The sequence below is a fragment of the Mya arenaria genome, chromosome 17 (genome assembly GCF_026914265.1).
Source record: "Mya arenaria isolate MELC-2E11 chromosome 17, ASM2691426v1".
NCBI lineage: Eukaryota > Metazoa > Mollusca > Bivalvia > Myida > Myidae > Mya > Mya arenaria.
In genome coordinates, this window is record NC_069138.1 from 46,987,551 (window position 1) to 47,048,498 (window position 60,948).

At 38.8% G+C, this 60,948-nt stretch overlaps 3 protein-coding genes across 12 annotated transcripts; all 3 read left to right on the forward strand.

The window, feature by feature from the left end:
- Positions 1-6,070: 6,070 nt before the first annotated feature.
- Positions 6,071-39,759, forward strand: LOC128223731 (70 kDa neurofilament protein-like). Of its 10 annotated transcripts, none has more exons than XM_052933072.1 (15): positions 6,071-6,132; positions 6,708-7,320; positions 17,206-17,392; positions 19,283-19,378; positions 23,626-23,787; positions 24,824-24,949; positions 25,869-26,089; positions 32,291-32,388; positions 33,078-33,101; positions 33,424-33,459; positions 33,912-34,063; positions 34,649-34,681; positions 35,864-35,968; positions 36,474-36,590; positions 37,222-39,759. In XM_052933072.1, the coding sequence occupies exons 2-15, from the start codon at positions 6,761-6,763 to the stop codon at positions 37,258-37,260; spliced, it is 1,956 nt and encodes a 651-aa protein (XP_052789032.1). In that variant the 5' UTR covers positions 6,071-6,132; positions 6,708-6,760; the 3' UTR covers positions 37,261-39,759. The 10 variants fall into 10 exon arrangements, with proteins under 10 accessions (XP_052789032.1, XP_052789033.1, XP_052789035.1 ...); XM_052933073.1 differs by lacking the exon at positions 6,071-6,132 and adding an exon at positions 6,133-6,267; XM_052933075.1 differs by lacking the exon at positions 6,071-6,132 and adding an exon at positions 6,382-6,399.
- Positions 39,760-51,988: 12,229 nt separating this feature from the next.
- Positions 51,989-58,535, forward strand: LOC128224857 (uncharacterized). Its single transcript, XM_052934938.1, has 6 exons — positions 51,989-52,038; positions 52,923-52,994; positions 55,615-55,745; positions 57,075-57,239; positions 57,937-57,983; positions 58,391-58,535. Exons 2-6 carry the CDS (start codon positions 52,942-52,944, stop codon positions 58,466-58,468), a joined length of 474 nt encoding a protein of 157 aa, XP_052790898.1. The 5' UTR covers positions 51,989-52,038; positions 52,923-52,941; the 3' UTR covers positions 58,469-58,535.
- Positions 58,536-59,779: 1,244 nt separating this feature from the next.
- On the forward strand, positions 59,780-60,719 carry LOC128223554 (uncharacterized). The gene is made up of 2 exons (XM_052932830.1): positions 59,780-59,912; positions 60,076-60,719. The coding sequence occupies exons 1-2, from the start codon at positions 59,780-59,782 to the stop codon at positions 60,717-60,719; spliced, it is 777 nt and encodes a 258-aa protein (XP_052788790.1).
- Positions 60,720-60,948: the final 229 nt, after the last annotated feature.

The following is a 60,948-nucleotide window of genomic DNA, read 5'->3' on the forward strand; positions in this document are numbered from 1 at the left end:
GTGTAAGGGGGTTGGGGGTGTGGGGTGGTGGTAAGGCTTGGGTTTATACTATATTGTATGGGAGGGGGGTATAACGTGTGTAAGGGGGTTGGGGGGGTGGGGTGGTGGTGAGGCTTGAGTTTATACTATATTGTATGGGAGGGGGGTATAACTTGTGTAAGGGGGTTGGGAGTGTGGGGTGGTGGTAAGGCTTTGGTTTATACTATATTGTATGGGAGGGGGGTATAACGTGTGTAAGGGGGTCGGGGGGGTGGGGTGGTGGTTAGGCTTTGGTTTATACTATATTGTATGGGAGGGGGGTATAACGTGTGTAAGGGGGTTGGGGGTGTGGGGTGGTGGTAAGGCTTGGGTTTATACTATATTGTATGGGAGGGGGGTATAACGTGTGTAAGGGGGTCGGGGGGGTGGGGTGGTGGTGAGGCTTGAGTTTATACTATATTGTATGAGAGGGGAGTATAACGTGTGTAAGGGGGTCGGGGGGGTGGGGTGGTGGTGAGGCTTGAGTTTATACTATATTGTATGGGAGGGGGGTATAACGTGTGTAAGGGGGTTGGGGGTGTGGGGTGGTGGTAAGGCTTTGGTTTATACTATATTGTATGGGAGGGGGGTATCACGTGTGTAAGGGGGTTGGGGGTGTGGGGTGGTGGTAAGGCTTGGGTTTATACTATATTGTATGGGAGGGGGGTATAACGTGTGTAAGGGGGTTGGGAGTGTGGGGTGGTGGTAAGGCTTTGGTTTATACTATATTGTATGGGAGGGGGGTATAACGTGTGTAAGGGGGTCGGGGGGGTGGGGTGGTGGTTAGGCTTTGGTTTATACTATATTGTATGGGAGGGGGGTATAACGTGTGTAAGGGGGTTGGGGGTGTGGGGTGGTGGTAAGGCTTGGGTTTATACTATATTGTATGGGAGGGGGGTATAACGTGTGTAAGGGGGTCGGGGGGGTGGGGTGGTGGTTAGGCTTTGGTTTATACTATATTGTATGGGAGGGGGGTATAACGTGTGTAAGGGGGTTGGGAGTGTGGGGTGGTGGTAAGGCTTTGGTTTATACTATATTGTATGGGAGGGGGGTATAACGTGTGTAAGGGGGTTGGGAGTGTGGGGTGGTGGTAAGGCTTTGGTTTATACTATATTGTATGGGAGGGGGGTATAACGTGTGTAAGGGGGTTGGGGGTGTAGGGTGGTGGTAAGGCTTGGGTTTATACTATATTGTATGGGAGGGGGGTATAACGTGTGTAAGGGGGTTGGGGGTGTGGGGTGGTGGTAAGGCTTTGGTTTATACTATATTGTATGGGAGGGGGGTATAACGTGTGTAAGGGGGTTGGGGGGGGGTGGGGTGGTGGTAAGGCTTTGGTTTATACTATATTGTATGGGAGGGGGGTATAACGTGTGTAAGGGGGTTGGGAGTGTGGGGTGGTGGTTAGGCTTTGGTTTATACTATATTGTATGGGAGGGGGGTATAACGTGTGTAAGGGGGTTGGGGGTGTGGGGTGGTGGTAAGGCTTTGGTTTATACTATATTGTATGGGAGGGGAGTATAACGTGTGTAAGGGGGTTGGGAGTGTGGGGTGGTGGTAAGGCTTTGGTTTATACTATATTGTATGGGAGGGGGGTATAACGTGTGTAAGGGGGTTGGGGGTGTGGGGTGGTGGTAAGGCTTTGGTTTATACTATATTGTATGGGAGGGGAGTATAACGTGTGTAAGGGGGTTGGGAGTGTGGGGTGGTGGTAAGGCTTTGGTTTATACTATATTGTATGGGAGGGGGGTATAACGTGTGTAAGGGGGTTGGGGGGGTGGGGTGGTGGTAAGGCTTTGGTTTATACTATATTGTATGGGAGGGGGGTATAACGTGTGTAAGGGGGTTGGGGGGGTGGGGTGGTGGTTAGGCTTTGGTTTATACTATATTGTATGGGAGGGGGGTATAACGTGTGTAAGGGGGTTGGGAGTGTGGGGTGGTGGTAAGGCTTTGGTTTATACTATATTGTATGGGAGGGGGGTATAACGTGTGTAAGGGGGTTGGGAGTGTGGGGTGGTGGTAAGGCTTTGGTTTATACTATATTGTATGGGAGGGGGGTATAACGTGTGTAAGGGGGTTGGGAGTGTGGGGTGGTGGTAAGGCTTTGGTTTATACTATATTGTATGGGAGGGGAGTATAACGTGTGTAAGGGGGTTGGGAGTGTGGGGTGGTGGTAAGGCTTTGGTTTATACTATATTGTATGGGAGGGGGGTATAACGTGTGTAAGGGGGTTGGGGGTGTGGGGTGGTGGTTAGGCTTTGGTTTATACTATATTGTATGGGAGGGGGGTATAACGTGTGTAAGGGGGTTGGGAGTGTGGGGTGGTGGTAAGGCTTTGGTTTATACTATATTGTATGGGAGGGGGGTATAACGTGTGTAAGGGGGTCGGGGGGGTGGGGTGGTGGTTAGGCTTTGGTTTATACTATATTGTATGGGAGGGGGGTATAACGTGTGTAAGGGGGTTGGGGGTGTGGGGTGGTGGTAAGGCTTTGGTTTATACTATATTGTATGGGAGGGGGGTATAACGTGTGTAAGGGGGTTGGGAGTGTGGGGTGGTGGTAAGGCTTTGGTTTATACTATATTGTATGGGAGGGGAGTATAACGTGTGTAAGGGGGTTGGGGGTGTGGGGTGGTGGTAAGGCTTTGGTTTATACTATATTGTATGGGAGGGGAGTATAACGTGTGTAAGGGGGTTGGGGGTGTGGGGTGGTGGTAAGGCTTTGGTTTATACTATATTGTATGGGAGGGGGGTATAACGTGTGTAAGGGGGTTGGGAGTGTGGGGTGGTGGTAAGGCTTTGGTTTATACTATATTGTATGGGAGGGGGGTATAACGTGTGTAAGGGGGTTGGGGGTGTGGGGTGGTGGTAAGGCTTGGGTTTATACTATATTGTATGGGAGGGGAGTATAACGTGTGTAAGGGGGTTGGGGGGGTGGGGTGGTGGTTAGGCTTTGGTTTATACTATATTGTATGGGAGGGGGGTATAACGTGTGTAAGGGGGTTGGGGGTGTGGGGTGGTGGTAAGGCTTTGGTTTATACTATATTGTATGGGAGGGGGGTATAACGTGTGTAAGGGGGTCGGGGGGGTGGGGTGGTGGTTAGGCTTTGGTTTATACTATATTGTATGGGAGGGGGGTATAACGTGTGTAAGGGGGTTGGGGGTGTAGGGTGGTGGTAAGGCTTGGGTTTATACTATATTGTATGGGAGGGGGGTATAACGTGTGTAAGGGGGTCGGGGGGGTGGGGTGGTGGTTAGGCTTTGGTTTATACTACATTGTATGGGAGGGGGGTATAACGTGTGTAAGGGGGTTGGGGGTGTGGGGTGGTGGTAAGGCTTTGGTTTATACTATATTGTATGGGAGGGGGGTATAACGTGTGTAAGGGGGTTGGGGGTGTGGGGTGGTGGTAAGGCTTTGGTTTATACTATATTGTATGGGAGGGGGGTATAACGTGTGTAAGGGGGTTGGGAGTGTGGGGTGGTGGTAAGGCTTTGGTTTATACTATATTGTATGGGAGGGGAGTATAACGTGTGTAAGGGGGTTGGGGGTGTGGGGTGGTGGTAAGGCTTTGGTTTATACTATATTGTATGAGAGGGGGGTATAACGTGTGTAAGGGGGTTGGGAGTGTGGGGTGGTGGTAAGGCTTTGGTTTATACTATATTGTATGGGAGGGGAGTATAACGTGTGTAAGGGGGTTGGGGGTGTGGGGTGGTGGTAAGGCTTTGGTTTATACTATATTGTATGGGAGGGGGGTATAACGTGTGTAAGGGGGTTGGGAGTGTGGGGTGGTGGTTAGGCTTTGGTTTATACTATATTGTATGGGAGGGGGGTATAACGTGTGTAAGGGGGTTGGGAGTGTGGGGTGGTGGTAAGGCTTTGGTTTATACTATATTGTATGGGAGGGGAGTATAACGTGTGTAAGGGGGTTGGGGGTGTGGGGTGGTGGTTAGGCTTTGGTTTATACTATATTGTATGGGAGGGGGGTATAACGTGTGTAAGGGGGTTGGGGGTGTGGGGTGGTGGTAAGGCTTTGGTTTATACTATATTGTATGGGAGGGGGGTATAACGTGTGTAAGGGGGTTGGGAGTGTGGGGTGGTGGTAAGGCTTTGGTTTATACTATATTGTATGGGAGGGGAGTATAACGTGTGTAAGGGGGTTGGGGGTGTGGGGTGGTGGTAAGGCTTTGGTTTATACTATATTGTATGGGAGGGGGGTATAACGTGTGTAAGGGGGTTGGGGGTGTGGGGTGGTGGTAAGGCTTTGGTTTATACTATATTGTATGGGAGGGGGGTATAACGTGTGTAAGGGGGTTGGGGGTGTGGGGTGGTGGTAAGGCTTGGGTTTATACTATATTGTATGGGAGGGGAGTATAACGTGTGTAAGGGGGTTGGGGGTGTGGGGTGGTGGTAAGGCTTGGGTTTATACTATATTGTATGGGAGGGGGGTATAACGTGTGTAAGGGGGTTGGGAGTGTGGGGTGGTGGTAAGGCTTTGGTTTATACTATATTGTATGGGAGGGGAGTATAACGTGTGTAAGGGGGTTGGGGGTGTGGGGTGGTGGTAAGGCTTTGGTTTATACTATATTGTATGGGAGGGGGGTATAACGTGTGTAAGGGGGTTGGGGGTGTGGGGTGGTGGTAAGGCTTGGGTTTATACTATATTGTATGGGAGGGGGGTATAACGTGTGTAAGGGGGTCGGGGGGGTGGGGTGGTGGTAAGGCTTTGGTTTATACTATATTGTATGGGAGGGGGGTATAACGTGTGTAAGGGGGTTGGGGGTGTGGGGTGGTGGTAAGGCTTTGGTTTATACTATATTGTATGGGAGGGGAGTATAACGTGTGTAAGGGGGTTGGGAGTGTGGGGTGGTGGTAAGGCTTTGGTTTATACTATATTGTATGGGAGGGGAGTATAACGTGTGTAAGGGGGTTGGGGGTGTGGGGTGGTGGTAAGGCTTTGGTTTATACTATATTGTATGGGAGGGGAGTATAACGTGTGTAAGGGGGTTGGGAGTGTGGGGTGGTGGTAAGGCTTTGGTTTATACTATATTGTATGGGAGGGGGGTATAACGTGTGTAAGGGGGTTGGGGGTGTGGGGTGGTGGTAAGGCTTGGGTTTATACTATATTGTATGGGACGGGGGTATAACGTGTGTGAGGGTGTTGGGGAGTGGGTGTGGAAGCTAGGGGGATGGGGGTATTATAAGAGGGTCTTAACTACTACTTTTATTACCGGAAAACCTGCCCTCCATGTATCCCCCATTATCTACCAGTCGTTTGCAACTGGTCACGTCCCTGTAATTATAATCGCATTAAATTTTATTATATTGCTAAAAGTAATATTCTTCAATTATCCTATTTTATCAAATTCTTATTCCTCTTGAGGCACATCTACCAGTTCTATCTCAACTGCAAATGAATGTTTGATATCTATATTAAACATGCAATGCATCTTAGAAATGACTTTCATATTGAACAACGATATATCAAATTACTGATTATCTTGATAGCTATGGGTTGCACGTAATTGCAAAAAAATAAAAATAGTTGTATATTTTCTTATTAAAAATATTGCTGATTGTGCAGTGTGTATGTGGTTCATTCAGTAAAGTCTTAAGGCAAATAAAAAATGTCCTACGAATCATTTTTTGTGTCTAACTCTTTTTTAAAAAATAAGCGTAATTTAAAATTCGTGGTTTCGACTTTATTGTCATCCCTTAAGCTAGGGTGGGCGTTGTTTTTGTTAAAAAATTGTTGTTCTAGAACCAACTGCCATAACGCAAACCAAATAGTTTAGCAGACGACACTTATGCATGACTCAATATCTATACAATGCGTTTGTTGAAAATGCCTGTCAAGTGATACTGCGGCTACTAAATGGCCAGTTAACAAATGACAAGTATCCAAGACACAAAAATTTGTCAGAAGTAATTATTTGCTAATTTATGACAGATCTTTCCAGGGGATAAATCTATTCTCCCAACGCCTGTTGAATCATGCTGGCTGTGAGCCATGTGATCCGATACAGCCAATCAGAGCGCGTGTAACAACTTCCATTAAAGGCAGTACTAGATACTATAAAATGAAGCGCAGGTAGTGCAATACTCCATTGAAATACGGAAGGTAAGGTTTAACGAAATGTTTGTTTATTTATAAAGTGTATATGCAGGAAATAAAAGAGTTAAATAAACACATTGTGCGGATAATTTACTTTTGTATACCATATCGGGATATATTTATGTGCAAGTAAACGCTTGGGTAACTTTTAATTCACAACTAGATTTGTACTTTCAATTTTGCTTTAAGAAGTTTACGTTTGAAGTTGTACGCTTGATAAATTACATCGTTACATTTATTTACTACCTGCAGAGGGGGTTTATCTACATGAAAGTAAAATTGATTTAAATATTTTTCATTAAACGTTGTATTCGATATTTAAATATTTGTTCTAATTTAAACGATCAGCCAGTGCAAATGACATTGTTTTAAGCATTTGAAATTACAGCTAATGTGTAAGTATTGAAATTTAAATTCAACAGAACTCATTAGAAAAGATAGGTTATGAAAATCAAGTGTTCAAGTAATTTAAATGTTTTAAATGAATGCTTAACTAGTGTATGTATGCATGTATTGGTATGCATGTTTCACAATGCAAAATGCAGTTCAGTCAAATGTAAAATTGTACTTTTAACTTGCAGCGTATTATATCAATTAGTCAACACCACGAATACAAGGATTATAGAGGGGAGAAATGTCACAGTCAACAGTTACTGAGAAACGGACGGTGATCTCCAGCAGTTCCACTTCTGGCGGAGGCGGCTATGAGTCCCTGGAAGACATCCCGTACAAGGCGAACCTGGGGAGCCGCTCCTCAAACATCATGACCCGCTCCTCGCTGCCGATGCGCTCAAGTTCCGGCGGTGGAACCTCCATCGTTCGTACGGTAGAGTATGGCTACGGAAGTTCAATGGGTGGTATGGGACCGGGCGGTTACACAAACGTGTCAAACACCGGCGTCAGCAATGTCAAGAACACCAGGGAACGCGAAAAGAAGGATCTCCAGGACCTGAATGAGCGATTCGCTAACTACATTGAGAAGGTCCGTTTCCTTGAGGCCCAGAACCGGAAGTTAGGCTCCGAACTTGACGAGCTGCGCTCCAAGTGGGGAAAGGAGACGTCGCATATTAAGCAAATGTACGAAGCGGAACTGGCCGAGGCCCGGCGCCTAATTGACGACCTGTCCAAGGACAAGGCCGCCCTGGAGATCAAGATGAGCAGCGTCCAGGAACAGAACGCCGAAATCAACAGACAGTAAGTAACCCATTTGTTCACTTCTTAACCCCTTCTCTTAATAATCTGTGATACATTCAATATGAAATGTCAACCCCTGTATTAGCATCAACAGTAAGCCCGCAAAATGTTGCGTCTCGGAAATGCCGGCTTTATCTGTTTAATTCCAAATTTAATGTGAGAACAAATAACGCCCTAACTGTACATGTTAAGCATTTTTGGGTTTGATAAATGTACCAGAATGAAAGTAGAATATCTGAATATATTTAAAGGTCTAAACAGGAAACTGTGGTAATGTGACGCCTTTAAACCCAAAGGTTAGTTCAGATCTACTTGAACTACGGTGCATTAATGACCCTGTTATGCGTTTACGGTACCGAACTTTAACATTATTTTAAATGAAGCTATCAAAGACGTAGCTTATTTGTGGGTTGGATTCCCTACTGACCTCCATTTTGGAAATAGCTCCGTACATCTGTCCAGTGGTTGTTGGGCTTTACTCAGAGTTGAATGGTCTTAATTTGTAAGCTGTCCCGTGGTCTTTAAATTAAATCATGTCAATGATCAGTAAACTGTGAGGTTTCAAAACGAACCGCTGCAAAGTAAGCGGATTTTACGCTCAACTTCGCTATCGTCGTTTTTGCATTGTTAGTAGTTCGTATTACGATACCTTGACTATTAAACAGGTCGCATATTTTGTTTCACAAATAATGACTGCGATTGAAAATAGATAAAACAGTCAGGAAGGCAGGGTGACACTAGTGTATTATCATTGTAAACATTGTGTTTGCTGTATTCTGGACACATACCTTTATTGACAATACAATTGAGTTGAGTCGTATTGGCTTTTAAGGTCGCTTACTAATAGGTTCAAGGTTCCGTAAATTATTGTTTATCCGTATTATCAAAATAAGACAAATTGGCCTGAAATTCAATGTAATCAATCTATCTCTCAGTTTCTTATCTAAAAACAACAAAAAATGCTGATTTGCGCAAAAAAACTTTATAAAATGGCTACTATCATTCAGTTTAAAATCAAAGTTATTTGATAATTTCTCAATAATCATGTTCAGTTTACCAATTTTTTCATTCAATTCATTATTACCATTGCGAACGTAATTATTCAATTTATATTATTTTGTATTAGCTACGTTCAAATTATCTTTGATAAGGATGGTCACATTCATTATACGGAATCGATTAAATAAGGTTTTGTATTTTTCTTATTGAAAATTGATCACCCTTTTTCAGAAAAAAACACCATCTATTATTGAGGAAAATGATCATTATTGCTTGACGGCATTGTTATGTCAGACAGCTGATTATACCAGTTTTTAATTCTTTGGTTTATTCTCAAAGGCTGAAACATAGCCCATATCTTGAAGAATGTCTTCAATTATATATAAATATACTTGTTCCGTTGTTAAATAATTTTAAACAAATAGCCGTTAAAAGCCGTTAAAAGCAAGCAAGCTCTGTTTAGACATGCATTATATTTTAAAACAATACTCAGTCCATGGTTGATTACTTCTGGATATCTTATCATCGTTGTCTTGATCTGCGGTTAGCTAAGCATGGTAGATAGCTTTCTGGAGAAGCTTTATTTCACACAAAAACACAACTCCAGTTACGATTTTCAGCAATTTGCACTCACACAAACAATTTGTCTCAGCTAGCCTAGCCTTGAAGGGTACAATCACATTAGCTGACGTACTGTCTAAATAATGAACATTTAGTTTTCATTTTTTTTTTAATATTTAGACCTCATGTTTAGGGCATTGTAAATCATTGGAAAAATTCTACTAAACCAGTATTTTGGTGGATCAATGTCAAATTGTCTGTCGGGAAACACTACGTTTTTTCGAAATTTACTTTATCAAGCATATTGTTTTACGATTGAATATTAATTGCTTTTTGTTGCGAAAGTAACCAGACTTTAACATAATATAATTACTATGGTATTTCTTGCTCTTGAAATATGTATATTTGGAAAAATCATTTACGAGAACTTCAAGCACATGTATGTAAAATAGGATGCCAAAAATAGAATATCACCAATGGATAGTTCATAATATGGAAGCCAAGTTTTCGCTGTTTTGTATGTCTCCGGAGATGGCCATATAGCCATGGGAAATGTAAATTGTCATGGATATACTTTCCCTATCGATCGTGCTTTTATTTAGATGATGCAGAACATTAGGTTCATGTCCCGAATATGACCGAAATCAGCATTAAATGGAAATATAACGGAACAACCAGGTCACAAGAAAAATGTTATATCAGAAATATCTCTCATGAATATTCGCATGCATTTTCTCCTGATTTCTGGTGGTGTGCATCAAGTGATATCATTAGATCCGTCTTTTGGAGCAAACTTTCAAAATCAATACTGTTACAATTTCTGGTCCTTATTCCTAATAAAAAAGTATGCATGAATATTCTTAAAGACGATTTTGCGGAGTCTTAGACATAGTGTTCTCTTTTAAAAAACTTTTTGTGACATTGTCACAAATGTATTCAGTTTAATATGTCTGGGTAATAAACCATACGGTAACAGTCGGCCTACCGAGTAATTAATCAAGCTGACTTTAGAATGGACGGGAGCAACATCAGAAGATCAACTTATCTGATTTTTCTCCTAGAATTCACGAGTATTCACTGACGCAACAAGCGCTTTCTGCTGGTAAATTCTAAATTATATATGCTCAGACAATCTTCAATCAATCGAGCTTTAATCGATTTACTGGCTACACTTCTCGTCTGCAGAATCAAGCCCAGCAACAAATTGTCTAGGATATGTTGTCTGCTTCTTCAATGTCTGGAAATACTGTTCTGACTCAATGATACAATTGCTGAAGGTGCCAGCGTCCGTTGACAGTATTGCACTTACATATGTTGCCAATGATCTGTCTCAGATAAACCGAGACTTCTGTTGTTCTCCTTCTTTGGATGTGTTCGATGCTTCCTGGAGATACCTTCTCCACAGTTTATGCTTAACTTATTACATAACCATTCATCTACAATGGTACATTATTATAATTGTTATCTTAGTTACCTGCAAGTCATGATCCAAGATGCATAGTTCAATACAAAAGTTCAAACATTTTACAATGTATATATGTCTTATGCCATTCACCAAAACTGTTAATTCCGAAAACGACAATGGAAAGTGTTGACCGATTGACATCTTTAAAAAGAAAATGATAACCAATTAATGATGTTGATAATATTGATGGCAAAGCTTTATTACATTTTGAAATGTGGCTTTCCATATATGCAATTGACAGCATAATACAGAAGCATTAACCATGTTATGACTTCAGAGCGTTAAAGAGAATATTTCTTCAGGTTGAACAGGTTATAGTTAAACTAATCAGAGTGATTTAGATGCTTTAATGAGTAAATACATTTTCATAATGGCTGTTACAATAACATGGTTTGATTTATTGTTCAATTGGTACACGCCTAATTTGATATGGTTTATTTGATGATTATGAAAGTTTAAGGCCGTCTGAAATTAGCTTAAAACAAATTAAAACATTCATTTCCAATTGATTTGCAGATTGAATTAGAAAAACATGTTCGATCAACACACAAGACATAGATAATATATGATATCCAATGAACCGCGCAACTTTATTTGCTATACAAGTAGTATGCATTTAAAAAGGCATTGACATATCACATCTTAAAGGCTGTTGTTTCGCCCCAGGCTTGATTTAAACACCGTTTTATCCATCACTTGTTTCATTTAGTCAATTTACCGTAAAAGATGTCTTTATTTTGACTGTGTTAATTTGAAGAATATAAGAACAATCAGATGCATGGTTTTGTATTCTGTGGCTCTCGATATTTTGACCAGTTAGTGAATGAATACAAAGTTCCATTCATTGTTTAGTTAAAGTTCTCATTGAACTTGGACTATTTATTATGGACTATTATTAATTTAAACAAACATCTGAATTTAGACACGCAATATTGCAAAATTTAATGATCTGAATACATCTTAAAAGTACTACACTGCAGATTCAAAAAGACTAAAAGATACTAAATCAATTCGATATTGATCATACAATTGGCGCTGACCCAGAGCCTATCCTTGACATACACCTCGATGACCGCGATACGGCAAATTGAATCAAAAGCCGTGACCGTATCAATAAACCTGTCAATGAAGCCGTTCAGTGTTTCCATCTATGTGTCTCCATTGACTCGCTTTATCATTACAAATTTGCCTGATGTAATTGTTATTTTGTTTGGTTGTCTTTTTTATTGACAAGTGCTCCTGGTTTGATTTACTGATTGTAAAAATCAACAACCTATGCGAATAGCTGAAACGAGATTTACATCTAAATCACAATCACTTTGTCAATTACATGTTGAAGTTGTGCAAAAATGAGCAGTCTGTCCTGTCAAAATAAATGTTTCAAGTTCTTCAGAAGCAAATGTGTTTCAACCATCTTTCGCAAAAACTGCACATTGTAAAGATTGTCAGCAAATTTAACATGACATCTTAACAAATGATCAGTTTACCATACGAAACCAGTTCACTAAAAACGTCGTGTAGAATTGCTTTAAGCAGTAGCCGCGCCATTAATCACATTACTCATACGAGGTGAACCTTCGCTAAGTCACCCGTCTAGGAGCTCATTAATTTGCCTGCCTTTGTTTTTCTTGATGTCCACCGAGGGCCGAAAGGCATCTCAGGTGCAGCGTTTCTAGCGCGTGTGTCTGTCCCACCGCGGTCATTTATAACGTTGGGCGTAACGTCTGGTGTACGTGAACTTCGACGTTACCTTGACGGGTTTTTGAACGTAAACATAGTTTTTTTGTCCTTACATTCTATTCATGTTATGTTAAAAAGAATATTAGATGCTGAGATAATTTAGGATTGAACTGACACAAAAGATAAAATGCATGTGTAATTTAGTATACAAACTGACAACTGTTAATAGTCATATCGTCGACTGCAAGGAATATCTCATTGCATTGTACGTGCTTATTCATTCGTCTTTTACAGAAATATGATGAGATTCATAACAATATGCATTTAGACATAAAAACAAAATATTCACACAGGGTGATGCAAATTCGGGTTAAACCTTGTACATTAAAACCACAAACTGTGATATCGAATCGCTCCTCCTACTCACAAAACCGCACCTCATAAACATTTATTTGTACTTTTGAATACCTTAACATGATTGTACATAATCGAGGCAATCTCATTTATCTATAATGAAAACCGTCTTAATATACTCAACTGGCCATTCTTCCTAGGAAACCTAGGTCGCTCGATCAGCAATTTTGATAGGAGAGGTTTATCATCTCGGTGCTGTAAAGCTCACAGTGTTCAGACATTTAGGACAGTTTCTACAGTCCCTGTGATTGCAGTAGCACCAGCTTTGGTCATAAATGTGATTTACCGACTAATCCTAAATTGAACGAAGAGGCTGTCGTTAGTGCTCGCTCAACAAGCGGCGAAGTTCTCTTCATAGCTTGGAAGAAGTGAAACGTTGTCTTAGCCACTAAGTAATTGGAAAGTCTGAATTAACCGTCCATACCACATTGTTATGAAGTGCGGGGGACCAGACAGCACTCGTTTTGCTCTATAAGGACTTCTACCGTGCTCTCTTGATGAAGTCCACATTTAATGCTGTGTTCGTTCAACTGTTATCAACGCAATTCGAATATCAAACAAAATCTCGTCGGAATAAACAAATGAGACTGAATGTTCAGAAATTAACAATCAGTATAAGAGTTTTTTATGCGATAAGGGACAAGCTGGCTATGCAAACAAATCGATGAAAAAACAAAATTACATCAAACATTAGCAAAACATTCAATTTTTTGCGCATGTCACATCGTCCCTTCTCTCCCTGGACGAGCATTATCCACAGAGCAATCATATCTGCTAGGTACAATTTGCCTATTAATGTAAATTATGAATGATACATGCGCTGCCTTGATTCTCATGGTAATTGGCAGTTCACGTGCTGAATGGAAAATGCATCTCGTCTTTATTTCCCATGACAAACAAAAAATGATAATGCTTGTCATACCATTGTCAATTTTAATTTAACACTTAAGCTTTAAAATGTTAAGCGGTAACGACGTCCATTCTTGCAAATTATGTTACAATAAATCAGCTGTTAATAAAATAAACAATAAAGTTAAAAACACTAAAAGATTTGGAAATGAAATCAAACATAACAATGGATAGTTAAGAGAGAAGTTACTATTTTATTTCATTAGCTACTTCCTGATATCACCTGTACGAAGCGACTATAGAATTACAAATACAATACAAATGAATCCCAAACAAACCATTTCCGCTGAATGGTGTAGTTTTTGTGTAATACCATGTCTACCATGTATAATTTCTAACGAAGTATTTTCACATTCCCTCTTTTATTTACTTTGTGATTGTAAATTGTAACCACACGTCCCTCATAAAACGGTTGAAATAACAGGGAGCCGCATTGTACACCCCGTTTATGCTCAAACGAACACTCAGTCTATCAAATTAATGTATGGCCATTGAATATTATGATGAAATAATTGCATAATAAGTTCAGTAAATAATCGTATTAAAGTTGTCGGGCTCTGAAATGTGGTCTGTCTTAATAGTTATATGTTTACAGCACACATTAATTAAATGGGTGTTTATATTACGTACAGTGGGAACAGGTAGGAGTATCAGTCCATGATGGTGAAACAATTATATGTAATACATATCCCTTTGTATATAAAACAAAAGTATATTTCACCATCTCCGACTAATGCTCCCATCTATTGTTGAATTTTGCTTTCCATATCACATTCAGTACGGACTTCAGGTTAGTTGTAATTAAAACTTAGTGAGTCAACTTTTATGGTAATTGGGAGCGCAGTGTAACCTTCATCAATGTCAAGCGATAAACAGTATTAATCTCAACATATATCGTATTTTGAATGAAACCTGGCCGATCTCACTTATGTTTTCCTTGATTAGCCCTTTCACAACGCATTTGACAGTAAACAATAACTATTTACCCAGCTATTATTGAACCTTTAGAAAATAAACACAGCAGAGTCCGACGTCTACGCGGTGTACTTTTCTGAATAAAACTACAAATGAACGTTTTTTGGGCACCGATGCCTTTTAATTTTATGAATGGAAAACATTTTTTATTCTGTTTTTAACGTCGTCGCTATAATCTTACGCAGTTAATAAATAAAACTTACAATGATTCTATGATAAGATTAATATTTTCCCCAAGGTTTGATAGCTGAGGCCTAAGCGCAACAACTTTTAATCAGAAATATAAATTAATTGTTTGAACTGTTATTGAAACATATGTGGGCTACGTAGGTTGTCCTTCTGACATTCGCGGTCAGGTCCGTGAAAAGTAATACATGTTCTGTCAAAATATCAAATTGAAGGTTCTCAAAGTGGACAGAAACCCATGATATTGATAGACAGATGCATTTCATTTTCATTAATAATTGACGACGTATAGACAGCTCTGAAAAATTACTGCTTGCGTCTGTATAAGTGATTAATTAATGTCAACAATTAGAACATGTCATCAAGTTTAGAAGATATATCAAATAAGTTCAGCTATGTATCAGATAGGTTCAGTTATTTATCAGAAAAGTTCAGTTCTGTATCAAATAAGTTCAGTTAGTATCAGACAAGTTCAGTTACTAGTTTTCGGCCTGGAGGTTTTTCCTGGTTAAGCATTATTTTAATAACTACTAGTATTGTTTTTCATGTCGTCCACGATGTTTCCTAATTGTCTCTGGTGCTAGAATCTTAATTTGCATTGGCACGTGTGTGCAAACGAACGGGTGGGAAAACACCAAAATAAGGTTTTATATTTAGCGATAAACGCCGAATACATCTAAACAAATCCCGCGGGTCCGATATCTCGCGAGGAATTTAATTGTAGAAGACAAGAGTGGACATGAAATACAAATTACACCGTCTACAGACAGCGGTTTAAAGGTCCCCATAGCATTTGGAAGATAAACTGAAGAAATAATTGGACAGTCGTGTCTGACGTTAAGACAAATTTTCTTTACGTCCATGTGATGCTAAAAGTACCAGAGGTTAAATTCGGTTGTATATCTCATTTAAGACTGTTTATATTGAAGCAGTGCTGAAGAGTCTACTGAGAAAAAAGTTAAAAGGTTATTGTACTGAAACAGGCAGAATAGGATTTTCCTAAATCGTCACTTTTACACAGAATTTGGTCCAAGACGAGACACTTGTATCATACTTTATTTGCGAATGCTTAGTATGATAAAAAAACAGACAATAAAAATATAACACATTCCCCAGTGTTTATGCCCGTCTCCCTAAGTTCCTTGGTTTATCATATGGGATTAAACGTCGTCAAATAACTTATCTTCCAAGAGTAAATAATCCGCTGTCTGGTTGTCTTAGCACGTGACCGTTAATGCACTTTTTGATTGGATAGCGCTTCAGCGGAATTGTTATTTTCGGATTACTTTGGGGGAATATTTCCTTACCTTAGAGAGTTCTTGTACAGATGAAATTTCATTAGACAATTACACGTTGTTTCTGTTCGATTACGTTTTGGCTTCATTGGAGACAAGAAAATCAAACCATTTGCCAACATAGTTATGGCACAGGCAATTGATAACATAATTGTTGTCTAGAGTTGCATGTCGCGTATAGCCTTATAGACAATCATAATAAGTATCCTTTGCAGCATATCTGCTTATAAGGCGGAAAGCCGATATTTATTGTCAAGATTGTTTTAATGCATGTTCTGCCTGGACCGTCTGCGTTGTTTATACGTGATTGCGCCGCTCGTCCAATGTCTTTTGAGCCATAGTGTGGTGCCTCTTAATAGGGTTTTTGCTTTATTTTCCTGAATTCATGAGCTTGTCCTTGTCGTTTTTATTACAATATTATACTATGTTTTCACTTAGTGAAGAGCTCATGTAGCAATTTTAAGAATATAGTTAAAAACGGAATCAAAGAAAAAACTTGTTAAAAATGTAAAAAATGGTTTACTATGATAAGTTTAATATCCACACATATGGTGTCATATAAAGTTTAACTAGCATCCCACCACAGCTAGCCAAGATGTGTGAATATCACAGTATCAAAGCATCCCAATTTAAGTATGCTACGCCATACAAATTGCAACAAATGAATTGCCACATTTCCAGGAATTCTTGGAACCATGTAAAAACTTCTCCAGAAATAAAACCCATCCATCTTCGCCCCCTGCCTAGAGACAACATACTGCGTCGTGAAATTAGAAACCTTGATAATGGAACCTTTAAGACACTTCAATATTCTCCTGAAGGTTTGACACGCGATTCTGTAATGTTTTAGGCATCACTGCAACACGGCATCTAATCACTATATGAATATATTAGTATTTGAAATGATGCTTCTTCATCACTTCGCGATTACTTATATTGGTGTGTTTTCCGACTTTAGGGGTATGAATTGATATTGAAGTTAGCCGTTATCGTTAAAGTACATTTAAAGTGTTCCAAATTGTTTCGAGATTGAGGTATAAGATGACATCTATTGTCAATCATTCCACTTTTTATTCCAAGAAACAACAAACAAGTAACCAGCAAACAAGCTTTTAGACAAACTATTAGTTGTCTGAAATAATAATCTGCAAGGGTTTGAAACGTTTGCAATGACAGTTTCAATTTCAAATGCATATAACAATCTTCCAATTTGCATTACAATAAGTTGAAATATGAGTATTATCCATTTTAGTTGTATTCTCTTATTATTACATTGCCCTTTGACTATATCAAGCTTAGAAGTACCACCAGCAATACCGAAAGAACATAATCAACCTGAAATAACAACTTCGTCAGGGTTATTTATCCGTTTCAGTGACAGTTTTATTTTTGATATTTCAGACTAGATGAAGCCAAGAAGTACCGCCAGCAGGACCGAGAGATCATGAACAAACAGAACCAGCAGCTTGCGGACCTCGAGAGCGAGCTCAACATGCTCCGTCGCACCATTGAATCCCTTGAGACGGAACGCGGCCGTGACAAGGCCACCATCAACCGTCTCCAGCAAGAGGTCGACAAACTCAGAATTGTAAGTATACCGTCTCAGTATATTTCGTAATAATGGGATAAGAATTGGCACAGATATGCATTGATGATTACTATATGGTCTGTCTTACGGTTGTGAGTTATGGGGATGCAAAAGGTTAAGCTTGCAAAGAGAATATAAATAAGAAAATAGAATAGACATTTAATGATAACGTTGACGTATTTGTACCATTTGCTAGAGTTCTTGCCGCCTTGTCCAAACGCATATTTTCCATCTGTCAGAATAAATTGTAAAGTTTTAGAAATCTGAAAGTACTACTTTCGAGTATATCCACACGTGCTGTATATATTATACTGTATTATTATGCATATTTATATTTTTATTGAATGTACATTCACTATTATGAGGAGTTCGGTATGGCAATTACATTCATTTCAGGTATCAAATTTCAGTCACATTGTTTTCGATCTAAGATGCAAATTGTTGACCTAAAGGCACATTTTATTAATAAGCTGTGTCGAGAACATCCAGACAGTTCCGGCTTAATTATCTATGGTCTGGGGAGTAAATTAATTTATAACAATACTTGTGTTTTCTTCTGGAAAACCAAATTTCCACTGCCTACGCAGAATCACAATCATACATTGAACATTTTGGTTCGTTACATTGGGAATAAATCTGAGCGGTTGTCTTGATACAAACCAGCAATTTGAACGTGAAATGATTCGAAAACCAACCTTATTTGAATATTCGTCTGGAAAAAATATGACAAGTGTTTAGTTCCATGACATTTAGCTTTGCCGAAGACGGGGATAAGGGTTTATTATCCATCAGACGGATGGATTCTAAGACTTATGAAATTATCGTTTTTGCGAGGAAAATTAGGTGTTTTCGATTCCGACTTGAAACACTGATTAATCCAGCCGACGAGCAGTGCGGCTTGGCCTCCCATATTTACATAAACAATAGACATGCAGCTTTCTTGATTTTGATTTTGATGAGAAAGACTGTTATCAATGTTTGATTTATTAGCTGTTGTATGCGATATGTAAATTGTTCTCTTATATATGTGATATAAAATGAAATTGAAAGTCTGGGCATCATTTGTAGCGCGGTTGCCAAAGCTTTATTCAACTGTAGAAGACCTTGAATTGTTCTACAAGCAATATACCTTTTTTGACTAATGTGAAAACTTAGCGCGTCAATCCTCTTAAAATATCTCTTCCACGTTTAAAATCCTATCATCCAACTTATAAGTTAAGTTAAACGGAATGAAATAACAAGAACCAACAAAAACAACCGCAATGTCTTCTTTTTTTAGTAGTTTAATATACATGAATTTCTAGAATAAATTGTTTATTGCTCTGATGCTAGTCTCAAAAGGATTGAAAATCGATGATAAAGCCATAAAAGCCATCCTTATGGTGACATGACCGTTGCGAGTAAGGTTGATAATGGAATCATGCGGTGAAAGTCTTTGAACCAATATGTAATATGCATTAAATTCTGCAGCACTGCTCATTGATCGATAGCGTCTGCATCATTCGTGAAAGATGTTGGCCAGACTTATTGAACAAAACATTCAAGGAGAAAATGTCACTGTCATTACCAAAGCTATTTTAGGTTACTTTGTGATATACGCGTCGATTTTCTTACCATTTATATTGCATCTTCTATCATTGCCACCACGTAGACATTTCTGCTGGAAAATATACTGGGTTCAAGAACGACAACATTTTGCGTAACCTAAAACGAATGTACACATTTCGGGATGAGGTTTGTTCATTATAATGAGAACAAATACTCTTTGACGTAAACTTTAAAAACAATACAAATTCAAGCAGTGACCGAATATTCATTGAAATGAAAATTTTGTAGTACTACTCACAATATCTAACAAGTGTACAGTAATTTTATTTCTTCTTATTTCAGGACCTGAACAACGAGACTCTAGCTCATCTTGACGCCGAGAACAGACGCCAGACACTTGAAGAGGAGATGGAATTCATGAAGAAGGTCCACGAACAGGTATGTGAAAGCTATTTATAGAAACATACGGGTACTGGAACAGGTACTTGCGCGCTATATATAAGAACGTTATGGAGCTATTTATAGTAACAATGGTCAAAGATAAGACACGAACTCTTTATAGTCCACAAACAGGAGTGTATATGATATTTATGGAAACAAATGTGTTCCCTAGCAAGAACAAACAAGCTATCTACATATAGTCACAAAAGAAACCTTAAAACAAACAAGAACCCCTTTTTGCAGTAACTTATGCACAGGCACGTGTCGGTTTTTTTATTGTAACAATGTTCTCCGGTTCTTTTGGGATACTTGTATTAACACACATATAAGGTCCTTGCAAAGAAATGCATGTGACATCATACCATGTTGGTCCTCCATTCCTAATCATTTATGAATAGTGAAGATAAAGAATGTAGGAACAGGCGGGGATTTATTTAGTTACCAATATGTTCGAGTGTCTTTACCGGCGAAGTCAATCTCATATACACTTCCATCTTGCCTTGGTAATCTGCGCGCGTAATAGAAACATATTTTCATTTGTAACACCCCCTTATGGCCAAATGATTCTTAGAATAAAGAAAGATTATACATTAAATAATTTAATATTAATTGAGCATAGAAAAGACACTACATAGGAATGAACGATGCACTTTTAAGAGCGTTTGCTTCATTGATGTGCACTCTTGTTGCACTGCGTGTTGCCAGCAACTGCTCTCTCGGTCTGCTATCGTGCAAGATGCATTCACCGCTGTGATTATATCGTGTCAGGGTTTGAATTGGGGTGACTCATGTACACTGGAGCACTTGTTGTGGCGTAATCAATCGATTACATGATACATGTCAGATCTTCTACGACAGGGGCATTTTGTTTAATTTTGGAATGTCTTAAAGATGAAAATTATCTGAATAGTATCTTTTCATGACAGGCCTGCAGAAATCGGGTAATTGTTAATGGCAATATTGTTGGTGAATACAATTGCGTTGCCATGAACTGCAGTAAATTTGCGCGTTTGTATGATCAGTTTGATGTCATTGAGATTACATGCAAAATGCAGCTGCTAGCGTCACATGGTCTGGACTTTTCAGTAGCGCGTTATGTCCATTTTTCCTTATAGGGAATGGCTAGCAGACAGTTTAATATAACCTTTATCCGACTTAATGTCCTTCATATGTCTGTGTTTGCTAAATACATGGTATTACAACTACCAGGAATAGCCAGAATATACTGTCATATGTTTATGATTATCGACTTCTGACACGAGCAGTCATAATTCATGTTCTGGAACGGTTCAGTGCTGATGTGTCACCCACGATTTCAATTAAGGATCATAATGATGGCCATGTAAATCAGGTATTGATCAGGGATAGGAAGTGTTTTCCACTGTAAGAACTGTTACCAGAGAACGTTCAGGTATCGATTTTTGAAGTGATTACGTCTGCCATTGCAATCGATCGAGACCCTTGATTGTCGAGATACTAAGTTAAACCGGTATCTTGGCAGATTTAATCGATTACTATTGACCTTAGCTGATCTCTTCGCCTGCAGCTACCAGAGAACATTCCAGACTTCCTAACATTTGTTACCCCGGGAAATGACAGACTCCAATTATAGAGCAGACAAAAGTAACTTATGAATTTACCGGTACAGTTATTTCTCTCAAGACGGGTTTTCGCCGCTAATAGAACGTTAGAAGGATGGGGCATTAATAATTGACCATACTTTGGTATGTTATTAAATACCGGAATGTGTTATGCCAAGCGTAAGTTCAACAAATGAATGGTTTTATTTGGCTGATTATTATATCGGGATAATGAGGTTTTCGCACAAATAAATCCATATAATTTCCCAAACACAGCAATTTTCATTCCTTTTTTTGCGATATATCCAAGCCTGTTTTAGGATCGAATGTGGAAACCCTAAAGTTTAGTGCCTAAATAGCTGCCAAATCCAATATCTTTATGGAATCCGTAATGCAATAGTATTCCCGTAAAGCAGAGAAGTGGATGAAAAACACGCACGTCAGTCTGATTAGGTGAAAGCAGAACTTCTCGTTCCATAGTTTGGTAACGATAGCAGAACTTCTCGTTCCATAGTTTGGTAACGATAGCAGAACTTCTCGTTCCATAGTTTGGTAAACGATAACGACATTGTTTTATTTACAGATGTAAAAACTTTTTCTTATTTGGCTTCAGCTAGTTTGATGCTTTTAGTACCAAAATTGATTGTTAAACAAATCTTGCAAGCATTGGCATATCATTTATAAGACTCTTTTTAGAAAACACATTTTTCTATGACAACTCCATTTGTGTGAAACATACTACGAACGTTATAAAACTGGTCATGCATAAGAACAATGGTTTTCGAAACGGCTGTGTTTATTATATAGATGAATTTACGGTAAAGCCGTTGACACATATTCTGCGATATGATACCGCTATTTGAAATAACAAGCAAATTCGGTGAACTATCTAAGGAAGGTTTTAAAGTATAGGTTGTAATTCTAGAAGTACAAATTAAACGATCATTATTTCAGGGAGCGACAGCGACACATCACAGACAAATAATACATTAAAGCTTCAGTAATAACGACTTATACCCTCTTGCTAATAGCTGCCAAAGCGATAAGCGACGTCTTATTGGCAACCAATGACCGAGAGCCGCTTTAAGACGGAGGTCTAGACGCCAGTAATTGTACATCTATTCGCCTCGCAAAAAAGATACTCAGTCCAGTAACGCTTACGTGCTGCCTGGCACGATACAACGATTTCTGCATCTGAGATTAGCTACTTCAGTATCGGCGGCATCGCAGCGCAGATATTAGATGTTCTATTTGCGGCACCAAACCACTTTATGTCTCATTTTCTGCGGAATTATTATTTACACATAAAAAAACAACATTGAAAAGTGCAGAATTGAGGGCTTAGCGGAAATAGACTCAACCAAGTCAACGAATTGTTCATCGAATGTTAACTACAATGTTGGCGACATTACAGACAAAATTTTAATTACACATCTTCCCCGCCGGTTCGTTTTCTATTTCTCTCGCCTATATCCCCCGGAAAAGTGTATTCGTGTCGATGCAGCAAATGATGCACCCGCGTGTCCTTCTGTGAAGGTCAATCATTAGCCTGTACTCGCAATTTCTCCTGCTAAGTGTGAACGAATTATTCACCCTACGTGGTGGCAGTGCCATTTGGGGACCTCTGTGGAAATTGCCAAGAATTTGCGATTTTCATGCAAGTTCTATATAATTCACACTTACTCGACATATTCTGTCCGTGCAGAAACAGAAACTGAACTCTAAGGGGATATACATATTAACCTTCGCGGAGACGTTTCGCTCCGGGGTGTTATTAACTCTAGACCACTATAAATAATGTTATTTTAAGGCTAGTTTCGATGCGCTCCAAGGGCGAACTCACGTAACCATTAATACAGCATAAATACGGTATTTGATGCCGCACAAAAAAGATCAACATAAAACACTCTGTGTTGCCCTTAGGAGTTATATAACGACTTAGTTAATTAATAAATAACCACCAGAGACAGTTATAGGATCTAACTTCGTGTTTAAACAACATTACATTGGATTATTAGAGCATTGCAGGAATAAGGTTCCAAGCCATCGCGGACGGGGGTTTCATATATCGATACAGCCTAGGTCAAATACTTTTGACATTTGCAACATCGATTTTCATCCAAGCTCATGAACTGCTTTTATAAAAAAAAGCAAATCGTATTGAGTTATTTTCTGTTGGTAGAAAATTGTAATTGTGAGGGATTGTAAGGAGCCCGTAATAAAATAAGTGAGATGGTGTTCGAAGATTCATGCAAGACATATTTTATATGACATTTTTACGCCAACAGCTCTATGTGCCTTGGGTACAATACACCATCAATTTTGTATCTTCCTGTAATTTAAGCCCGCCTACTGCCACATAGTTTCAGGAAAATTCTTCATTGTATTGTATCCTCTAATGAATGGCATAAAACAGAAGGTATTTCTTCAACAACACATTTGCAGGTTCTTTTGAGTTGTTTGTAATAATCCGGTGAGCTCCCTTTTACATTATTTGTTTTATTCTGTCAGGTTCCATTGCCCCTTACATGGACTTATTATGTTTTGCATAAACTACAGGCATTACACTTCGACAGTAAGACCGTAAGAATGGAATAACCTTATTGGACCAAAGTTTAAAACCAGAATAACTGTATTTGAATACGAGTTGTCTCTCTATTTCAGGAACTCAAGGAGTTAGCCGCCCTTGCTTACCGCGACACTACAGCAGAAAACCGAGAATACTGGAAGAACGAGCTGGGCCAGGCTATCCGCGATATCCAGTCGGAGTACGACGCCAAGGTGGAACAGCTGCGCGGAGACATGGAGGGATTCTACAACCTCAAGGTAAAATAGTATTATCTAACCTTACGGTAGTAAGATAGGCTATTGTTTAAATATAGTTCTGCACTCATCCAGAAATGCTTTTAACCAAACATTATTTCTATTTCGTTTTGAAGTTTGGTTTTGCGCGCTGATTTCTTAAGTGCCATTGCAATCCTCAGATAAATCATCGTTGTGATGTGTAGTGATATCAGTTAAATTTAAAGCCATTAAGTATTGCAAGAGGTATATGTGTCACTGCATGATACAGTCGGCCATGTATGTTTTGATCCAAGGACCATTGTTCAAAACATTATGACATTATTCATATTGGTCTGTTTGCTTAAATAGACAGTTTTATTTTTAGAGTCTTATTGGAAATGTATCAGGTGTTCAGTCCGTATATGGCTTCGGCACTTATGGCTGTATATCAAAACACGCTCTCAGCTTCGGGGCTGAAGACAATGTCCGTTTTGTACTCTTGTATTATGGGTTTGTCGGGGCCTGGGAAATTTTTGGAATGTGCGTGTTAAAATATTACATCTTACGACTGTCTGAAGCATTAGAAAGCCAGACATCGTGGAAATTGGTTTATCGCTTCCAGCCTTAAACTTATTACAGAAGACGTGTCTTACAATATAATCAGAACATAGCCGCTCCGAGGCAATATATATAATTTCCCGTGTAGATACAAAACATATACATATTAAAAGCTGAATACGTGAAGTCTTAAGTAATATATCATTTGTTAAAAAAACTTTATTGTCTGAAAGATGTGAACGCTTTGTATATCAACTTTCTAGCAGGGGTTGTTTCCATATATAGAGAAACTATTAATGTCTTAAGTTCTTTTCTTATAAGGGATAGAAGAAGATATCTGCATTTATAATGAAATTATGTTATAAGGCTTAAACGTTTGGCTGCAGTGCCAATAGTGAAACTGTCAATTATGCGCAAAAAATATTCAAACCTTTCAGACTGGCCTTTAAAACTATATTTAGTATACTTCTTTCTCAAGAACTATGATCTATTTTTAAATCCAAATTTATTCTTTATTTAGATCCAGGAATTCCGCACAGGTGCAACCAAGCAGAACATGGAAGTTACGCACGTGCGCGAGGAAAACAAGAAGATTGTGAAACAGATGTCCGATCTGCGCGGCAAATACGCCGACCTCGAGGCTAGGGTAAATAGGAGGGTATTCAAAGGGGGTGGCGGGGACAAGTTGGTTTGGGGAAAGGGTGGTCCTGTATCATATGCATATACTTGTTGTTGTTAGGGCTTGCAGTTCGATATCCTCGTGGCCTCTTAACTGGTTTCTATAAAATTATGATCTCGATTAAAATCAGTTTAATCTTTAAATCGAGATGGAATAACTTTACCAACCCAATTTTACTTTACCTGTCATTTTAACGTAAACGTAAATTTCAGAACATGGCGGTGTCCTCAACATCATTCTTCCATCAATTGTTCGGTGTTTGTCGTACGATTGATCCATAATTGGAGAAATATTATGCATTTGAAGGAATGAACATTATTAACAGAGTGTTATACCTAAATGTTTACTTTTAATTTGTTTCCAGTTGCATTAATGAATTAAATTCTTGATTTAGATAAATAATTGATCTATTGGATACCGAATAAAAAGTAGGTTGAATAGATAAGATAATTGATCTATAGGATGGCGAATAAATAGTAACATTATTTGAAGTTATAATCAACCGAATGTTTAATTAACATCATTAATAGATCGACTGCATTATTTAAACTTCTTTTTTTATGAACTGGGCCAATTCAAAAACATTCCCGGACGCCTTTATCAGTGATATAGATCTCATGCAGAATAGTTTATAACCAAAATAACGGAATAGCAAATAAGTGTTATTCTTCGATCATTTCTTCTTCGGTTTTGATTTAAAAAATAGGCAAACACCGGTATAGTTCATTTAAGCACTGCAGGGTATCATAATTAAATTACTTTGGCGAAGTATTCATATTCATGATGTTGCACTGTTTATGACTTGCCGAATAATAATTTAAGGGAACTTACATAACCGTATGTGACATGATCTAACATTGTCTTATCTGATTTCTTTTTCGCACAGAACGCGCAGCTCGAGAAGCAGTACCGAGATGTGATGCGCGAGCTTGATTCCAAGGACGAGGCACATATGATGGAGGTGACGCAATTCAAGGAAGAAATCTCCAAGCTCCGCGTTGAGATGGAGGGAATACTCCAGGAGCTCCAGACGCTCATGGATGCTAAGCTCTCCCTGGAGCTCGAGATCTGCGCGTACCGGAAGTTGCTGGAGGGAGAGGAAAACAGGTCGGTGCCCCCGCATGTTAGGAAGGCGACAGTCGCTAGTTCTGGTGGTGGTGGCGGGAGCGCTTCCGATGAAAGTGGCGCTGGCGGCAGGGCCGCCTCCGCTGATAGCGATAAGGCGCCGGAAAAGAAGGAGAACCCCGAGGGGTCTGACTCCAAGCCGGCTGATCAATAATTAAAATATATCTAGTCGTCTTAGATAATGTAATGATTGAGTTTATCCAATTATAAATGTTCGTGTTTACATGTTTTGTGCAATATGTAGGTAGGCATTTAACAAATTGTTACCTTAACTCACCTTATAAGTGCAATATTATTATAAATGGCGTTATTGCTGCTTTGTAATGCATTGTTCCCAGTTTTGCTCGACGCACAATCCTTTTTCTTCGGTATAGTGTATCCAACCATCACGGGAACAATGTGTGAATTTTTCATATGCTCCTTATGTGGCAGCGTTTCACTGTTGATATTTTACTCCTAGATACAATAGCCTTTAGAAATTCTAATAGACGGGTTAAGCCAAAAAAAAAACCGGCATTTTTTATTGCGAATCTGTGGTAATGCATCAATTTAACAGTTCTTGTATGAGAAATCTCATTACGGCGTCGTTAAGCTTTAAATTCAATAACTAATGCGGAAAACTTTAATATACGTACACAAAGACTTGTGACTTGGTGTTGTCTAAATCAGCTCTGACGCGCTGCCCCTGCCAATGTGATATTAATATTGTCATCGTAACTTCGTTACATGTGGCCCATTCGTTACACAATCTCGCCTTCACCTCTACATCATCTTACACTACTTATGCATAACCGGGGATCCGTCTCATTGAAATATCTTATCCGTTACTTTCACGCTCTTTAGGGACTTCACAAATGGAAACATGTAGATTCCTTCATTTCGTTGATTCTGGCAATAATTTCAATTTGCACAGATGTATAAATGAACTGACTTTACGACTAAGATATTTATTTCGACGGATCCCTGGTCACAATTCTCAGTCTCTAAGTAAGTCAGGTGGCACATACAATGAGTTCATTTCTTGTAAGAAAATAATAGCATATCATTGGATTCATTTTAAGCATATACACCCCAAGAAAAAAAGAAGGCGTGGCTACACCCATGTAGGGCATAGATACACTTTTGTATTATTTATTTTGGGTTGCCATAATCATGATCACTGATCTTATAGCTATATAAAACAAATTTATATCTAACAGTTGTTTTATTACAGATTTCATTTATACATAGTAAACTGTATTCGATCAATTTGTTTAAATGTTCAAGAACATTTTCACCTATTGTCAGTTTCCCTAATTATATGGCAGTGCCATTTTCATTAATGACAAAAAAGTCTAAAATACCCACAAAACTTGAACATTTACACAAACATGTCTTTACTATTTAGTAGTCATTGTCGTTTGCAATTTTCATTTTGCATTTTATTTCATGTAATTCTTATCTCATTTTCATATAAACTATCTACAAACAAAGACATTTGTTGATTCGGGTAACAAAAAGATAAATTGTTTCATTTTAATTGAAACTACACTTGAGTTCTACGTTGAGCTTAGCACTGACATTTGATAATCTCACACACGGTTCGCTAAGACATATTTTTGTTTTACAGAATAAGGTTCATTGATTCAGATCATTTTGTCCCATCCACACATTTAGGACATCGTTAGTTACGTGTATATCTAAAGCGTGACGTAGAGTTTCTGTTAACAGGGTTGATTGGCGATCTCGTGCAAGCCTAATCATGTACAGAGACAATTTCAAACCAAGCTCTTCGAATGAAAGAAATGAGCCAGAAAAACCTGTAGAAAAGCCTATTGTAAAGGTTGTTGAGAAAATAGTCGAGGCGAAACAAGAACCAGTTTTGAAATTTGAACCACGTGACGCAAGTCCGGACACCGACGCTGCTTGCTCAGTTACAATCTCTGACAAAGATCCGACGTCACCCGATAGTGAAATTCCTCCCAGAGCTATGGACATAGACCCTGATATGAGCAAAACAGATGATAGTAAAGAGACTGGTGATGAAGATGATAAAAATGTAGTTGATGAAGCCCCTCCTTCTCCAGTTGAACACCCGGTAATAGTGAAAAAGGTAGTTGAGGAAATTGAAAGCCGCGCCAAAGATTACACTGATGGGTCATCTACACCGTCCCCGGTAAAAACGCAAACCTTTCCACTTGAAACAAATGACGATGAAGTCACAGTGGACGAAGAAACGATAGAGGATGACAAGGTTGAAATCAACGAGCCAGCAGTGGAAATAAAGGACAATGCCCCTTTAGAGAGTAGTATTAAGACAGAACGAAATGTTGAAACCGCATCTGCTGCTACTATTGTAGATATCCAAGATCAGACGGAGCAAGATGTAGCAGAAACTCCTGATGAAGTAAAATCTGAAGATAAATCAACTGCAGATATAGTAGTCGACCATAAAGACTTAGGAAAGGGTTCTGTTGAGGACCGCACCGACGAGACACATACAGAAACTGTTTCTAAGGATGTAAAACCTAACATGAATCAGTCGTCGACTATTTTATCTTCACCGGGTGTAACTTCACCAGTTGATGTTTTAGGCACTGATTTATCTGATACTGTGATTGATAAAAGCGTAGAGTCTGAGTCAGAAAGTCATGTCAAAGCAAATGTATTAGAGGAAAAACGGACCGAAGAGAATGAAATCACTGATGATAAATCCGAAAATGTTGATCAACCTAAAATCGAGCCACAACTTACGGACCTTGCATCTGAAAGCATACCAAAGCCAAATGAAATTGATGCTGGCTCAAGTAATGAAGTAGATGAAAAAACCGAAGATAAAGTGTTAGAAACTGTTGTTTTATCTGAACAAGTAGAGAAAGACATCATTGAAGAACCGACTGTATTGGAGACATCTCCCACTAAAGAATCCCCAGTTGAACCAATTTCCGGTACCAATGTGGACGCAAAACCAGACAGCTTGGAAATAAAATCAAGTATTGAACCAGATGTAATTGATGAAGTTGTTGATAAAACTGAAGATAAAGTTGAAGAAACTGTTGTTTTATCTGAACAGGAAGAGAAACAAATCATTCAAGAACCGGCCGTAGTGGAGACCTCTCCTGCTAAAGAATCGCCAGTTAAACCAATTTCCGGTACCAATGTGGACGCAAAACCAGACAGCTTGGAAATAAAATCTTGTATTGAACCAAGTGTAACTGATGAAGTTGTTGATAAAACTGAAGATAAAGTTGAAGAAACTGTTGTTTCATCTGAACAAGAAAAGACAGAAATCATTCAAGAATCGGCTGGAGAGGAGACAACTCCCACTAAAGAATCACCAGAGAAACCAATTCCCGGTACCAATGTGGACGCAAAACCAGACAGCTTGGAAATAAAATCTAGTATTGAACCAGATACAATTGATGAAGTTGTTGATAAAACTGAAGATAAATTGGAAGAAACTGTTGTTTCATCTGAACAAGAAAAGACAGAAATCATTCAAGAATCGGCTGGAGAGGAGACAACTCCCACTAAAGAATCACCAGAGAAACCAATTCCCGGTACCAATGTTGACGCAAAACCAGACAGCTTGGAAATAAAATCTAGTATTGAACCAGAGTTAATTGATGAAGTTATTGATAAAACTGAAGATAAATTGGAAGAAACTGTTGTTCTATCTGAACAAGAAGAAAAACAAATCTTTCAAGAACCAGCTGTTGTGGAAACTTCTCCTACTAAAGAATCGCCAGTTGAACCAGTTCCCGGTACCAATGTGGACGCAGAATCAGACACCATGGCAATACCATCTAATATTGAACCAGAATTAAAACATGAGGTTATTGAGAATGGCTCTTTAAAGGATTCTGCAAATGAACAACCAAACACCGAAACACAAGAAGAAGCACCATCAGAATTACAACCAAATGATGCGAAACCTGTCGAGCTTCCCGTGGAAAGTAACGAAAATTCAGAGAAAGATGTGCTTATTAAAGAAACAAATGTTATGCAGACATCAGTATACCAAGAAAGTGATAACCAGACAATTGAAAAACAAGGAATTAATGTCGCACTAGGAACTGAACAACATACTGAACTTGCATCTGAAAGCACATCAAAGCTAGATGGAACTGATACTGGCGCTGGTCATGAAGTAGTTGACAAAACCGAAGATAAAGAGGTAGAAACTGTTGTTTTATCTGAACAAGTAGAGAAACAAATCCTTCAAGAACCGGCTGTAGTGGAGACATCTCCTGCTAAAGAATCGCAAGATGAACCAATTCCCAGTACCAATATTGGCGCAGAACCAGACAGCTTGGAAATAGAATCAAGTACTGAACCAGAAATAAATGATCAAGTTGTTGATAATGCCACTGTAGAGGATTCTGCAAATGGACAACAAAATACCGTAACGCAAAAAGAGACATCATCAGAGATTCAAACAAAAGATACACAGTCTGTCGCGCTTCCCGTTCAAAGTACTGAAAATGTAGAGAAAGATGTGCTTATTAAAGAAACAAATGTTATGCAGACATCAGTATACGCAGAAAGTGATAACCAGACAATTGAAAAACAAGAAATTAGTGTTGCGTTAGAAACTGCAACAGCATTGATAGATGATATCTGCGAGCCTGGTAACATAGAAAATGAACCACCTAAAACTGAAGAATCAGTTGATGTAAAAGACACTGACAAAACGGCCGATAACAACCCTGAAACAATGCAAGAGGCAAACGCTCAATCTCCCGCAGTAGTTGACCAAAAAACGGAATCGACAAATGAAACTGTTGAGGAACAAATCAAAACTGAACCAGAAAATTACCAAGACACCAAAGAAGAACCGATTGAAAATAAAGACGTTGAAAGTAATGCATCGGAACAATCGGTAATAGCATTTACAAAAGACAAACATGAATCAAATATAGAAATTGTCGAAAAGGCCGAGGAGGTTTCAGAAAGTAGTAAAGACAGTACTGCTCATGATTTGGTCGCTGAAAAAGAGTCCATTACTGATGAAATAGTTTCTGCTGATATTGCAAGGGATATACCATTAGAAAGTTCAAATTTAGAGCAGGCTCAAACAGATGATATCAAAGAGGAAACAATAATTTCTTCATCTACACCTCCTTCTACTCCTATCACAGAGAGTGCTAAAACTGAAGAGCAAGAATCTGAAACATCCGAAACAAAAGATCTGAAAAATGAATCTTTTGAAGATCAAAGTAAGACACATCATGCTAAAGTTGTAAGCTTTGAATCGGACGTTTTAAAAGAACAACCAGTTCATGAGGCAGAGCTTAAAAGTTCGCCAAAAGAAAGCACAGAAAATGCAGACAATGAAATTAAAGTAGGTCAGACAAATGAGCAGGCAATGTCAGTAGAAGAAACAACTGTGATTGAGACTAAATCAGACACAGTTGAAAACAATGTTAATACTACTGAAACACATGAAGTACACACCAAATCAATGGCAGATATAATGCAACAGAGCATGCACGAAGATTTACAAGAAACTGTTAGCGTAATTAACGGTGATAACACGCATGATGATAATGAATCAAATGCTGAAGAAACAGATGATGCAAACGATAACACAAAAACGGCAGATGAACCTAAAACGAAAGAAGATGTGACTGTTAACGGCGTCAAAGATGACACACCAGAAACTAATGACAATCAAGCCAAACTTGACGAGGAAGAGAGGTTTAAAGCCTTGATAAAGGGAAACGGTACGTTCACACATGTTGTCACTGTGAACATGTTGTGAATATGACTGTTGTGGAAACATTATGTTGTGAACTGCGCACGTATTATCAGCTAGACGCATGTTTTATTGTTTTATTTGCTAGTCTATAATTACGTATTCTGAATCAATCGTGTGCGTGTTGGTGGCGTTCATTTTCATCTCGACGTCTGTCAAAAATCTAATTCATTTTGATATTAATATACATAATCATGTTTTTTTCCCAAGAAACACGTACATAATTGATTCAAATTGATTTTCTTTTCTTGTTCCAGCAACGTGTGTTTTGTTCTTTTAGTAGACATGAAAAGTGTTTGCTAGAATATGATTGGATATTTATCATTTCTTTGATTTTTGTGTTTGTTTTCAGCTTTGTATCTAGTATGTTCTCTGATGTTGCTAAGCATCTCCAGTCTTTATTTCTTTTGTTTTATTCGCAATTGTTTTGTTTCGATTCCTAACAGGGTCGGTTTGAAAAAGGTCGTTGAGCAAGTCGTGAACACACAGAGCTCAGGCGGCGAAATGTTGTCAGAGGTTGTCAGCGGATACGAAAGTAGAGGGGGTGCGTATCACGTGATAGAAACAAAAATATGACACGAAGGCCAATATAAATTCTTTGCTAGATTTTCATCCATTTTTTTATTTTTAAATAAAGAGGGTGACATTTTATTGTTTTTGATGAATATGTGTTCGTGCTCTTTCTGATTGCATAAGGGAACATACACACATATTTTAGACGAACCACGAACATGATCGTAACAATTCTCCTTTTTTGCATGTGAATCTTATACGTCGACACGGTAGGTATGAATAAATGCCGTTACCGAACAATACCGGACCGATACGCAATTAAAGACCCTAGCTTGTAGCCTAACATTTGTATTTACAGTAAATCATATTTAAAGGGCGGTGTGCAAATGAGGGGGTGGGCGGGGTAATAATGAGGGGGTGGGCGGGGTCATAATGAGGGGGTGGGCCGGGTCATAATGAGGGGGTGGGCGGGGTTATAATCTAGCAAATTATTTATGATCGCCTACGAAATATTGTTTACGGGAAATATTCAAATCGATGGAAGAGCTAATGGTTTGGGACTGAATGCAAATATATCGTTTGAAAATATATACATTTTTGTAGTGGTGATGGTTATTGGATAATCATGAAATTTGGAAGTAATTTAATTGGTTAACCTATTTTAAATGATATTAAAACAATCAATATCATTGAAAGCCTATATGAAATGTTTGGTTATAGGAGTGACGATGGAATCAAAGCCTGGTATGCTTGCAAATAGATTTTATATGCTTACTCATTTCTTCATAGTGTGCTTTTATAGACCTGTCTGAAGTTGGAAAATAATAAATAGCTATGTATGAGAACAGTATATATGAGCGATAATCATTTTCTGGGGGGGGGGGGGACTATAAATGATGACCAATGGTGTATTATGTACCTAGGTCTAGAAGAGCACACACTTGCATGGTTATTTGAAATATGATTCCTTTGCGCTGCTGAAATGTCAATATGCTGCTTATCACGTTCTGTGTACATGTGTATTTATCACAAGTATGTACGATTCATGTACCACTGCGTATTTTAGACGACCATCCAGAACATACAAAGTCTGAAGGCGCTGGTAAACAGAGTGTGACAATTAACGTAATAGAATGATACCTACTGCAATCTTTCAGTCACTCACTATTAAGTTTCACTAAACAAAACTAATAAAAACTGATAATAACTAATAGCTTTAATTATTTCTCACAACTACGTTAAAATTAAAATGGTGTGTCAATAACAAAATGAAATAAAACTCGGTTAAAAGCTTTGAAAAATACGACTGTATAACCTGTTTTATGCATATACTTCGAATAGGGTTCTTTAATATATTGGTGATTAATTAAAGCTGATCAGAGTATATCTGTACTGAGATAATTTTAAACTATAATAAAGCATAAAAAATAAAATTTCGTTTTAAATTGTTCAAATTCGTACTTTAGTTCTCCTTCTCACTCTATTTTGCCTCATTTCACCTTTCCCCTGTCTGGTGCCCCATGTTTTACCATTCCCCTCTGGCGCCTCTTGTAGATACACAAATGAGCATGAAGATGATGCGTGGAGAGGTGTCTGCCAAAACCACCTACCAGAGGACATCGACGGGGCCAATCGCCATCAGTGAGGTCTCTCCCGAGGGGAAATTCATCATGCTAGAAAATACGTCATCCGGGCCAAACAGAAAGGTAGGTTTATGGTTGATACAATTGTGCATTTTTATATGTAATCCTTTTGTGGGTTTCAAATATGTACTCAGATTAGTAGTCATTCAGTTATATGCTGGGCGAAGAAGGTATATTTCAGAATATTGTATTGTATAACTATGCCGGTTTGCGTAAAGTTTCATTTTTTTTTCGGTAAAGTATCTTGTTATGTTGTTATGAAATAAGTTATTGGATTATTATTAAGAATAAAATTGATATTTATTTTACAAAAATCTTTTGTTTTAACATTTATGCTATAAAAATATACTAATTTGATTTTGATGAGATATAAAGTAAAAATTCGCCAATCACTTTTGCTTATCAGCAATCAGTCTGAGGTAAACATGAACATAAAGTTTTTATTAATAAATTTGAAATAAATTGACTACAAGATCGCCAATCACTTGTGCTTACCGTTAGATGAGTCTAGGGTAGTCATGTATCAAACAGCTGTACAGAAAATTCATTTGCACTTTCGTTGCTTTGGTCAATGTTTTTCATTCCGAATTTTATTTCTTCTATATTCATACGACAGTGAACTGTATATCATAAATTATGTTTATAAAGAAAGACAGTAAAGGCAGAATGATGTCTGAGACGGTGAGGTTTTGTTTTGCACATCTAACGAGCATATTATCATCTTATGACTATAACGTTTCCATTTTCTTGTCTAAGTAATATCCGTAACGTGCATTACCCGTTACCATATAAAATCACCCACCATATACAGACTAAACTAAGTTTTTAAATAATTTAATACGATGTATCATTTCAGTCCGAGTAGCTCTATCTATGGTCTTTAATATATACTATTCTGTGCATCATTTGCTACACATTGAAAATCGCAGACTAATATCTAATTTCAGTAAAAATTAACAAAGCTTGAACTAGCTTCGCTTCTTGTATTTATTCTTGTTTGCTTCTGCTGCTTCGCAATCTTATCATGGCATCTTTAGTTACGATACATAAACTTAAAAATGTGTATCTTTCTTCAGTGATGGAAGTCTAAAATTTGTCTTCAATATAGAAATTACATTGATTTGAATGGAACAACATTCTGATATCACATGATTTTCCTTTTTCTTGCATAGATATTATATAATATTCTCTTTATATCTATATCATTTCAGTTTTAAATTTTATATGAGGTTTTGATTCCTGAAGCATTTATTCAAAAAGAACAAAAAGTCGTCATTAATTCCATCGATTGTAGTTAGAATTTTATGTTAGTGTTTGTTATTTCTATAGGTGTTATTAACTTTTTCTGAAATATGACATCAACTTAGTGTTGAAAACTTACTCTGCATACTAATTGTAATGTATGTGTGACGTATTGCACTGGGCAGGGTCTTACTGGTGCCTGACCGAAACAGTTCGGACTTTGGATCAATTGAAGATAATTTAAATATAATTGGAATCTATTGGTTGGTTTATTTTGGTATTTAATTTCTGTCTGAAGTTACATTATCAGTTTATGATTTTAAGGTAACATTACCAAATATGTTTTTACGTATGCCATTTCAAAGACGATACCTATATAATAGTTGTTACATATAAGTGATCAGAACGGAATATTTGCAATAGTTTGCATTTATATCTGTATAACCTTGTCCAAGACGAGACGTTTTGTTTCGTACAAATAAACAATAACCATACCGTTAATGACATGAGACATATACTATTAAACGTCAAAAATGATAACAAAAGTGCATATATCTGAACCACACTATTATATAAAATCCACATGGTTAAGATGTTTCTATACTGATTTCCATTGCATAGGACGTGAACCTGGACGGCTGGAAGCTGAGAAGGACAGTTGACGGAAAAAGGGATTACAGCTACAACTTCCGCAACTTTACACTCAAGGCCGGCAAGAAAGTCAAGGTAGACAACTGCTGCATGTATTCCTTGCAATAAACTGTATACCAGTAGTCCATTTATGGCCCCTTACTCAACTGTTCCTGATCCATTATATTAGTATGCCAGTTGCTCAGCTATTTCGTATCCCTTCTAGGACAATACTGCAATAGCTTATCACTAGCGGATCCAGGGGAATCCCAGATCCTATAAAATACGCCCAAAACGTACCATTTAGGACTAGAAATGGTTTAAATATTCAACCCTCCTGCCAACATTTCAAACCAAATATCGTACCAATTCGATTTAGGAAAGTTGAGCAACCAGCCATTATTATATTTGAAGTTAAATGTACTAACCTTAACAAATTTATGCTTGCTATTTAATGAACAGCATTTTTGCAGCTAGCAATGGCTTGTTGTTTATACTTCGCCAGTTTCTTGAAATTGCGAAGAATAATTGCCCGAACCCGTTATTTACATGTATATACTTCACCAAGAGCACATCTCACACCATTCTCCCTGTATTTCAGATCCTAGCCCGGGGTTCAGCTGCCGAGGCGGGTCTGAATGACCTAGTATTCCGTGAGGAGGACAACTGGGGAGTAGGCTCCCAGGTCACCACAGCCCTCATCAACGACAAGAACGAGGTATTTTAGTGTTGTAATCATATTTATATATGTTGAGACAAGTGTGAGGCCATGCGCATATAAACTAGTGTGAAACCCAGAACACTCGTTTTCCAGTAACTTTGAGTTTTATTGTCCGTTTTGAGGCGGCAATCTCATCATTAAAATTCTATTTCGATGCGTGTATGGTCTGTTTGTGTCTCGTTCGATGTCGTTTGGACTCTTACCTTGGTCGCCTGCAAAGTTTTTACCCCTGGGCTTGTCCCGGTGGTTTGCATTAATCGTTTCAATACTTGATTACTTGATTGTAATCGAATACTAATGTCAACGAAGTTTGCTAGGTTAAACTAGACTACAACCTATGATGATATGTTACTTAGTTTGTCATGAAAGAAAGAGATGAGGTTTGCGAACATTTTGCCTATCAAAGGGATGCAATTTGTATATGGACCTGCTTATAGTTGTTAATTTATAAAAAAAAATCATCTCATATGAACACGATTGGGAAAAGTCATCAAACCAACATGGGGTTGTACATGGGGTTTATAGTCGATTTGGGAAACACTATTTAATTGTGTTTTTTATGGCATAAATATTTAAAACGATATTGTCTTACTGTAATTATTTAACACTCTCCTGTTCTTGTTTTCAGGATAAGGCCAGCCACGTCCAGAAGACCCTGTACAACTAGACAGGGTCACGTGACCTGAATTGAGTTGCCATAGAAACTGTTCTCAACGAACAGTCTTCATTGTAGCGGATAGGACTAAACCAAAGATACATTTAACAAATTTAGGAATTTTAATGCTTTAAAGCCGGGATAAAAGAATCTCAACTTTAGACAGGACTACTTAAAAACTTTGGATTATAATCGGAATTCAATCTAAGCTTTTACCGAATATGATGGATACGAAACATCAGGATACGCGGGAAGTTTTTTTACTTAAAAAATTAGCACCTACACAGCAGTTAGCGTTTACATTACATTATTTATTCAACATTTTCTAGAAATTATATAGGGTGTTTTTTTAATAATTATCTACTTTACCAATCAAAATATATCAGTATAATTGCTTTGTATCAAGGTGCACACCATGTACATACAGCACATGTAGCTTGAAAGCCACCAGTGTGAGATTATCATACTTTTGTTAGGAGTAATTGGAATATAATTGAATTAAAAGGCAGAATGAATGGCTGATGATTGGCCCCATCCTATCAGCGGACGCATCCTACGATCGTATTAGTATTTGTGGGTAATAACAAATTTAATTTCAAAATTAATAGTTTAAAGTTTAATTTGGTTTGGGTATTAGAAATATAAAACGGAGAAACAATTGGACTGAAAATAATGATCATACATACGACGTTGTTCTGTACGTTCGGTGATACGGTGCCACTTTAACATACATACAGTGCACATTGGATTCTATGGGGAGTTAAAGAACAACACCATTAATTAAATTTATATTGAAAATCGCGTCACAGAATGTTGATTATAGTTTCAGACGCAAAAAACGTGTATCTTATAGAGTGTATGTCTATACATTTAACACACGGTATTCAACAGCTGAACAAATGTTACAGTTCGAAACGTAAGTCATCGAATTTTCCTGTTATTCAATCAATATCGATGCAACACATTTATTCTTGTTATTTATAATTAATATGGTTGTGAGAAAAGACAAAAGTATATTTTAGAATGTATTAAACTGTTTTATTTATACATGTTTACATTTATACATCATGATTCATACATTTCGTTATTGTATTTTATTTATTGTTTGCTTAAGCTTGAGTTAATACATTTATTGCTTAAACTACTCTGTTTATCAAATCTCGTTGCTTCCATTTTGCTTATACCGACTCTAGATCTGTCTTAATTGTTATATGAATTATAAACTCATGCAGATATTTTTCCTGTTTTCCTCTACAAAAACGCTGGCAGCTTCAAAGAGAACGTTTTAAAGACATGGACATTATTATGAAATATAATGCGTAAGATTTGTGTGGAAGGAGTTGAAAATACTTCTACAATGTGATCGCCATGTTCTCTTGGTTCTTGTCAGGAAACATTTCACTACCCATGTTTCAAAACATTAAATTGAAAGGGACATACACTCACTCAGAAGGTGATATATGTTTGCCAATTCGCCAATGGAGACTGAAGGAAACATATCTGCATGATAGTTGTCTTGCTTTCGTTAATGACGTCATACCTTCTGATCATATTATGATGTTTCATAACCGCGTCGTCTTAAAAAAGATGTGTGTAGCCATTTGCATTCGTTAATGGTCAGAAGCGTAATGACGCATTTTTCGACTGTAAACGGTAGTTAGTAGGATTTAAGTACTCTGAATTTATGTTCTTTTGCTTCATACATGCTAGTGCTTTTTTACCTTTACCATTAAACAACTTGCGTTCTTTCCTGATTGGAAACATCAATACAATGTGATATTAGACATCTTAGACTTTATCAAGACAAAGGTCTTTCAATAAGTTATCTTGTTAACTCAATTTAGATTTTTAAAACAAGAATATGTGTGATTTTTTCAACAGTGATGTTCCTTTTATATGCAAATTAGGTTATGTTTTGCCATTACCCCACCCACTCACTGTGCCACATGTGAACGTTACATGTTACTATTTATAACTTTGTTGTGATTGGTTGATGTTGTGTAGATAGTAAAAACCGCTACAGGCTTTCGATATTAGTTGGTAGTTTACATTTTTGAATTCATTATGAAATAAACAATTTATATGAACGGAATAGATAGATAACCTATTAAAATAATTATAAATATCAATATCTTGACAGGTTATATGGTAGGGAAACATCATCCCGTCTTCCAAGTACTTGAATGGCAATGTAGCGGTCACATTTGATATTTGTTGTATTGAAATTGCTTTTGATATTTCAAAGGACAATTCGCCATTGATTCTATTCAATCATAGAACTTTCAATCCAAGCTTTTGTGGAATTCATATTCAATTTTAAAACACACAACATCAGACGAGCACTAAAGTTTAAATAAATGACATGAAGATCATTGCTGTGTGAGAAAGAAAATGCAACATGTAAAATGTATTCGACTTCCAAAATCTTCAGCTACTGTTTACTTTTACCGGAACCAAGTTCCAAATATTTTTCCTGTACTCTTTTTCATTTTGAATAAAGCTTTAAATGTTTTACGTGTTATGTTTTATATATGCTACACTTTAATACACCCAATAAATATCCTACCTACCTTATAGTGTTATTGACTACAACGTGAATGTTGAGGAACCGTAAACCCAAACGATATTCGTATTAATCGAATGGTCTTTGTTTTGTTTGCCGTATGATAAAAATATGTGGATGGAATAGCCAAAAACAATGCTTCAGTCGATGAAGATATAAAGGATTTATTTCTAAAATAAGTTTATATTTTAAGACAAGACTAAAAGCGACACCTAAATATTCTGATAAAGTCTTTAACATACTAATTCACTGCAGATAAATTCGAGTAAAACAATTCTCATATGAACACTAGGCATCATCAATTCACTTACTGCAGGACAAAAACTCTTAACTAGCTTACAATGCGTTTGTCAAGAAGAGTTGTAAGAGAGAAAGCTATGAAGCATATCACCATAACCATGCAGAGACACATTTAAAGATAAAATGTGAAGAACCTTGCAGTATTCGACACTTCCTGGACTGAATAAACTATAGAAGCCACAGATACATTCAAACACACAGAAACAATGACAGATACCATCATAGATACAATGAAAGACACAGACTCCGATATAAACACTGAAACAGTCATGGACACAGACGCAATCATTGAAACAGACAAAGCCACATATACAATAACAGACATTGACACAGCCACATATACAGACAGTGACACGTGGACACATACACTAATAGACACTGAAACAGATACAGACACAGATATAGACACTGACACAGACGCAGTCACTGACACTGACACAGACACGGGCACATTTACAATAATACACACTGGCACAGACACGGCAACGGATACAAACACTTACACAGATATAGAAACTGACACTTGCGCATTTAAACTTTTTGCTACTGAGCTTGTTTCTGTAGTTTTTCACATCAGCATTGATATAAAATAAGTTACACGATATGCAACGAAAATGAATAATGAGCAAGCTATGATTTCATACGGCAACACCACAGCAGGCTATATTCCTCTCATGTACATGAATGCATACGGCACCACCATAACATATTTTGAGCGACCACCTCCTATTTTGACTAGGGCTGAGCATGTCCCTACCTATATAACACGCGGGTGTTCGTACGTTCGTACGCGTATAATCACTTTTCTGTTCACTGAATGGAATAATGATTAGTCCAAACTATAGTACTAGTTGATATAACTACATGACACGTGTAATGGTGTGTTTATTTAAGTCCCGAAGAACCCATTTTTTTCAGTAGAATAAGGACACAACAGCTGCTGTAAATCAAATGTTAGAATTTAACTCAGATGACTGTGTATCTCTAAACGAGATCTGAACATCTAAAAGCAGTCAAACACGTTGTATTCGCAGCCTAATATTACTGGAAAATGTAATAGGGACCAACATACTCCACATCAAGATTAACTATCTAAATACGTGTTGCGTTTCTTTTAATCCACAAGATATCCCTTGGCCACGAACGAGGGGTGTTCTTATCTAACAGATGTTCATCCTTTGCGAAGTCGTACGGTTCATAATTTCGAGTGTACATAAACAAGACGACTTCTTGACCAACCGCAGCCATCTTCTCCGTTTGAAACCACATCCAGTCCATTAGAAAATACGGCACATCAATTTTGTCAAGAAACACTTTTCCACCTTCTAAAGCCTTGAGCTCATCTCCTTCAATGTCTAGCTTGACCATTGCTCTCGTAATCTTCTTTTTTTCCAGAATTCTAAGAGTATCGTCCAACGTTACTGCAGAAACTGTTTCATTGTCTTCCAAATTTTCACCAGCATCATCTACGCTTCTGACAAATGCGCCGTTTATATTGTTTTCCGGAATCTCCAGCTTTACTTTCCCTTTTTTATCTGATACAGCGTTCCACATAACAATTACTTTTTTATGTAAATGACCCAAGTGTAAAGAGTTACTAAGAAGTTTCAGGCTTTGTTTGTTTGCGTCAATTGCCAGAACCTTTCGACCTGCCGCTGCTAGTCTGACTGTTAGCAGCCCGATGCTACATCCAATGTCAAGGAACACCATGTCAGGATGGGTCTGAAGTAGACGTTTGGTCTTATCGACATAGTCTGTATCGAGGCGCTTCTGGTGTCCGACTGCAGTGAGCCTAGATGACATAAAGAAGTCAACTGCAGGTTTATATATGCAAATAGGACTTTTATCACTACGAGTTCCTCGGACGCATCCATAAAACCGATCATCTTTGTATAATTCTGATACAGCCAGATCCCATTTAAACGTATTAAGAACTACATCTTTGGATTGGTTCAGTTCTCTTCTTATATTATCCACAGTCCGTGTTTCTTGTAGTTCTGATATGTTCAACAGTATCAAACACATAGCTGACGCAGAAAACGCAATACATAGGTAACATCTGCATTTTCTGTATCTATGCATTGTCGCGATATATTCCTGTACGAGTCGTATTGTATAAAACGATACGACATATTGATATAATGAGATTCACATTCAAATGATTATTACTCAATAAACATATATAATGCAAAGCGGAATCAATACTGTTAATGTACATGTGTGATTGTTTAAGCCGATATGTTTGTAATGACATTATGGAAAGGTACAAGGCTGAAAATGACTTGGTAAGTTATGGTTTTGACGTATGAAACCAAACACATAAGAAACAAATAATAACTACCGCATCCTCGTCCTACTCCACATAAATTATAAAAAAACAACAACAACAAATGGGTCTGGTTTCACACAAAGTCGGCTAAGAAACAAAGCAAGGACTTCAGCCAACGGATCTGATAATGTTTATAACTGTCTCACAGGATTACAGGATTTCAGGCGGGAAAACATGTCCTCGTCTGTATTTCTTAGTTGAAACTGGCTCCTGGATTGGATCACCAAAAGAAAAGAGCAGAAATAAGTTCAATCCGATTCACTTACAACCTTTTATAGAAAAAGGTTAAACACTGGTTATTACTATCCCTATACATTTCAATGCAAAACAGGCAACACTTGAGACTGGAAATGATGCTATATCTAGCGTTTCACGTAAATGACAACCATATATTTCCTTAAAGTTCAGTTCAAACCCAATTGATATAAACAATAAAAGGTTATGTCAGATTTTTCCTAAGAAAATTCACTCCCTTTTGGGTTTAGCACCGTTTTAATTTCTCCATAATCCATATTGCATCAGACCGGAAGACGGCAACTGCTCATTTAGCAAAAGAAAATAATCTCTGAGATATTTTTTTTCTGTGTAGGTATTGAACTGAATTTAAAATATAACAACTATAAATTATAATCATTCAGACGTTTACAAAATATCAATCCTAAGTAGCATTCTCAGTCTTAAATATAGGGAGCGCATCCTTGACCACATCCTTACATGCTTCATAATCTCTCCGACAAATGACGAATCACCTTATAACGTGATCGTTGGCGACATATTTGTTTCGTGAATTAATTGTTTAGACAAAAGTCCTAAAAAATGCGCGCCATTTTTCAGTCAGTTATAATTCAGCATCTTTTTTATCGACTAACAACTTATAAAAATACCAAAAGCACACAATACACTAAAATGTTTACATAGAAATAAAGTAATGATGTCTTGATGCTCGCCTTGTTCTTAATAAAGACGATATAAAGAAAAAAAATCAAATATTAATATAAATTTAGCTTCTACAATTTACTTGTCCATCATTTTTAATGATAAATCGACGAACTATTTATATATAACTGATTCCAAGCACTAGAAAATGAACGTCTCACACGCGACCCAATCTTGAAATAACATTTGATAGTGTGCGGACATTTATGAAGCTTTAAAGCATCTTATGATTTTCAGTAATTTCTGAAATACTTTATATTCAAAATAATTATCAAAAATACATCCTTTTATGTTAAAAACATTTACTTTTCCTGTAATTTGACTATAAAAAAATAGGTAAATTACAAAAGTTAAGAAGTATTATGAACACCGCCCCTGGCATGCATGTTTTTCTTTTAAATTTCGTTCCCATCCACCTAAATTTGTGACAGACGTACAAATAAAATTAGTTTGAAAAATCAATGCTAATTTAGTTTCAATGATTTCAATAGGGGGGGAGGGGGGGGGGGCATGACGATGCACTGAAGCAGATTCATTTGGCAACAAATAAAAACTCGACAAGTTAAATGTTCACACAGACAATGAAACAGCTCACCTTAACTCAAAACGCATCAAGGTATCAGACCCTTAAGATATCAGGCCATTAACGTTTCCAACCATTAACGTATCCAACCATTAACGTATCCAACCATTAATGTTTCCGACTTTTAAGGTATCCGCCCCTTAAGGTATCAGAACATTAAGGCATCGGAACATCAGAGACTTCACAATTAAGGTGTCTGACCATTATTGAAAACGACCATTAAGGTACCTGAACATTAAAGTATGCGATTATTAAGTTAAATGGTCATTAAGGTATCAAGTCATTAAGGTATCGAATCATTAAGGTAGCCACTCATTAAGGTATACGATCATTAAGGCATCCGACCATTAATGTATATGACCATTATTGGATACGACCATTAAAGTAACCTGACCATTATGGTATTTGACCATTAAGATAAACTACAATTAAGGACTTGACAATTAAGGTATTTGACCATTATTGAATACACCCATTTAGTTATCTAACCATTGAGGTATCTCACCCTCAAGTTAATCGAGTATAAAGGCATTCGAACATTAAGATATCAGACCATTATGGAGTCCAAACATTAAGGTAAACGACTATTAAGACATCGGACCATTAAAGTATACGACCATTAAGTCATCCGACCATTAAGGTATCAAACCATTAAGGTATCCAGCCATTAAGGTATCCAACAATTAAGGTATCCGGTTATTAAGATATCCGGTCATTAAGGTATCCGACCATCAAGGTATCCGGCCATCAAGGAATACGTTCATTAAGGTAACCAGTCATTAAGATATCCGGTCATTAAGGTATCTTGTCATTATGGTATCTTACCATTAAAGTATACGACCATTAAGGTATCCGACCATTAAGGTATCCGATCATTAAGGTATCCGGTCATTAAGGTATCCAACCATTAAGGTATCTTTTCATTGGGGTATCAAACCATTAAGGTGTCCAGCCATTAAGGTATCAAACCATTAAGGTATTTGGCTATTAATATATCCGGTCATTAAGATATACGACCATCAAGGTATCCGGCCATCAATGTATCCAACCATTAAGGTATCCGACCATCAAGATATCCGGTCACTAAGGTATCCAGCCATTCAGATGTCCGGTCATTAAGGTTTCGTGTCATTAGGTATCTTGTCATTAAGGTATAAAACCATTAAAGTATCCGGTCATTAAGGTATCTTGTCATTAAGGTATCAAACCATTAAAGTATCCGGTCATTAAGGTATCTTGTTATTAAGGGACCCGACCATTAAAGTATACGACCATTAAGTTATCCGACCATTAAAGTATACAACCATTAAGTTATCCGACCATTAAAGTATACGACCATTAAGGTATCCGACCATTAAGGTATCAATCGATCGTCGGTCGTACGGTGCTCAGATGTCTTTGCTGCCTTTAGAGAAGACCATCCTTTAAATCCTTGAATTTCGGCTCATGTAAATACAGTTGATTTTTTTATATAATTATAAAATATGATTTTCCCGTTTTACTATTTTCTTTACCTTTTAAGAGTCCGGTTTAATGCCATGTGGTTCTACTGCCAACAAGCTGAATAACAGAGTGGTCATGTTCGATATTAATACAACATTTGAAGAGGTTTTCATGGCATTATGGTCTTCTTCACAAACTCGAAAAGCCGGGCCTGGGTGTCCGCTGTTGGCCTTTCCCAACTACTTAGAAAACAGAACTCAACGTCCGTTCCCGAAGCTACTTGATCATTATCAGAGATAATAACTGGCGACCCCGTTCTTATTTCTTGTGTACATTAACGATATTATCAACCAGATAGATAAACATATTGACTGATCATTATAAGTATGTTTGTCATAGTGGACTCACCTCCGATCGCAGCTTTAATACTTATGTGTTAAACTACAGAATCAAGCTCAGTAGCCAAAAGTTTAAACATAAACCCCGTTTAATGGCACTAGGTAAACGCCAAAGACAAAGAACACAAAAAAACCCATAAAAACACACAAACAAGAAACATGGAATAACAGCACAAAACTCCACAAACAGTCATTGCATATATACTTTATGAAAAAAATAGGTGTGTTTACCAAGGATGGTTAGGTACCGCCTTGGAACGATCAGTAAAGCTTAAGACTGGTATTAAAACAACACCGTTCTTCACTGATAAATACCGTGTTGTATTAAATCCCACTAAACATGAGTCAGTGGTCATATCTCGTAAAAGAAACGAACCGATTCATGCACCTGTGTGCATTGCAAACCTACACACCTATCCCTTTTGAGGAATTACACAAATATATGGGCGAGTTTTACCGAACAACAGTAAATGGCCAAGTTCAGAAAAAAATGAAAACTAGCATGCGGAATTGAAGTGTTTTGAGGACTTACGAACTTCTTACTCTCTTAACAAAAGTAGTTGAATCGGAGCAAGATAAGATAATTATATAAGAAGGTCAGGCAATATTTGGACAGCGGTTTCACGATCGCAGCCTTTAGTAGATAAAGGGGTTTCATGTAAGTCATGTTTGTAACTTAACTATATGGGAGATGTATTAAAGCAATGACCGCACATCTGAAGGACCAACGCTGCAAAGCTTTGCGAAACATACTGCCTACAATTAAAAACTAAAGAGAGAAAATATATTATAACTATATTGAACTGACATCGATGACGATGTGCAGGATGGCATGCCTATTGGTTAAAATTTTGTAATATGCAACATTTTTTTATCAATGCGCGATATTAGCCCACTAAATAATAGTGAGTCATAAAATGAGAGTGAGGTGGATTGTATATATATATATATATATACATGCCATTCAAAATACTGGGACAAACTTGGAAGCAAAACACTTAACAAAGGCACTGTTAAGGTACAAGACTGAGGCCTTACAGACGAGAAATGTAGTGATATATATTGGAAACGAGAGGGACAAGCCTTTATTCCAAACAATTAGCAAAGACCCTGTAAAGGTACAAGGCTGAGTCCTAAGAGAAGGGAACTGTAATAATACATAACGGTACAAAGAGGTACAAACGCCGAACAATTAACAGCCGAACAATTGAACACAGACCCTATGTAGGTACAAGGCGAAAGCCTAACAGAGGGAAACTGTAGTGATAGATAATGGAAACTACTTGGACAAGCCTAGAAGCCGAACAATTAGCAAAGCCACTGTAAAGGTACAAGGCTGAGTCCTAAGAGAAGAGACTGTAATGATATATAGCGGAAACTAGAGAGACAAAAGCCGATCAATTAAACAAAGACCTAATGCAGGTACAAGGCTAAGACCTTACAGAGGGGAACTGTAGTGATATTTAATAGAAACTACTGGGATAAACATAAAACAATTAGCAAAGACCCTGTAAAGGTACATAGTTCATGTCTAACAGGGGGGGGGGGGGCTGTAATGATATATAACGTACAGGGACATGCCTAAAAGCCAAACATTTACCTTAGACCCTGTAAAGGTACATAGTTCATGGGGGGGGGGGGGGGCGGCTGTAATGATATATAACGTACAGGGACATGCCTAGAAGCCAAACATTTACCTAAGACCCTGTAAAGGTACATAGTTCATGGGGGGGGGGGGCGGCTGTAATGATATATAACGTACAGGGACATGCCTAGAAGCCAAACATTTACCTAAGACCCTGTAAAGGTACATAGTTCATGGGGGGGGGGGCGGCTGTAATGATTTATAACGTACAGGGACATGCCTAGAAGCCAAACATTTACCTAAGACCCTGTAAAGGTACATAGTTCATGGGGGGGGGGCGGCTGTAATGATATATAACGTACAGGGACATGCCTAGAAGCCAAACATTTACCTTAGACCCTGTAAAGGTACATAGTTCATGGGGGGGGGGGGGGGCGGCTGTAATGATATATAACGTACAGGGACATGCCTAGAAGCCAAACATTTACCTAAGACCCTGTAAAGGTACATAGTTCATGGGGGGGGGGGGGGCGGCTGTAATGATATATAACGTACAGGGACATGCCTAGAAGCCAAACATTTACCTAAGACCCTGTAAAGGTACATAGTTCATGGGGGGGGGGGCGGCTGTAATGATATATAACGTACAGGGACATGCCTAGAAGCCAAACATTTACCTAAGACCCTGTAAAGGTACATAGTTCATGGGGGGGGGGGCGGCTGTAATGATATATAACGTACAGGGACATGCCTAGAAGCCAAACATTTACCTTAGACCCTGTAAAGGTACATAGTTCATGGGGGGGGGCGGCTGTAATGATATATAACGTACAGGGACATGCCTAGAAGCCAAACATTTACCTAAGACCCTGTAAAGGTACATAGTTCATGGGGGGGGGGGGGGCGGCTGTAATGATATATAACGTACAGGGACATGCCTAAAAGCCAAACATTTACCTTAGACCCTGTAAAGGTACATAGTTCATGGGGGGGGCGGCTGTAATGATATATAACGTACAGGGACATGCCTAAAAGCCAAACATTTACCTAAGACCCTGTAAAGGTACATAGTTCATGGGGGGGGGGGGCGGCTGTAATGATATATAACGTACAGGGACATGCCTAGAAGCCAAACATTTACCTAAGACCCTGTAAAGGTACATAGTTCATGGGGGGGGGGGCGGCTGTAATGATATATAACGTACAGGGACATGCCTAGAAGCCAAACATTTACCTAAGACCCTGTAAAGGTACATAGTTCATGGGGGGGGGGCGGCTGTAATGATATATAACGTACAGGGACATGCCTAGAAGCCAAACATTTACCTTAGACCCTGTAAAGGTACATAGTTCATGGGGGGGGGGCGGCTGTAATGATATATAACGTACAGGGACATGCCTAGAAGCCAAACATTTACCTAAGACCCTGTAAAGGTACATAGTTCATGGGGGGGGGCGGCTGTAATGATATATAACGTACAGGGACATGCCTAAAAGCCAAACATTTACCTTAGACCCTGTAAAGGTACATAGTTCATGGGGGGGGGGGGCGGCTGTAATGATATATAACGTACAGGGACATGCCTAAAAGCCAAACATTTACCTTAGACCCTGTAAAGGTACATAGTTCATGGGGGGGGGGCTGTAATGATATATAACGTACAGGGACATGCCTAAAAGCCAAACATTTACCTTAGACCCTGTAAAGGTACATAGTTCATGGGGGGGGGCGGCTGTAATGATATATAACGTACAGGGACATGCCTAGAAGCCAAACATTTACCTTAGACCCTGTAAAGGTACATAGTTCATGGGGGGGGGGGGGGCGGCTGTAATGATACACAATGTACAGGGACATGCCTATAAGCCAAACATTTACCTTAGACCCTGTAAAGGTACATATTAATGCCTTACAGGGGGGGGGGGGCTGTAATGATATATAACGTACAGGGACATGCCTAAAAGCCAAACATTTACCTTAGACCCTGTAAAGGTACATAGTTCATTGGGGGGGGGGGGGCTGTAATGATATATAATGTACAGGGACATGCCTATAAGCCAAACATTTACCTTAGACCCTGTAAAGGTACATATTAATGCCTTACAGGGGGGGGGGGCTGTAATGATATATAACGTACAGGGACATGCCTAAAAGCCAAACATTTACCTTAGACCCTGTAAAGGTACATTGTTCATTGGGGGGGGGGGGGGCTGTAATGATATATAACGTACAGGGACATGCCTATAAGCCAAACATTTACCTTAGACCCTGTAAAGGTACATATTAATGCCTTACAGGGGGGGGGGGGGCTGTAATGATATATAACGTACAGGGACATGCCTAAAAGCCAAACATTTACCTTAGACCCTGTAAAGGTACATAGTTCATGGGGGGGGGGCGGCTGTAATGATATATAACGTACAGGGACATGCCTAGAAGCCAAACATTTACCTTAGACCCTGTAAAGGTACATATTAATGCCTTACAGGGGGGGGGGGCTGTAATGATATATAACGTACAGGGACATGCCTAAAAGCCAAACATTTACCTTAGACCCTGTAAAGGTACATATTAATGCCTTACAGGGGGGGGGGGGCTGTAATGATATATAACGTACAGGGACATGCCTATAAGCCAAACATTTACCTTAGACCCTGTAAAGGTACATAGTTCATGGGGGGGGGGGGCGGCTGTAATGATATATAACGTACAGGGACATGCCTATAAGCCAAACATTTACCTTAGACCCTGTAAAGGTACATAGTTCATGGGGGGGGGGCGGCTGTAATGATATATAACGTACAGAGACATGCCTAAAAGCCAAACATTTACCTTAGACCCTGTAAAGGTACATATTAATGCCTTACAGGGGGGGGGGGGGGGCTGTAATGATATATAACGTACAGGGACATGCCTAGAAGCCAAACATTTACCTTAGACCCTGTAAAGGTACATAGTTCATGGGGGGGGGGGCGGCTGTAATGATATATAACGTACAGGGACATGCCTAGAAGCCAAACATTTACCTTAGACCCTGTAAAGGTACATAGTTCATGGGGGGGGGGGGCGGCTGTAATGATATATAACGTACAGGGACATGCCTAGAAGCCAAACATTTACCTTAGACCCTGTAAAGGTACATAGTTCATGGGGGGGGGCGGCTGTAATGATATATAACGTACAGGGACATGCCTAGAAGCCAAACATTTACCTTAGACCCTGTAAAGGTACATAGTTCATGGGGGGGGGGGGCGGCTGTAATGATATATAACGTACAGGGACATGCCTAGAAGCCAAACATTTACCTTAGACCCTGTAAAGGTACATAGTTCATGGGGGGGGGGGCGGCTGTAATGATATATAACGTACAGGGACATGCCTAAAAGCCAAACATTTACCTAAGACCCTGTAAAGGTACATAGTTCATGGGGGGGGGGGGCGGCTGTAATGATATATAACGTACAGGGACATGCCTATAAGCCAAACATTTACCTTAGACCCTGTAAAGGTACATATTAATGCCTTACAGGGGGGGAGGGGCTGTAATGATATATAATGTACAGGGACATGCCTAAAAGCCAAACATTTACCTAAGACCCTGTAAAGGTACATAGTTCATGGGGGGGGGGGCGGCTGTAATGATATATAACGTACAGGGACATGCCTAAAAGCCAAACATTTACCTTAGACCCTGTAAAGGTACATAGTTCATTGGGGGGGGGGGCGGCTGTAATGATACACAATGTACAGGGACATGCCTATAAGCCAAACATTTACCTTAGACCCTGTAAAGGTACATATTAATGCCTTACAGGGGGGGGGGGGGGGGGCTGTAATGATATATAACGTACAGAGACATGCCTAAAAGCCAAACATTTACCTGAGACCCTGTAAAGGTACATATTAATGCCTTACAGGGGGGGGGGGCTGTAATGATATATAACGTACAGGGACATGCCTAAAAGCCAAACATTTACCTTAGACCCTGTAAAGGTACATATTAATGCCTTACAGGGGGGGGGGGGGGGGCTGTAATGATATATAACGTACAGAGACATGCCTAAAAGCCAAACATTTACCTTAGACCCTGTAAAGGTACATATTAATGCCTTACAAGGGGTGGGGGGGGGGGGGGCTGTAATGATATATAACGTACAGGGACATGCCTATAAGCCAAACATTTACCTTAGACCCTGTAAAGGTACATAGTTCATGTCTAACGGGGGGGGGGGGGGCTGTAATGATATATAACGTACAGGGACATGCCTAGAAGCCAAAAATTTACCTAAGACCCTGTAAAGGTACATATTAATGCCTTACAAGGGGGGGGGGGGGGGCTGTAATGATATAATATGAAATTTACAGGAAGACACTGAACGAGATACACACAACTTAAAACTGTACATGTTCGGGTATAACACTTACCAACGGGCGATAGAAGCTGAATGTATAATAGTACCTATTGTAACTATGATGGAAGTGAATTGTAAGTCATATATTCTTCTAAGACGTAGTTCCATGGTTTGATTATATCACTTTAAATGCCATTAAAATCGTGTTTGAAAGTCATGACCGCCAGGGCTGGCGTGACTTCTGATAACGATTGTCAAAACTTACCACCGTTAGGCGGCTTTCAGTTCATATCAAGTGAGGTAAGAGTGTACATATGCTTTTATAATTCATTTTTCTTTAAAATAAAGATAAACTAGTATTGAAAAAGTTTATACACGATGTTTTTCGAATTATTAATATTTGAACTGTTTTACTTTAAGAACACTGTTGATTCTTTCACTTATATTTCTTTTAAAAAATAAATCAAGGCAAAAAGAGCACAGAAATAAAACCAAAGTATAATTAAGAAAACAGATTTAGGCGTGTTATCGACAATCTATACAACATTTCTTTGGACGTCGCCAGTTATTCTTTCTTTGGAAAACATGCATTACAAAAAGTACCCTCAACACGAAACAGGTGATATGCCAAAAAGTGAATAATGCAAAGGAATAATGGTGACGTCAAATAATATTTTCATTATAACGCAGTAACTTCGACAGGTTAGTGAAATATTGTACCTGATGTTCAGAATTTTGTAAAAGTAAACATCATGATAAATGGCATCATTTCTAACTCGAAAACGGGAAAATTAACCATATTGAGTGCCAGTCTCAAATTTTGTTAGAAATTCTATAAACTTATTGTAATATAGATTTAAAGTTATTAACGATGATGTTAACAATGTTGTTACCTTAAACAAACTTCTACACAATCGGCACAATGGACAATTAGTAAATTTTACTACGATTATGAGAAAGTTATATTAACGTTTGCTTAGTGAGCCTCGTGGCGGAGCTAGTTGTCTTTAAATGTGGGTGAAACCGGTACTTGTCCGGCGTGGTGACCACAAACCGAATTCACATACACCGAGGCCGGAAATTAAAACCCGGGATGCCTTGGCGAGAAGCAAGCGTCCTAATCACCGCACTAACCGGACTTGAACTGAACACTTGACTTAAAGATTTCATTCTATCATCTACAGGTGTTTACAATATACCGAAATGGGGATTGGCTACGTAGTTGTTGCGCTTTCATTTGTTGGCATCTGCCATGGGTGAGTACCATATCGGTTGGCATCTGCCATTGGTGAGTACCACATTTGTTGGCATCTGCCATGGGTGAGTACCATATCGGTTAGCATCGGCCATGGGTGAGTACCACATTTGTTGGCATCTGCCATTGGTGAGTACCACATTTGCTGGCATCTGCCATTGGTGAGCATCACATTTGTTGGCTTCTGCCATGGGTGAGTACCGCAATTGTTGGCATCTGCCATTGGTGAGTACCACATTTGTTGGCATCTGCCATTGGTGAGTATCACATTTGTTGGCATCTGCCATGGGTGAGTACCGCAATTGTTCGCATCTGCCATTGGTGAGTATCCCATTTGCTGGCATCTGCCATGGGTGAGTACCACATTTATTGGCATCTGCTATTGGTGAGTACCACATTTGTTGTGATCTGCCATTAGTGAGTACCGCATTTGTTGGCATCTGCCATTGGTGAGTACCACATTTGTTGTTATCTGCCATTAGTGAGTGACGCATTTGTTGGCATCTGCCATTGGTGAGTACCACATTTGTTGGCATCTGCCATTGGTGAGTGACGCATTTGCTGGCATCTGTCATGGGTGAGTACCACATTTATTGGCATCTGCTATTGGTGAGTACCACATTTGTTGTTATCTGCCATTAGTGAGTAACACATTTGTTGTTAACTGCCATTGATGAGTACCGCATTTGTTGGCATCTGTCATTCGTGAGTACCGCATTTGTAAGCATCTTCCATTGGTGAGTACCACATTTGTTGGCATCTGCCATTATTGAGTACCGCATTTGTTGGCATCTGTCATGGGTGAGTACCACATTTATTGGCATCTGCTATTGGTGAGTACCACATTTTATTGTTATCTGCCATTAGTGAGTAACACATTTGTTGTTATCTGCCATTGATGAGTACCGCATTTGTTGGCATCTGTCATTCGTGAGTACTGCATTTGTAAGCATCTGCCATTGGTGAGTACCACATTTGTCGGCATCTGTCATGGGTGAGAACCGTATTTGTTGGCATCTGTTTTAGTGAGAACCGCATTTGTTGGCATCTGCCATTGGTGAGTACCACATTTGTTGTCATCTGCCATTGGTGAGTACCACATATGTTGGCATCTGCCATTGGTGAGTACCACATTAGTCGGCATCTGTCATGGGTGAGAACCGTATTTGTTGGCATCTGCCATTGGTGAGTACCACATTTGTCGGCATCTGTCATGGGTGAGAACCGTATTTGTTGGCATCTGTTTTAGTGAGAACCGCATTTGTTGGCATCTGCCATTGGTGAGTACCACATTTGTTGGCATCTACCATTGATGAGTACCACATTTGTTGTCATCTGTCATTCGTGAGTACTGCATTTGTAAGCATCTGCCATTGGTGAGTACCCCATTTGTCGGCATCTGTCATGGGTGAGAACCGTATTTGTTGGCATCTGTTTTAGTGAGAACCGCATTTGTTGGCATCTACCATTGATGAGTACCGCATTTGTTGTCATCTGTCATTCGTGAGTACTGCATTTGTAAGCATCTGCCATTGGTGAGTACCACATTTGTTGGCATCTGTCATGGGTGAGAACCGTATTTGTTGGCATCTGCTTTAGTGAGAACCGCATTTGTTGGCATCTACCATTGGTGAGTACCGTATTTGTTGGCATCTGTTTTAGTGAGAACCGCATTTGTTGGCATCTGCCATTGGTGAGTACCGTATTTGTTGGCATCTGTTTTTAGTGAGAACCGCATTTGTTGGCATCTGCCATTGGTGAGTTAAACATTTGTTGGCATCTGTTTTTAGTGAGAACTGCATTTGTTGGCATCTGCCATTGGTGAGTTCAACATTTGTTAGCATCTGCTTTTAGTGAGTACCACATTTTTATTGAGAACCACAATTGTTGGCATCTGCTTTTAGTGAGAACCGCATTTGTTGTTGTCTACTACAGTTGTCTACAAACAATGTGGTCATCTTATTAATGTGCTTTGTTTGTAATTCCAAGAAAGTATAATATATGTTCAAAAACTATAGCTCTATATATCAGTGTCGGCAAAGCTTTTGAACAAATTTGCGTCAAATTTTTAAACCTCGGTCGGGTCAATAGCGGGTGAACCTTTTTGCCCCGACTTTTGGTTCGTTTGACCATTTTGGCAAATCAATAGGCATTTTCAAGATTCGTGAGGGGACAAACTTGGCTACCGAACGATTCTTTCGTTTTGGGGTTTTGTAATTTATCTCGAATTAGAAAACGACAACAAACGAAACTATTTTAATGATTAGTCTCCCAGATAAAATCCAGAAGTGATAAAATAGGAGTAATCGAAAAATAAAGAAAATTTAACTCGTTGGTTTAGCGTTTCACTGTGACTACAAAACAATTGCATACCCGTTTCTTCTCACGTTAAGCGTACGTTTTTTCAACATGTTTTAAAACTTCAATAAACATAGATTGTATTGGCAAACCAGATGATGACGTCATGTCTTAGCATTAAAGCGTAGTACTTATTGAAGGCCGATAGGCGATTTCATTGGCTAGTAACGAAGGGTATAACTGAATAAACAGCCTCAGTCAAACTGATTCATGTCGTGATTTCAGTGAATTTATTTATCGTTTATATTTCATTGCACCTATAGGTTGGATATGAGTCTGCTGCAGCCGTACAATCTTACGGCAGAAGCGATGTTTATCGTCGAGGATTTAAATCAGGACGGGATCATGACTGTCGCCGAGATTGACGCCGTCTTCGAGAAATATGACACCAATGGTAACGTTTTAACTATTCATTTATGTATTTTGTTAACTGGTTTTTAAGGGCCGGGAGGAAATTTCGCCCCGTAAATGTTATATTGGCCAAAGGCGTTAGCTGGAATTCCCTAGTCCTAAAGAAATAACCCGACCATACTGAAAACTAGCCGCTGACCCTTGTTTTTGTTTTTAGAAGAAAATATTGAAAAGAGGTCTTCCCACCAGAAGCACATTATTTTTTAACAGAACAATGCCCAATAACAACAGCAATTTATGAGTGCTATTTGCAAGAAAATGATTTTGACATAAAGAATATTTGAAAACAAATCTCTACCTACCCTTGCTAGTAATATTGGGGATGTTACCCTAAACATTTTAGGCCCTATGTTGCTCGACCTTTTTACTTTCTTTCTGGCATGTGCCAGGCCGATACAACAACCGGTGATGCTAAAATGCCTTTGGTGAAGTTTCCCAATATTTTGATTTTTTCCGTATTTCACATATCGTTAAAATGTTCGGAAATGAAACGACTTGGATTGCAGGGTTTCATGCGCATTAATTTGTGATACATGCGGTCGGCCCTTGACCACAGGATGCGTCCCACATGTTACTCATGGTATTCATGTTACCCGGACAATTTTGGCTTTTACCAGTTATTATTTACAGTTACTCGCTTTATGGTTATTTTGTATCTTATGGACATCCTGATATACATTTTGGAAGCTCGTGACGAGAAAAAGATCCGTGTAAAAAATAGGTTGTGAATTTTCTGTGTATTCATGAAATTAGGCCACTGAGCATACTCAGCTATAACTCATTGACCGTCTTCGTGCGCTGTTGCATTCGGAACTCCTTGGTCATTTGTATCAAAAACAACCTCGGTTTATGAACAGAAAAAAACTGGTCCCATCACCTTTACGTGTTTTTTTTCAGGCTCATAGTGGTTGCACTTTTAAAAGAAAATAGTGCTAAGTGTATACTCGCATACATGTAGCCGTAATAGGGCTCTGCCGAGCTTCGCTCAGTTTAGAGCCCGTATAAAAGTACTTTCATGAGTCTGAGTTTGAACTCGGACTTGAGAATGTTCGTAATCACCGCCACTGAAGTCCTTTAATTCAATGATACAACATTCAGGTGGTCTTGCTTAGTGTGTCTTAGCCTTAGAAAGACAATGCTATAACTTTTCTGTCAAAAAATATTAAGAAATTCACGTCATTTACTTATTTGATTACATCGGTTTTGATCCGTGGTGACCCATGTGAGAACCCCGTTGATGTCACGTGATTAATCACCCTGATGACACAATACATGCATGTTATCCGTTACATATTTTGACCCCTGACTTCAGGCGATGGAAAAGAGAGCCGACATGAGTACACGACGTTAATATGCGCCTCCAATCCCGCCCTCTACCAGATAAGCCACTATTTGTATGACGAATACGACGTCGATGGTAACCATCAACTCAGTTTGGTCGACTACGAGGGTTTCCATGCTAAAATGGATACCAACAGTTAGTAAAATTTAATTCTATAAACTTTTCAAAACGCACATGAGCTCAACTACCCACGAAGGCAACATAATTCATACTACATGTATATAGCACTAAGTTAAATCGCTAAAGATTCTGTTTATGTTGGTCAAATTTATATCCAAAGAAAAACATTATGAATATTCAGCTACATAATAAGTGTTATAACAACTAACATCTCATAAAAAATATTCGGCATGAAAGGGGGATATAAACGGTTTCGCTGTGTTTTAAGAGAGCGATATCAGGTTTATGCGTATTGTGTACAAGGTAAACGACTGAGCAAGTCCACTAGCATGTAGTGTTTAGCAGTCCATTACACGTCTACATTATGCACCAGTCAAGTGTTACCACGCCCCGAAGGTCAGGGGGTATATCGGGGATAGCGGGGGAAATGGACCGTGTTTTCGCGCAGAGAAAAGCCGGAAAATGGCCTGACATGGAATGTCCCGGGGTCGGGGCCATTTGGCGGGGATTTTATAATTAGTTTGTCGCCGCAAGGCGGGGTTTTTACCTTGGATTAGCTGAAATTGACTGAACACCGAAAGTCCCCGCTTTTCCACAGCCCGGGGGGGAGGGGGGGAGGGGGGGCGGTTACAATTAACTGGTGCATTATGAGTTATTCCAAACACATTTTGTATACATATGCACATGCTAAAGCTGTAAGTTTAACTTGCAGAAGATGGACTGCTCAACAAGGAAGAATTTGTGATCTTTTGGCATGACGTAAGTGTTTTATTTTTTATCTATGCCCCACTAGCGGGTGGTATAGAGGGGGAACGCTACCGACGCTCAACACCCCCTCCTCCTCCCCGACAATCTTAACTAGTAATTTTTCCTTATGTCAACATCGGGTGGAACTATTTAGTATAATAGACTAGAATGCACACGTTTCCAAACATCATTAATCATTTAATATTTTATGATTAATAACAAAATTGAAAATCTGAGCCTCATTTCCAAGTTGTTAACCCAACTTTAGACCTCTCTCTGTTTAATTATATATATATCTTTCTCTCTTTTTTCCCTCTTTCTGTAATATATATATATATATATATATATATATATATATATATATATATATATATATATATATATATATATATATGTGCCTCATATTTTTGTCTCTTCAGTTGTTCGTTCGTATTGAAACTGTTGGCAACCATCAGCACGGACAGTCGCACGAACACGGGGCTCAAAACTGCCATTAACAACCATGACGTGCTTGTATTATTTGCATTGCTATGGTTGCGAATTGGTGATAAATTCAAGATAGAACCGCCTTTGTAGTTACTTAAAACTTATCTATTGGTGTTTTTTTTATGTGAAAACTTGTTTTAATCACGTTCGAGTCCGTGTTATGGAAAGAAAGCAGTACAGCGTTGCCCCTGTTCTGTTCTCTATGAGTGGAAAGCAGTACAGCACTGCCCCTGTTCTGTTCTCTATGAGTGGAAAGCAGTACAGCACTGCCCCTGTTCTGTTCTCTATGAGAGGTAAGCAGTACAGCACTGCCCCTGTTCTCTATGAGTGGAAAGCAGTACAGCACTGCCCCTGTTCTGTTCTCTATGAGTGGAAAGCAGTACAGCACTGCCCCTGTTCTGTTCTCTATGAGTGGAAAACAGTACAGCACTGCCCCTGTTCTGTTCTCTATGAAAGGTAAGCAGTACAGCACTGCCCCTGTTCTGTTCTCTATGAGTGGAAAGCAGAACAGCACTGCCACTGTTCTGTTCTCTATGAAAGGTAAGCAGTACAGCACTGCCCCTGTTCTGTTCTCTATGAGTGGAAAGCAGGACAGCACTGCCCCTGTTCTGTTCTCTATGAGTGGAAAGCAGTACAGCACTGTCCCTGTTCTGTTCTCTATGAGTGGAAAGCAGTACAGCACTGCCCCTGTTCTGTTCTCTATGAGTGGAAAGCAGTACAGCACTGCCCCTGTTCTGTTCTCTATGAGTGGAAAGCAGTACAGCACTGCCCCTGTTCTGTTCTCTATGAGTGGAAAGCAGGACAGCACTGCCCCTGTTCTGTTCTCTATGAGTGGAAAGCAGTACAGCACTGTCCCTGTTCTGTTCTCTATGAGTGGAAAGCAGTACAGCACTGCCCCTGTTCTGTTCTCTATGAGTGGAAAGCAGTACAGCACTGCCCCTGTTCTGTTCTCTATGAGTGGAAAGCAGTACAGCACTGCCCCTGTTCTGTTCTCTATGAGTGGAAAGCAGGACAGCACTGCCCCTGTTCTGTTCTCTATGAGTGGAAAGCAGTACAGCACTGCCCCTGTTCTGTTCTCTATGAGTGGAAAGCAGTACAGCACTGCCCCTGTTCTGTTCTCTATGAGTGGAAAGCAGTACAGCACTGCCCCTGTTCTGTTCTCTATGAGTAGAAAGCAGAACAGCACTGCCCCTATTCTCTATGAGAGGTAAGCAGTACAGCACTGCCCCTGTTCTGTTCGCTATGAGTGGAAAGCAGAACAGCACTGCCCCTGTTCTCTATGAGAGAATAAACTGTACAGCACTGACCCTGTTCTGTTCTCTATGAATGGAAAGCAGGACAGCACTGCCCCTGTTCTGTTCTCTATGAAAGGTAAGCAGTACAGCACTGCCCCTGTTCTGTTCTCTATGAATGGAAAGCAGGACAGCACTGCCCCTGTTCTGTTCTCTATGAGAGGTAAGCAGTACAGCACTGCCCCTGTTCTGTTCTCTATGAATGGAAAGAAGAACAGCACTGACCCTGTTCTGTTCTATATGAGAGGAAAGCAGTACAACACTGTCCCTGTTCTCTATGAGAGTAAAGCAGAACAGCACTGCCCCTGTTCTATTCTATATGAGAGGAAAGCAGTACAACACTGTCCCTGTTCTGTTCTATATGAGAGCAAAGCAGTACAACACTGACCCTGTTCTATTCTATATGAGAGGAAAGCAGCACAACACTGTCCCTGTTCTATTCTTTATGAGAGGAAAGCAGTACAACACTGACCCTGTTCTGTTCTATATGAGAGGAAAGCAGTACAACACTGTCCCTGTTCTGTTCTATATGAGAGGAAAGCAGTACAACACTGACCCTGTTCTATTCTATATGAGAGGAAAGCAGTACAACACTGTCCCTGTTCTGTTCTATATGAGAGCAAAGCAGTACAACACTGACCCTGTTCTATTCTATATGAGAGGAAAGCAGCACAACACTGTCCCTGTTCTATTCTTTATGAGAGGAAAGCAGTACAACACTGACCCTGTTCTGTTCTATATGAGAGGAAAGCAGTACAACACTGTCCCTGTTCTGTTCTATATGAGAGGAAAGCAGTACAACACTGACCCTGTTCTATTCTATATGAGAGGAAAGCAGTACAACACTGCCCCTGTTCTATTCTATATGAGAGGAAAGCAGTACAACACTGACCCTGTTCTGTTCTATATGAGAGGAAAGCAGTACAACACTGTCCCTGTTCTCTATGAGAGTAAAACAGAACAGCACTGACCCTGTTCTGTTCTATATGAGAGGAAAGCAGTACAACACTGTCCCTGTTCTCTATGAGAGGAAAGCAGAACAGCATTGCCCCTGTCCTGTTCTCTATGAAAGGTAAGCAGTACAGCACTGTCCCTGTTTTTCATGAGAGGAAAGCGGAACAGCACTGACCCTGTTCTGTTCTATATGAGAGGAAAGCAGTACAACACTGTCCCTGTTCTATATGAGAGTAAAGCAGAAC

Coding starts and splice junctions, on each gene's coding strand:
- LOC128223731 (XM_052933070.1), top strand. CDS start 27,849: ATGTACAGAGACAATTTCAAACCAAGCTCTTCGAATGAAAGAAATGAG. Junction 31,813..33,911: donor AGCCTTGATAAAGGGAAACG/GTACGTTCACAC, acceptor CGCCTCTTGTAG/ATACACAAATGAGCATGAAG. Junction 34,064..34,648: donor CATCCGGGCCAAACAGAAAG/GTAGGTTTATGG, acceptor ATGTTTATAAAG/AAAGACAGTAAAGGCAGAAT.
- LOC128224857 (XM_052934938.1), top strand. CDS start 52,942: ATGGGGATTGGCTACGTAGTTGTTGCGCTTTCATTTGTTGGCATCTGC. Junction 55,746..57,074: donor CGAGAAATATGACACCAATG/GTAACGTTTTAA, acceptor CCCTGACTTCAG/GCGATGGAAAAGAGAGCCGA. Junction 57,984..58,390: donor TTGTGATCTTTTGGCATGAC/GTAAGTGTTTTA, acceptor TTGTCTCTTCAG/TTGTTCGTTCGTATTGAAAC.
- LOC128223554 (XM_052932830.1), top strand. CDS start 59,780: ATGAATGGAAAGCAGGACAGCACTGCCCCTGTTCTGTTCTCTATGAAA. Junction 59,913..60,075: donor TGTTCTGTTCTCTATGAGAG/GTAAGCAGTACA, acceptor TCTATATGAGAG/GAAAGCAGTACAACACTGTC.